This window comes from Mustela nigripes, chromosome 2 (genome assembly GCF_022355385.1).
Source record: "Mustela nigripes isolate SB6536 chromosome 2, MUSNIG.SB6536, whole genome shotgun sequence".
NCBI lineage: Eukaryota > Metazoa > Chordata > Mammalia > Carnivora > Mustelidae > Mustela > Mustela nigripes.
The window spans coordinates 202190431-202262519 of record NC_081558.1 but is presented as its reverse complement, the minus strand read 5'-3'; the positions used below and the strand labels follow the sequence as shown (position 1 = coordinate 202262519).

The following is a 72089-nucleotide window of genomic DNA, read 5'->3' as shown; positions in this document are numbered from 1 at the left end:
TAAAGATGATTGAAAAAACGAAGATGAAATTTCTCTTTCAAAGACTTTGCCTTCTACTCGATCTTTTTCCTCAATTGTTATAAGATACTCGTTAAATGTATAGCTAACCACATGGGTTGTAAATGAAATGATTCCGGTTCCCTTTTGTTTTCCCATGGATGCCATGTTGTAAGAGGATATTTTCTAATCAATATCCTGATGCTCATTTTTTTTCATAAAATGATCAGTTTCTCTATTAAAACTGTTTCTCATTAAATCATAAATTTCTATACTGCACAGTATAGAAGTTGAGCAATATAGAGACGTTAATATACTTGAGTAATGCACTAACCAGACACACAAAAATACTTAGTTTACTGAAGGTATAATTCATAGAAATACTTTGTAGATAAAAGTAAGCAACCAAGGACCTCTGAGGGAATAACAGTATTGTCTCTTAAGGATCAAGATCTGGAGTCAGGAAACTTGGATTAGTCTCCCCTCTGCCACATACCACTCTTTGTTTTTGCCCAAGTCACACATCATTTTCAAGTTTTAACATACCTGTAAGCAAAATAGAATTTATAATGTCCCTTATTTAAAAGATTAAATACATTTATAATGTCCCGTATTTAAAAGATTAAATACATTCATCTAAATAAAATGACGCTATCGCGACTGTCACATGGAAAGTGCACAGTAAATATTTGGCTGTTGGTACCACTTGGTTAAAAAATGAAAGAATATGTTCACAAAGGTAAGTAGTAAAGCTTTTCATCATGTATCCTTCATGATTTTCATTAATTGTTGGTAAGGAAGACTTAAGGCCAGAAGTCAAAAAGAACCTGGGCAGAGGGAACTGTATAGGCGTGAGGAGGCCATCTGAAGTCTTAAGTGTTGGTTTGCGTCTGAAAACAGACATTCTCAATTACATAACCATGTGTGGCCTCCTGCCAGAGCTCTGAGTAGTTGGCGGAACACTGAGCACGGGACTTATCATCAGTCCAATCAATGTAAGTGAGGAACCACCTGTTGTTTAAAACAAGTGCCTCATTGAACTTGTTAGAGCATGGGAAAACTCAGGGGAAAAGTGAGATCTCTGAGGTAAAGGGCACAGTCCTCCCCTCTACTTTCTAAGAATCCCCTTTGCCACACCTGTATCTGGTCAAAGCATCTCTTCTAAGCTTCCTCTTTGGAGAGGACTGGGAAGTGGGGGCTAAGGCTTCCTATGGCAACCCTTTGCCTAGCCTCTGCCTTCTTGTGGATCACTCTACAAAATTAAACAGGAAGTGTTTCTCTTCAGTTTCATGTATAAACTATACTAGAAAGCCCTATCCTACATACTTAGCCTGAGTGCTGTCCCACATATAGACATTCAAACTTTAATTCAGTTTCCTAAACCAAACACCATCACCATCCAAAAACCTGTTTATTTTTCTCTTTCCCTTCAGCTTAGCTAAGGGAAATCTCTCTCTCCTTCTCTCTCTCCTCTGTCTCTCTCTCTCTCTCTCTCTCCCCCTCCGCCACTCCAGTTTTATTGAGAAATAACTGATGTACCTCACTCCTTAAGTTTAAGTTATGCAGCATGATGGTCTGATTTACAGATACTGTGAAATGATAACTATAACAGGTTTTGTTACCAGCCATCGTCTTGTATAGATGCAATAAAAAGAAAAAAAATTCTCCTTGTGACGAGAACTTTTAGGATTTAATCTCTTAACATCTTCCCATACATACAACAGTGTTAGCTAAGATCCTCATGCTGTACCTGACATCCCTAGTACTTAGTTATTTTATAAAGGAAAGTTTGTACCTGTTGCCCATTTTCCTTCAATTCCCCCCAATAGAAAATTTTTTGCTTGTTAACGTTAAAGCTAAATCCTGCTTTGATATTGCCACACATTAGCTGGTAATTTTCTCTTTCTTCTCTCCTCACTATTAAAGCTCACTAATTCTATCTCCATCTGAGCCTGAATTAGCCTTCCTTTTTTTTCTCTCTCTCGTTTATTTATACTTAATTTCTATTTCACTAAAAAGCCTTCTGCACTTCTTATAAACTCCCCTTCCTTTCAGTGACTGAATAGAGGACCCCTAGACCATATGGGCACCCTAATCTTGGACATCGTTTCCAGAACTGTGAGAAATAAGGATTTGTTGTTTACAAGATGCCCAGCCTGTGGTATTTTTTGTCATAGCAGCTGAAATGCACTAACACAGAGACATACTAGGTGGGTTAAATCTTCAATGCCTTCTTCCAAGTCACCATCTTCAGCTGCATGCAGAGTATATGGGTGTATTGTATATAGCTTTACTCTCTGTATATTGTTATGATCTGACATCCTAAAACAAACAAACAAACAAACCAAAAAAAAAAAAAAAAAAACCTTTCTGACTAGGGAGGCACTGGGCACTGTCCATCCCAGAGCTATACCTCCTTTATCTTGCTCATGTACTACAGAGAACAGTATTCCTCTGCCTTAATTATCCCATGGCCATGAATCAGGCCACCAGGGACCACACCTATGGCTCAAAGCCTGATGAAATGATCCTTGTTAGATAATCCTAAACTCTTTACCCTGCCTTGCCTTGCCTTGCCTTGCTGTGGAAACACCAGTAAAGGTCTCAGTGCTTGCCATCTCCTGCTTCTGGGTCCTGACCAGCACATGGTGTTCCCCCAGGCCACCCCTGGGAGGCAAGCTGTGCCTGTCATTCCAGGGGCAACTGGATTGCTAACCTTTTTCCAGTGGCATGGACCTCTCAGTATCCTCAGTCAGCTCCAGGCACAGAATATTAGTTTTATATTTTTAAAACGTATTTTTATTTCCCATATTTCTAATGTGTTCCTTTTTACACTCCCCTCTTGTTCTTTTTTATTATATCTTCATGCTGTTTTATAATATCCTATTCTTTCAAGTAAAAACTATTTATTCACAGACCTCCATGTATTATTGAGCACCATAGTTTTACCCTTAGTCCCTTATAGAAGTGGAGTCCTAGTGCCACTGCCCACCTGCCCCAGAGTCCAGAAAAACCTATGCCTTTATGACTCTGAATTTGTTTCTGGTCCAAAGAAACACCCTTTACAAAACACCTATTCCTATTTTTCTATTTTACCTCATCCATCTCTGTTACATTTTTGAGCAGAGGGATGCAAACATGTCTAAGTATAAACTTAGTATAAGTTTATGTACTCAACATGTAACTCACATAACTTTGTGAGTTTTTTATCATAAGTCTCAACACCTTGTTAAAAATTACACCCTCTAAGTCAATAAGAATACAGCATATTGTTGTCAAAAAAAAGCATAATTGAGCAAATATTAAGTTCTGGACTATCACTTCATCTCCAATAACAATAGCATAAATACTAGGCTCACATACTGGACTAAGCTTTGGACAGCAGACTCAACATCTGGTGGGTTTACAGACACGGGAGGGTAATAAAGACATAAGAGGGTAATAACTTATCACAAACATCCCCTTCTGAGCAAACTGAGAAATAAGCTATAGACCCTGGTAAGGATCAAAATATAACTGTCACATGGGACACCTGTGTTGGGCAGTCTGTAAAGTATCCGACTCTGGGTTCTAGCTCATTTCATGATCTTAGTGTCATGAGGTCAAGTCCCAGGTTGGGCTTTGCACTCAGTGCGAGGTCTCCTTGGGATTCTCTTTCCCTCTCCCTCTGCCCCTCCTGCTCACACACACACTCTCTCTTAAATAAATAAATCTTAAATATATATTAGATACATATTTACTTTGTGTATCTACACACACACACACACACACACACACACGATTCTCCTTCCTTTTGACTTCCTTGTTTAGTCTTTTGGACCTACTTTTAGGAAGAATTATAAACCAGGTATTTACCAACCTTGCTCCATACAACTTTGAGCACAGAGAACTCACCCCACCAAACAAACAAACAAACAAAATGGTTCATCTAAGCATACTGATATTTACCATATTAATTATTCCCAATGGGGAACTCTGACCAATCCAAATTGGTCAAGCAGTTTTCTTTTTCATTTACCTATTAGCTGATCCTCTCTTTTCATCTATGGAGACGTCAGTAAGAGATGCAAAGCAAGCAACAGTGTCCTTTGATTTGTATCCTAGAACAGCACATTTTCTCACTTTAATGAGTGTGTGACATATGTGGGGAGCTTCTGAAAATGTAGGTCCAGTGGATGTGGGGCAAGGCCTGAGATTCTGGATTTCTATAAGCTCCCAAGGGATGAAGACACTGCTTTCAAGTACCAGGTTCCTAGAGCAGTGTTTTTCAAACTCTTTCAGGAGATCCCTAAGATCAAACTATTTTTTTTTAAGATTTTATTTATTTATTTGACAGAGAGAGATCACAAGTAGGCAGAGAGGCAGACGGAGAGAGAGGAGGAAGCAGGCTCCCTGCTGAGCTAAGAGCCTGATGTAGGGCTTGATCCCAGGACTCTGGGATCACGACCTGATCCGAAGGCAGAGGCTTTAACCCACTGAGCCACCCAGGTGTCCTGATCAAGGTAATTTTTATAATAATATAAAGACATCACACTGGAAGGTATGTGACTTATGATGTCACAGTGATCAAATACAGAAGCAGGTATGAGAATCCAAATTAGAGAGATTTGCAAAAATATAAAACAATACCACTCACTTTACTAAATGTTTTTCATTTTGGAGAATTTGGTTGTTTTTCAAAAACAATATATTACCTAAATTAGCATTGAATAGGTTTATTGTTGTTACTAGCAAACAAATCAACAAATATTTATTTTTAAGTTCTCATTTCTATTATCATAACTATTAGTAGATATAACCACATATAGAGGACTGCTCATAAACCAAATTTTTAGAGGTTCTCAGTAACTTTTAAAGGGATAGAAGACTCCAAAATAGATGAGATTCCTGCTTTACAGAGGTTGGAAATTTATTTTCCCTGTTTCAGCAAAAAAATTAAGAAAGAGAAAGCATCCCACTCCGTCCTATGAAGAAAACATTAAGAACCCACACATTTTAAAATCCTACCTTAGCACAAAGTACTTGTGGACATTTTTGAAGGAAAAAATAAAAAAAAATTGGCCATGGCTTATACTCTTTTTAATGGAATGTCAATAAACATTCAAGGAGTTCTTATTCAAGTCCCTTAAGGTTGGGAAATGACAGAACAGGAAAACAAGTGAGTCTTAATCCCAAAATATGTTACATTGCCACAAAAGTAATGAGTCATTTTATCCTTGGCCTCTTTAAATTCCCATGTTTTCTTACCCATCTCATGGATGAGCATTTGGGAAGGTATTTTCCTTATTGGACATATTATTTCTTCTTACAAGCTTCTCTTCAAAACATCTGTGGGGCAATGAGTGAAATAATGCATTTGTTGACTTCACATGTGGCAAAAAATACAATGATTCTGGAAGTTTCCAACCAATATTTTACTCCAGGCATGCTTTATCCAGTTGCCTGTGTCTCGTCTTCGCCATCTTCAGCTTTGTAGAAAACTTTGTACTCTCTCACCTTTCAACCTGACTTTATTGGTGAGTCACTGTGGTGTACTTCCTGTGCATAACAATGCATTTTGCCACCTTGCAACTTTCTTCAAATGTTCATCTCCCTGGTGAGTAAACTGCATTGCACTAACCACCTCAAGGTTCCATCCTCCTTCTACCTCCTTTCCTTATCCTTCCAGAGGTGAAAACGTTCATGTGGTAAATCTAAGCCACCACTGGATTCTCCTTTCATCTGTTTCCGTCTTCTTTTCTATCTTAAAGCACAGGCTTATTTATGTTCTTGTCACTCCCACCACCACCAATAGCAGTTAACCTCCTTTGAACAAAAAGCTGTAGGTGTGTTTCGTTGGTTTTGACTTCAAGCAACAGAAATGTGTTCTCTCACCTTCTGGAAGCTAGAAGTCCAAGATCAAAGGGCCAGCCAGGCCACACTCTGGAGGCACTAGAGGAGAATCCCTCCTTGCTTTTTCTAGAAGGTTCCCAACAATCCTTGGCCTTCCTTGCCTTGAGCTGCTGTGTCTCTCCAGCCTCTATATCATCTCCACATGACCATCTTCCCTCTGCGTGTGTGTGTGTCAGTATCTGTGATTTTTTAGGATACCAGTTATTGGATTTAAAGGCTCACCTGATCCCAGTATGACCTCATCTTATTAATTATATCTGCAACAACCCAATTTCCGGATAAGGTCACATTGTGAGGCTTTAGGAGGTTTCTTTGGAAGAAACAAAGAGTTGTGGTTTTAGTTTTTGCTCAATCTCTTTACGTTATTTGCTTGTTACGTAATAATGAGTATTCAAAATGAAATAAACAAAACCCAGAACCAGGAATGCCAGACAGCTGCTAGGCTGACCACATTTCAAGTCATGAATCGTTGTGTACTATATACATAAGTTCTTCAAGGAACCACCCAGTGACTGGACATGTGAATACCATATCCGTTAATCCTAAGGGTCTGATATATTACATTGTGTGGTGGGGAAGACAAGGATCACTGAGTCTTTCCTTAAGTACCGACATCTGCCTGAATTCTCTTCTGGATGTAAGGGTCTAGAATCCAAAAGCATCTATTAAACTAAGTTAGAGTCATGGTTCTTTTCATGACCTGTAATTCTTTTTCTTTTCCTTCAATTCAGGCCAAGATGATAAAGAATAAGCAATAATAATAATTGTTATTGTTATTATTATTATTACTATTATTATTTTGCTTTGTCTCTCCTCACTTAAATCTTGTGGGATTTAACTGAAATCAGTTAAGCCCAGGTCTGTTTTGGTGGTGCCGGAGGTATGTGTAGGTGAGGGTAGCAGTCCTCACGCTCTGTGATGTCAGGAGGGACAAAAAGACAAGCCCATTAACAGCTTTCATACTGTCAGGAGTATAAACACAGGAGGACACGAATAAGAGATACTGTGGTTGTTTTCTGAAAGTTCTCTAGGGTTCATCTGTGAAATATAGGGGAGAGACTTTCTCTCTGCAATACATGACAGTTTCCCTCTGTGAATGCCTCCACCTTTAGTCTTAATCTACACTATTATCTGAAAGAAAGCCACTTTATCTGTTAAAGGACAAAATGAAATGATGCCAAATGAAATAATGACAATGCGATTAATGCTTTGGCAGAAATAAACGAAAATGTGAAATGCAGAAAACAATGCTAAAGTTTATATAATTACCTGTAAATATGGTGTTTAGTAATTCACATCTAACTACTGTAATCAATTCTAAAGTTATGCATCAAAAGAACCCTTGCAGGTACCATTCAACAGAGTCACCTAAAAGTTTTGGACTTAAACTGACATGGGCCATCAAAGACCTGATAACCTTTCTGGGTTGGTGAGTGATGTGGGAAACAGAGGCAAAAGAAAAATTAAATTTCCTTACCACTTATGGCTAGCCCATTGACAAGTCCCTGAAACAGGCAGAGTGATCTTCCTCTAGAAACTCAGTTGCCTTGATGTTAATACTTTGCTAAGGGCAAAAGGCAGTCCTTAGACCAACCCCCTGGACCCTGTAAATCTACTTTAACATATAAAAATTCCTTTGGAAACTTCCTTTTTCTCTACTCCCTATCCCCAAGATACGTGTTGGCAATCATCCTCCAAGCATGTGACTTACCAATATACATCAGATGTGTCTCAAGACTAAGGTCTTATTAGACAGTAATGAGTGACATTTTCCCAACAATAGCTAGACCAATCAAGGTCCTGGAAAATGGCTTCCAAAACTCCTTAGAGACTTAAGCTGTCTCTAACCCCCTCCCAATTTGGAAGTATATAAGGGTCACTCCTTGTGATCCCAGTACAGCTCTTTCTACCCATGTGTCCTGTCCCTTTTAATAAAATCACCTTTGTCCACCAAAGATGTCTCAAGAATTCTTTTTTGGCTGTTGGCTTCAAACCTTAACATCTTTCTTACATCAGTGAGGACTCCCTAAGGAGGATTCTGAACACAGATTTGAGTCTTATGAGTGACAAGTCTATCCTTTCTTACCCAGATCTGTTCTTGAAAAATTTGATGTCTTGCATGTGTGAGGGTCAAGAGGAATCTTGGTTTTATCATGTACCCGGACTGGAAAGGGTGTGGATAGATTGGAAGAAGATCCCAAAATGAGGAAAAGAGAGAAACAAAGCAAGAGTCTGGCTTTGGGGAAGAATGCAGGAAAATGCCATCAAAGATAAGTTCCCTGAACTAGAAATCAATCAAACTTTACTTCTCTGTCTCTTCCTGCTGCCTCAAGCTCATCTACTCCTAGTTTCAAAGATCAGAGACAGCAATCATGTTGGGACTCTGGAGTGTTCCAGCTACTGGGGAAAGGAAGTTTCCCACAGACTCAAGTCTGATTGGCCGGGAAGAGAAAAGGGAGAGAGTTGATGGTGATTGACATGGAAGAAGGGTCCTCCCTGAGACATAGAATCGCATCTTCGTTCAGGCAATAGTAATGGTGGCATTCTCCCTTGGCGTTTCCAAAATGATCCTGGGAACGAGAAGAGGGGTGTAGGAAGAAGGACACCTCCTGAGTAAAAGGAAGTAGGTAAAAACCTCAAAGCCTTTACCTGAACCGCTGTCTTCATGGAGAATCATCTGTTCTTCCATCTGTTAGTGCCTAACTGGGAAAGATGTGTGTTAGAGAGATACGCATTAATCCATGGACAGTCATGAAAAAATGATACCAGGTATCTTTCTTAAACCATCGAAGGGACTTGCAGTGACCCCAGCATTGTGGATGGGAGGTAGGCCAATTGACTACATGGTTCCTGTTTCTATTTCCTGCCTGCCCGGTGGGGAGGAAGGCAGTAACTGATTGGTGTTTATCAATTTTGTTTAGATTAACAGGTCAGCATCTTATTTCACTGACCAGAGTAAGACAAAAACATTTAACAGAGAGATTGAAGTGTGTCAACAAAGACTGTGATACTCAGGAGCTTGCGTAAGGTATTGTTTCCATGAAAGTTTAACTTTAAAAAAAAAAAAAAAATTAATTGTTGCTATGAAACAACTTCTACCTATTGCAATTACTACTCATTACAGAATTTGAAACCTTTGCTTAAATTTGCCATCATGAAGGAAAAAATAAAAACCTCAAGTGTTTCAAATTACTTTAGGCTGGAAATTCCTGATTTTCCATGTGTTTCCAGTAAGGTTTGATTTTGAGATGATTTCCGGAAAATAAAGGAGAAAAAAAAAAAAAAAAAGAAACTGGGTAACTCATAAAAGCAAGTAATATGCGCATAATTGTGTGAGAAAAGCTAAAACAACATTTCACAGCTGGTCAGCATAAAAACTGACTTGTCGGTTTTACTTTACAGATAGCACCTGTATGTCTTAAATAATACACACGTACATTATTCATTTGAAGAATTTTATACAGTATAAAATTTCTGTGTATAAAAGAAATAAAAATCTATCTTTTCAAAAATTTAGTTTCCATAATATTAAGTAAAATTAACTCTGAAGTATATGCTATCCATCACAACAGATAGAATGTTGTGTAATACATCTTAGGCAGATAGCAGAGGCAATAGTTTTATGTTTTATCAGGAATTCCAGTAAGTTTCGCTAAAAAAAAAAAGAAAAAATTTCTACTATGTCTGTCTCAAGAAAGTTTTCTTTGCAAAGGGTGAAGAGAAACTGGTGTGAAACCCTCTTATTATTGCAACTCTATTCTCAGGACTTTCTGTGCACAGGTCAGTGCAGCCTCGAGGGGAAACTGAGTTAGGGGTGACGGCGTGTGCGTGCATGCATATGCTGATGTGTGTTGTGTGTCCAATGTGTGCGAGATTGTGCATGCAGATTGGCGTGTCCAGATGCATGTAAGACCATTGTGGGATACAAGGGGATTTGGAGAAGGGGGAAAAGGATTGGGATTAGGATTCATATCGAAGCTAGCATAGTAAATACACTCCTTTCCATATTTCCAAAGTGTACTCTTCAGTTTTGTTTTGCTTTGTAGTAAGAACATTTAACACAAAACGTACCCTCAATACATTTTTAAGTATACGATACAGTATGGTGGTGGAGAGCAGGTCTCTGGAACTTATCCATGTGGCAGAACTGAAACTCTGTACCCTTTGAATAGTAACTCCCTGGGCCCTGGCAGCCACCCCTCCCCTCTCCACTTCTGTGAGTTTGACTATTTTATAAGCGATTAACATGGCTGAACGTGGAGAACATTCTGCTAAGAGAAATAAGCCCGTCACAAAAGGACCAGCCCTGCGTAACTGCACTGTACAAGGTGACTGAAATAACCTCTAGTTTTGAGGCAAGTCTGCTGAGAACTAGAACTGGCAAAGCAGAGTGGTGCCTGAGGAGTCTAGAAGGCATTCCGGAAGGGCCAGGGGGAGGTGCTCCCTGCACCCACCATCAGGCCGCCAAAAGAGAGGATACTAAGGAAGCTCAGAATTCAGCAAGGCCTGGGGTAGGGATCTTGAAGCAGGAAAGGAAATTTACTGCAAGGAACTGAGAGGCTGTGATTCTCCTCCATGGGAGGTGAGGAGCAGGTGCTTGGCTAGAGGGGACTATTTGATTGTCTTACTTCCTCACCCTTCCCAGTAAAATCATAGATGGGGAGGGGGAGGAAATGACACTTTAGCAAATGGAAATTTGAGAAAATACTGCTTAGGAGGAGACCCAAATCCTGTGGACTAAAGTTGTCCTGGAAATACATGGCTGGCAGCCCCAGGAGGAGGTCTTCTCTCCCTCTCTTCCCTCTCCATTTGCATTTTCCAGCTTTTACTCCCGAGTATCTTCTGGTATCTCTGAACTGTGATCTGCTCTCAATGTTAATCACAGCTTATTCATGTCTATGTGCCTCCAGAGACCCTGACACAGCAGTTGGCAGCCAGCCCTCAACAAATATTTGTTAGACTGGATAGATTTTAAGAGGTGTGGTAATATGAACACCAATGAAGGGAGTAAAGACTTTAGGATTCAGGGGAGCTGGCCACGAGTGGACTTTTTATCCACAGGCAGTCACTTTGGTCTCTATTCTCAGTTTCGCGTTGGTAGATGGAGGAAGTTGCCTTACATGATCTCCGAGATAACTTCCAATTGTAACCGTCTGGTGTAGAAAGTCTCACTTCCTTTTGGGAAATGTGAGATTATGTATCAGGTGTGATCACATATTCCATAAATGCAGGAGAAAGTTCTCAGGAAAAATGCTCAAATAAAACTGCTTTTTGGAATAATGAAAGACTGAAGTGGCAATCACCTAAACATGATTGCTAATGTATTTTAGCTTTCTACTGTAAAAAGAAAAAAAAAACTTGGACGACTCTCATCCAGTGCAAATTACTTCCTTGGACTGACAAGACATTCATTGTTCTGGAACATAGCACTTCATCCTAACCCACTAGGGTAATATTTGAAAAGTATTACCAAATGAACTTCCTAAAGTATCCAAGTTACTTTCACAGAAAAATAAAAATTATACCCAACTAGAAATTTTCTGGATGTGTAAGAATTTACTCATTATATTTATATGCTGTATGAGTGCCTTTCTTTGTGAGTATGTGATTCTAATACTTAGTACCTGATACTCAAGTTTGGAGCTTTATCTGCTTCTGCCTTGTTCTCCAACATATTTCTAAATATTCAAATAATCTGAGTACAAATGACATTATGTAATTAAATTTATAAGCATAAAATTCAGAGGCATGATTCACTGAGAAATAGAGTGTTTTTGAAAAAGGAGAAAAACTTTCACTTAGAAGAAAATTCACCTGGAATTCCCATAAGTGCTAAAGACACCTCCTATCTATGAATACAAATCATCATAATTAATAAGTTTAAACCACTGTCATCCAAAATGCTTACCCCTCCGAATGATCCTTTGAGATTAACAATAATGTCTTAACAATGTGGCTAAAATTATTAAATCACAGTTGCTTTAGAAAAGGTGTTTAGTGCCAAATATTGAACTACTTTTCAGTGAACTTGGTAGAACTAATAATGATGATGATGAAGTTTGCTCTCCATAGACACAAGGAACACAAGCCTTTAAGGTTACTGGAAGGACAGAGAAGACTACTGGAATCCAGGTTCTCTTTCTTTAAATCCTGATCCTGAACATCTCTGGTTCCTCACAACATTCAACTAGTAGAACTGGCTTTGGGCAATGGACCACTTGGAGACTGCGGAATGGTGGAATGAGAAGGGGATGATGGCCTTAAGCAACAGCAATTCCCTGCCAAGTCTGGAGGGAGTTCAGAATCTACTAGGGGTTGTTGGGTGGTCCCAGGTCTCAGCAATCATTTCATTTATTCAAGTGAACTAATTCTCAGGATATGCTTTTCTCTGCCTCCGGGGTGACTGACTCCAGAGCGTTCTCTAGGCACTGGCCAAAGGACTTGATTGCTGGGCAATTCTGAGATTCCCACCTGGAGCTGGCTGCTACTCTTAGAACCTCAAATCACCCCAGGATCCTCTGCTGCGCTCCCTGAAAAAAGTGACCAGGTGTCTCAGCAAGGATCTGGGGAGACCACCTGCAGCTTGGGGTCCACAGAAGCATCCTTGCTCTCCTCCGCTTCTCTGTAAATTAAAGGTAGGAAACAACTGCGCTAATCCTTACAGATTCAATTTTACTGCTGTATTCAGTAATGAGCCCCGAAGAATGAAGGGGGGTGGGCGGGGCTCCTGTCCTTTCAGTAGATCTTCTAACCACTACCAGATAAGGGGCTAGAAATTCCTGGTTAGAGTTAATAATTAGAGGGAAGGAAGGGGAAACCTAGTTCCTGTGAAAATGCCACTCACCTACCTGCAATCCCTTGTGCCCCACTTCCCCGCCCCCCATCCCAACAGGAATTTCTGAGAATGACAGTAAGTCAAGCCCTGGAGTGATGAGTGCTTGTTTTCGGGCAGATAAATACAAATCAGGGTATCTAATTTTTATTTAAGCAGGAGAAAGAAGAGGAAATGTGGACACAATTTTTTTTTTTTTTTTTAAATCTTAGGAAGAAAAGAAAAAAAAAAAGCCCAATTTTATGCCACGGTTAACACTTTCTCGCCTTGCCTTCTTAAAGCAAAGCGGAGGAAGTTCCAATCACCCGGAATTAAGGAATCCGATTGCGGGCTTCGATGAAAGGCGCGCGGAGCCAGGGAGAGCCCTGGGCTCGCACACAAAGGAGCCAGCGTTCCCCGGCGGCGGGCGGCCCTGCCCGGGGCACAGCCGCACTCAGGGCGCAGCGACGCGCCAGGAACCGCCGGAGGCTCCCCGGCTGCCCGGCCCCTCTGCTGGTGGCTGGGAGAAGTTAGTCACCCGGAGCCCGAACCCGACCAGCGTCCCAGCGCGGAGAGGCCGGGGAATGAGGAGGGAGGAAACCCAGTACCCGGGGCGGCTGGGAGGAGGCGAGAAGAGCGCGGGGCGAGGGGCGCCCGGGAAGACCAAAGCCCTAGGCGGCTGGACCGACTTGCAAGGTCTTCGAAACCGGAGCGCACGGGCGTGCGAAAAGGAAAAACTTGCGGCAGGAACTTCCTACCGAGGGGGGTGGGGTGGGGGGAAGAATAAAAAAGAAGCAGGAGAGAGGGAGGCAGGGAGAGACTTGAAAGGTCTCAGTAACTTTAAAAACACAGCAAAACACCCCTTTCAGGAGATGAGGTAAGCCGGGGTTAGCCAACCCCGATTGGTTGTGAAATATCAGACAAACCCGGAGCCAGTGTGGCTTTAAATGAGGCCAAGGAAATCTGTTTTTCTTACCCCAATACTTTTCCCCCTCGCCCTTGCTCCCTCCATCGTCGTCTCCTTCCACCTCGCTGGGTCCTCCGCGGTCTCCCTTTCCTCGATCACCCCCCCCCCCCCCGCTCCCGCCCTCCCCCATCTGATTAGGCGCGGACCGGGAAGGGTGGGAGGGGTGGGGGAAGCTCTCCCTTTAAGAGGCAGCTTGCAGTGACGAATTGTTGAAATTGCCATTGCAGGATGGCATGCCGCTATAAATTCATTGTTCCACCTCCTCGCATCTTCACAGCGCTCGCGCTGCTCTCCGCGCTCGCAGCGGCCGACTGGGGATGACGGCCGGCGGGAAGACACTGCATCCGAAGGGACACGGACGCGCCGCTTCACGGGCTCCCCGCAGGCCGCCCCTTGCATTTTTGGTTTTAATTTTTATGGCTTTTTCTCTCTCTTTTTTTCCTTTCCTCCTGGTTCTAGTAGAGTCAAGGAAACCCACAAAATAAAGGAAGTGGGCTCCGGAGCTTGGAACCCCCGCCGCCGGCGGGGACCGAGCAGCAAGGGGGCGGGAGGCAGCGCGCACCAGTTGCCCGCCTGCTGCGCGGCACCATCCTTACTTTTCTTCGTGCGGCGATAGTGGCTGCACTTGGGGGTTGAATTTGGGTTAGTTTGGGGGGTTTTTTGTTTGTTGTTTTCCCCCCTCTCCTCGTATTTGCGGAACCTCCACAATCCGGCTTTTCTTAATTTTTTCCCCTTTTTTTCCGGAGCGCGAATCCAAACATTTTCCAAACCAACAAAGAAAAGTTCGCACGCTGGCACTGAAGCCGGGACAGGCTGGCGCTGACGCCGGTCCCCCTCCTTCCGACACTTGACTCAACCTTGCAAGCAAGTGTGTGTGTGCCCCCATCTCCCGCCCCGGTAACTTCCATAGCGAATAACAAATACCCATAAAGTGCCCGTGGCGCAGCCCCTCCCTGCGGGCAGCGCACTATGCTGCTCGGGTGGGCGTCCCTGCTGCTGTGCGCGCTCCGCCTGCCCCTGGTCGCGGTCGGCCCCGCCGCGGCACCTGCCCAGGATAAAGCCGGGCAGCCTTGGGCTGCTGCAGAGGCCGCCCAGCCCCGCCGGCGGCAGGGGGAGGAGGCGCAGGAGCGGGCCGAGCCTCCGGGCCACCCGCACCCCCTGGCGCCGCCGCAGCGCAGGAGCAGCGGGCTGGTGCAGAACATCGACCAGATCTACTCCGGCGGCGGCAAGGTGGGCTACCTCGTCTACGCGGGCGGCCGGAGGTTCCTCCTGGACCTGGAGCGGGATGGTTCCGTGGGCGCCGCTGGCTTTGTGCCTGCAGGAAGCGGGCTGAGTGCGACCCGGCACCACCGGGACCACTGCTTCTACCGCGGTACGGTGGACGGCAGCCCCCGCTCCCTGGCTGTCTTTGACCTCTGTGGCGGTCTCGACGGCTTCTTCGCAGTTAAGCACGCGCGCTACACCCTGAAGCCGCTGTTGCGCGGGCCCTGGGCCGAGGCCGAGGCCGGGCGAGTGTACGGGGTTGGGTCCTCGCGGATCCTGCACGTCTATACCCGCGAGGGCTTCAGCTTTGAGGCCTTGCCGCCGCGCACCAGCTGCGAGACTCCCGGGTCCCCGCCAGGGCCTCGCGAGCGCCCCCCGGCGCACAGCAGCCCAGACCGACGCTGGGCGCTGGCCCCGCAGTTCCTGGACCAGTCGGCTCCCTCTTCCGATGGGGCCCAGGAACCCCAAACGTGGTGGCGGCGGCGGCGCCGCTCCATCTCCCGGGCGCGCCAGGTGGAGCTTCTCCTGGTGGCTGACGCGTCCATGGCGCGCATGTATGGCCGGGGCCTGCAGCATTACCTGCTGACCCTGGCCTCCATCGCCAACAGGCTGTACAGCCATGCCAGCATCGAGAACCACATCCGCCTGGCCGTGGTGAAGGTGGTAGTGCTGGGTGACAAGGACAAGAGCCTGGAGGTGAGCAAGAACGCGGCCACCACGCTCAAGAACTTTTGCAAGTGGCAGCACCAGCACAACCAGCTGGGGGATGACCATGAGGAGCACTACGACGCGGCCATCCTATTTACGCGAGAGGTAAGTTCACCCTGTGCGGGTGGTCCAAGCGCTGGTGGAAAGAGGTAGGTGGAGGTTCAGCCTTGCCAAGGGCCTCGTTTCTCCCACAAACCTCCTGCCACTGCCGATGTGCTTAACCGCTCCTCGCAGGAAACCCAGTCAGCCTTCAGCTTTGCTCCTGCAGTCAGGGGCTCCCCAGCAGCAGTCGCTGCCTTAAATGAGTAAACGTGCATCCACCATCCATCAGTCAGGCAGAATGTGTCTAGTCGGAGACATGGTGTCCTAGATGCGTAAGTAGGATAAGAAGGGACTGGAATGCATGGGGAAATGTGCATAGCTAAATGGAAAGAGGCGGAAAGAAAGTTTGTCTTTGGAATGCAAGATATTTCTCTCTCTCTCTCTCTCTCTCTCTCTCTCTCCACCTTCCCTTCTTTCTTGTTTTGGTGGGAGAGAGCCTCTCCTTCCCAGTGAACCTCAGTATAAACTTTGTCCAACCTAATGGGAAGGGTTTTATTGGTTCATCCATTGTAGTCACTTTTATCCACACCCTTTCTTTGTAAAGGTCCATACCTTCTTCAGTGAACCACTTCTGTGACATAAGTTGAGGAAAGACTCTCCAGAGGAAAGACTCTTCCCTCCCTCCTAATCTGGTTGTTTAATGGAGTTCTTACATGTCCACCTGGTGGAATTTCAGTTTCTGGAAAGGAAGGAATTCAGGAGGGCAGGGAGGCAGGGAAAATACAGGAACCTAATGCTGTCAGGTTCCTCAGCAACTCCTCTCCCGAGTCCTCCAATGCCCCACAAGCACCGCCTGTCCCTCCGGAGCTTCCAGGGAAGGGTCACATCCAACTTGCATGTTTGGGATTTGGATGAATATGTTTCTGAAGCCCCAGTGTGGAAAGATCTGGGCAAAGAGTCAAGACATGAGGAAGGAATGTTTGCCCAGGATTTCCCTCTTTTAAGGAAGATGGTTACAGAAAGGGAAAGAAAGTGATCTTTATAGGTCCAAAAGTTCTGGGGCGCACACAGTATCTATTTGCTCAATCATTCCATCACCATGTGAAGTGTGACTTTCAGACACAGAGTCTGGGCTCTTTTGGAGCCTGGCTTGCCCAGAGCTCTGAGTCTACTTCATGACTCTCCTCTGATTGGCAGCTTTAAGTCATGCCTCTCAGATGCCTGATAGAAACTGCCTTTTAAAGCTCATTCTTTAAGTGTTTGGGATCCATCCAGGGTAGCTGAAGGATTCGAAACTTTGAAATATCATGCAAAAGCTTGGTATGAAATGGGGCATCCTAGCTAGGATAGGAAATGCACTGATGATGGCTTGCAGGAAGTTTTGGAATCACACAGCTCCACTACCTAATTCTCTGTTTTTGCTGAGGCACCGCTGGTATGAAGGAAAAGTGTTGATAAATTTGGAATGGAGAAACACTTGTGGTCCATGGGGTGGACACAAATGTAAACCACATGTAAACAAGGGTGCCAGAGGGCAACAGCTTAGGAAGAACCTGGCAGCCACAATGCTATGCACCACGGAAAATCTGCCTTCTCATTAAGTGATGTAAAACCATCCTTTAATTTCTCAGCGCTACATAAATCTTTGACACGGAAGAACATTTGTTTTGTAGCCTTCCATATGAAGTGGAGTTCTCCTGTAAAAACTAGCCCTTTCTTATTTGGTTTCTAAGCCTTTTTTTTTTTTTTTTTTTTTTTTTTGCAAGCAATTTTCCACGTCTGGATTTCTTGCTTTGCTGCATCACAAGAAGCTGCCAAGAAGAAGGCTTCAGAGAGTTTGTGGAAGGAAGTTCTCTAAAGACAGGAAAAAAATACTTTTGTAGGCACACTACTCCAAAGACTAGGTCATTTTAATAGTTCAGTTTCATTTTTTAATACAAATGCACATTCCACAACTTTTAAGACAAATAAAAATTAATAGAAAACCCTATTCCTCCCTACCTCCTGCCCCATCATTTTCCTAACTGCTTCCCAGAAAGAAAGAAAGAAAGAAAGAAAGAAAGAAAGAAAGAAAGAAACAAAACTAGTCCATGGTTCTGAATGATCTGTCTGTTGCTTTTTCTGGATTTGTGTTTTATTTGGGAAGTTAGCAATTCCTATGTTCCAAGCTCTGGAACGTATCAGAAACATTTTAAGTAGATAGAAACAAGGGAGAGAGAAATTAGCGGTCTATCTTAATGTTAATAAGTATTATAATAACATACATTTTCTAAACTAGTCTGCACATGGAAAATATTATACATGGGCCCTCCCTGGCCTCCCTGCCAAGCAGAAGCATACTTTTGGTGAAGCAAATCTCATTTAGCTTGCGGTTGGCCCTCTGGTATATACATCTAACTTGAGGGGAACCAAATATTTGAAAAAGCATGTGTATAGTGAATATACATACTTCAATTCGAAAGAATGCTGTTAATTCGGGGACAGAGAAAAATATTACAAGACCCTTTTGTGGTGTTCATTAAGAGTACTTCAAAATGTAAAATTAAGCTCCATCTAATACTTCAGAATATGGAAAATGAGAGAACTAGAGCCGAAATAATCTGAGCTCTTCTACCATAGAAATCAGATATCTTACGACCTAAAAAAAAAAATGTCCGTGACTATTTTTTTTTTCAATGAGAAATGCCCACAGTTGGCACCAGGATCCAACTTTTACAACTCTGTTTTGAATGTAAGAAGTGCGTTGCTTAGCAGCCAGACGCCAAGCCATCAAATCCATGTTTTGATGGGCTCTGAGCACTGTTCAAATTTTGTGTCCAGATGTCTTCTCTTAAATTGCTTGTGTTTCGGGCTTGAAGCAAATGTGTGAGGATATGTTTTCCACTCCTGTTTACTAGCCTAGGCCACCTTGAACGTTGTGTCCAGGAGTCAGCAGAATAGTGCTGGTAATTCTTTTATCAAACTAGCACACTTCACTGAACCCCGGCACTGTAATTAGAGAAACTTTGCACCAGGCAATTCTCTGGCATAGGAGCCGTTTTCATTCTGGAATAGCATTCATGCTGGAATTCACACCACTTCTGCCATCAAACAGTAGAAATCTGATCGCCCCAGGATTTAATTTTGCTTTCCAGAATCCTTTCCTTGTCCCTGGCTTCCTCTTTTATATTTAAATAGGTTCTTTAAAACCCACTTGGGATTTCACGCATTCTTCTCTAGAAACAAAAACCCTACCTGGTGAATGACAAAATCAGAGATTGTTTAAGGTCCCCCCATCCCATACCTCACATGGATCAAAAGCATTGGACTGAAAATGAACCAGCTACAGACTTTGCAATATACAAGGTCCATTTACTTTCGTTAACTATGACTGTGCCGATTAATAGGCAGTTGTCTCTCAGCTACACCTCTCTTTATGTTGTTCTGCCCTGCAGTGCTCTCCTCTACCAGCCCGCCCCTTGTTAGGTTGTGACAATAGGGAGCCCTGAAGGGGGAGGCCAGAAGCTAGGAAGAAGAAGATGGATGTACCTTTTCTTATTTCCTTGCTGATGGGATTGACTAATTCAGTTGCATATATGAGTTCAAATCCCATTTGAAGTCTGCAGTGAACTCCAGTCCAGGGTTCCCAGCCTATAGATCAATTCCAATCAACAAAAATCTAAATAACTCAGAAATGGGAAGAATGGGAGCAGATTAAACAGCTCCAGCTGACATTTTAAAAACACATGTGAATTGCAAGTTCCTAAGAGAATAGATCTTAAAGGCTGTCATCATGAGAAAAATACAAAATGTAATTATGCATAGCGATGGATTTTAAATAGACCTATTGTGGCATTCGTTTCACAACATAGACATGTATCAAATCATCATGTTGTACCTAAAACTAATATAAGAAGTCAATTATATCTCAATGGATAAAGAAAGAAAAAAAGAAAGAAGAAAGAAAGAAAGAAAGAAAGAAAGAAAGAAAGAAAGAAAGAAAGAAAGGAAGGAAGGAAAATATGCTAAGGAATCTAATGTCCATTACAGACAATATACCACAACACACAGGACGTATGTCATCTTTGTCTTTCTCTCTCACTTTTGGTGCATATCTAGAAGTGCCTTCCATGTGTGAGGCATGCATTTATGCAGCTGAAGGCAGCAAGATGGGATATACCTGCTCCCTACCCACCTGGGCTTATCACCAGGGGAATCGAAGCGGGTGCATACATGAATCTCCCTAGTGTTGGGAACTAACTTGGGTAAATGTGACCCGAGTTATAACAAAGGCTGTGAAAAGAGAGGGGAGAAGTGATCAATTCTGCCTGTGGATCTTTATATAGACTTTGATACAGATGTATGATTGAGTTAAAACTCAAAGGATGGATACATTTTATTTGGATTCAGCCAGATTTATTGAGAATTTCTTAGGTACTATCCATCATCATAAGCCATTTTACAATTAATTCTTTCTATAATCTGCACCCATACTATCATCGTAATTGGACAGCTAGGGTCATTCATGAAAATTGATAGTCTTCTAAGACTAATAACTGCCAAACGGCAGGTAGAGAAGCTAGCCTTGTCTAGTGCTCTCTAAACAAGATATTGTAACTAATTTATTCAGTCGGTGTGTTCCTAATAAGCAGAGAGGGATTCAGAAAATTTGAATGTGACCCCTTTCCTAAGAGTCTATTCCAGGAAACAGACAGAGAAATGGAAAATTGTTATATAGCATGATGATTTTTATGGTACATGTGGTCATTAGATATCTTGGAAATACATTAGAAGGTTTCCTAACCCATCTGAGTTCAATTTGGAAGAAGGCCTAGGAGTTAGCTATAAGGAGGAGATAAGCGTTGCAGACGTGCCCAGGATCTTGTGCAATGGCCCAGGGGCAACATATGAAATGTAGGGGGTTAGAAGGGATATGATAGACAATATAAGAACAGAAGGGTGACAGGGTGTAGAGAAGATGGTAACAACTAGATTAGAAAAGAAATTATGTGTCCAGAGAGAGAGACAGAGAGAGAGAGATCTCAAGTTCTCTTCATTTAAGGACATTAACTAATTCTATTGGATTGGGACCCCACCCTTATGATCTCATTTAACCTTAATTAGCTTCTTAAGGGCTCTGTCTCCAAATACAGTCACACTGGGGATTAAGATTTTAATATATGAATTTGGGTTTTGGGGAGGGAGATGCAAGTTAGTCCAGAGCGCCACATTTAAGAGTTTAAATTGTAAATTAAATCCAGTGGGAATCTATGGAAAGGAAACAGCAGTGACCAGAAGTATGTTCCGGTATGAGCCGTCCAACATGAGTAGTTGAACTCAGCCCAGGGGGAGCCTTTTGCAGGCGATTTCAGTAACCTGCAGGAGGAGCCTTGAGATAACCAAAATTAAAGCATTAGCCTTAGAAATTAAGAAGCAGGGGCCAAATCAAGAAATTTTAAAATGAGGTGAATGCAAGTTCATTAAGCCTTTCTAGCAAAAGGAATGTTTGGGTTAAGGTTTGGCACCGAAGAGTTGATAAGATATGTAGGAAACTGTGGACAAGAGGGGTTATAACAGTGCAGTGGAGGCTGGTAGGAAGCCTGGGTTGCGTTGTGGAAGGTGGACTGCATGGTGCAGCCTAATCAGATCTGGGCTCTAGAAGGTAACTGACTGCAGCATACAGGCAGGGATGTTACAGGAGACAAAGGGACCACTTAGAAGCCCCAGATGGCAGTGCAGGCAGGAAGGAAGAACGGAAGGAAATGAGAAGGAGTAGGCAGTTACCTGAAACATTTGGTAGATGGAATCAGGACTTACACATCAGATGTGGCAGGAGAGAGAGAGAAGTGCAAAGAAAAGATGTCCAGGTTTCGTACCCAACACTCCATCTTCTTCTTCTTTGGAATATCTTTCTCAGCACATTTTGTAAATTCAGTAGGCTTCTAAATTGAGTCTTAAGGAATATACCATAGATAGAAAGACCATGCCGTGGTATTTGTCACAGGAAAAGAATTTACTTACCAGGCACAGATTATAAATGTAAAAGATAACAGTAATGTCCAGAAAAACATGCGTGATGATTTACCAGTAACCTAGTGAAGGTGGTTCAGGAATTGGGATGTTAAGCTATAGGTTTGAATTTTGACTTCAGCAGTCTCAAGTTTGCAACTTTGGAGCTTTGCAAGCCCTGAGCTTTTATTTCTCCACCTGTAAATTGGAGTGTTTTTATTTAATACCAACACAGGGAGAACTAGAAAGATGTAGAGAACACCTGGTCCAAATTCCTTATGTTAATGATGAAGGGACTTTGTCTCAAAGCATATAAACATCTTAGGTAATGAGTCTTACTAATAGCATTAGAATTGAAAAGTGATCTACTTTAAAAACAAAACAAAACAAAACAAAACAAAACAAAAGTGATCTACTTTGTATTCACTGTGTTTAATCAGCTTCCATTCCCATTCTCCAAAATGACTCTTCCAAGCATCTCCGCCCCGCAGTCCAAAACTTGCTGCCTCCCTCTTCTTTTCATCTTCCTTCACATTTATAGACAAAATGTCCCATGTTGGATCTCTGGGCCCAGACTGTCTCTCCAGCTTCCCCTGATTGGCTTCCACCCAATTCTCCAGTCATGACAAACGTCCTGTCATTTCGCCAAATAGAGCCTGCCTTTTACCATCCCCTGATGTATTGACCAGTCTTTCCTACCTAGGATACCCTTTAAGACTGTCAGACTTCTGTTCCTCCCTCAATATCTAGTTACTCTTGTGAGACACTTTTATTGATTCACTCCAGGAGAGCATGTCAGTTCCCTTCTGCATCCCCTCAAAAATCTGTTCATCATCGCATGCCATAATCTGCTTTCCTCTTGGCATATCTGTTCTGCTCACTAGACCATGGTATGTCTTAAGGTCAAGATCAGATGATATTTATTTATCACAGTGTCAGCAGATTGTGAGCACATGGTAATTGTGTTAGGGATAAGTGAATCTGGACCCCTTGGTCCCTAATCCAGTTGGGCTCTGTATGTTTGATATTACCTAGTTGTACCCATAAGCGATAGAGATTGTGTAACATGGGTCCTTATAATAGTCAGACTAACTACCAGGCCCAATTAATGTAGTTTCTCTTGAGATCTAAATCAAAACCTCTACTATTGGGGGTTGCTGTATAGGTAGCCCAAAAGACAGATGTCACCTCAAGAATTGGATGCACAGTATAAATGTAAATTATGGTATGTAAATGTATGTATTTTTTGTTTGTCTTTAATATTTTTATGCAATCCCAATTTTTTAAAAAGATTTTATTTACTTATTTGAGACAGAGAGAGAGAGAGAGAGAGAGCATGAGAGAGAGAGAGAGCAGGAGCTGAGTGAGGGGCGGGGGAAGAAGTAGACTGCCAGCTGAGCAGGGAGCCCTGTCCGTGGCTCAGTCCCGGGACTCCAGGATCATGACCTGAGCAGAAGGCAGATGCTTAACCAACTGAGCCACTCGATGTTTGTATAATTCATGTAACTTAAATATGTACCACACCAGATTAACTCTATTACTAATCCCTCTTCATAGGAATTGAGACGAGAGACAGACATCTAAGGCTAGTTAAACCCTCTCTGTGTCCTTCTCTTGAGCTCCATGCTTTACCATGCTTACAAGATCATAATATCTATAGAAAAAGAAGTTGCTATTATTTAACTCCAGATTTCATTGTATAAGTATTCTTGGTTAATTTGGGCTTCCATTGCTGCAATTAAGATGACATCTGCTTTTCTCCCCTTGTGTTTCTTTTGGCTCTTTCCCTCAGCATGTTTATGCTGCTTGAAAGACCAGCCTCCCAGTCAAGGCTAGAAATCCTGTAGCTTCTCTTACTCATTCCACTTTGTGCATTCTCATGTCTGTTTGGTCCATTTTCCCAACCTAGTACCAACCATTGGGATTTGTTAAATTGTACTATCTTCTGGACATCTGCTTCTCAAGGTAGCATACTTCACTGGATCCCTGCCCCTGCCCCCTTCTCCATCCAAAGGATGCTACGAGGCCTTCTAAATTCCAGAATGAATCAAAGATATTGACATATTCTTGGTCCTCTAAATGGCCACACCTGGTGAAAGGCCACCATGTCAGAGATGTTCTTGTCAAGTCTTCATTGGTCTTGCTGACCACCTCTGCTGTATTTTTGAGTTACAAACAATGTTCCAGTCTTATTTCCTGGCCAACATCACAAGCCCACCTAGTGAGCTTCTGCATACTTTAGCAACCCTTTCATTTCACTAAATCTTTCTTTGCATTGCTATCTACACCATAGTGTTAAGAAATAGCTCTTGTATGAAAAGAACCACCTTTAGCATAAAAAAGATGTAGCTTACCTTCAGATCTAAACTGACCAAGCAGAAAAACTCTGGTCAGCACTTGTAATTTAATTACCTTTTAGGGGGACAGTGTATGTGATTCACATTTTTCCAGTATTCCCTGCCTCCATATCCATAAGATGGATGGATGGATGGTAGATGGATAGATAGATAGAGAGATGCTATTGCCCCTTTAGTATCCTTACTCCTGTTCTGAATAATAAAAAAAAAAAAATCCTACAAACTTCAAATAAGGTTTGCAACTGTAAATGTTGTTATAAATCTCCACCAGTAAATAGACATCAGTGTGATGTGCTGTATTCTTAATAAATTTGATGCACAAGCTGAGGTTTAATACATTGGAATGAACATTGGATAGCACAAAAACACAGGCATTCATTGCCAGTCTTGGAAATGAAACCGTAACGGGGTATCAAGGTTTGAAATTGTGTGAATGAGATTGAGAGGTTACTAGTTTACATAATTATAGTTACAAAAATATATAGAGTATGGCCGTGTCATCAAGAGGTTTAATCAGTGTGGTTTAAAAAAAAAAAAAAATTGTTTCTGTTGATAATTTTGTCACAGGCACCCATTGCTATGGCAAAGGGCCAAATGCACTTAATGCAATTCAAGGATAACAAGGAGCGTTGATAGCTTCTAACGAGCAATTGCTACAGCAAAGAGAGATATGAAGAATCCAGTTTAAACTCTATTGACGAGGGCCGTTTCCATTCGCTGTGGCTCTTCATCTGAGCTTGTTCTTGACATGTGGAATAAGAAGGGAAAACAATTCTTGCATTTTATTATCTAGATATAATGAACTTCAATTTGTGAAAATAAACATAAATCTTATTTTTTTTTAAATGTGTGCAGAAATAACCCATGGTGTCTAGCAATGACAACTAAGTCTGTCGTCTTAACGTTACTGAAATGATTGGAGAAAAACAGGATTAAAAATGTATTTTACTATATTATTATCTCAAAGACTGATTATTATGCAAAAGTGTATTCCAATTTCAATTTTAAAAACTACTAATTTGTTCTCAACAGCTGTAATTTGAGATCCCACGGGATGACATATGAGGATACACAGGAAAGTTGGGGAGGCTATCGCTGGTTTGGGGACTTGATTCACCAACCCTACTTGGCCTAAATTTCCACTGTCTGAAGCTATAATAATATGGTGACAGCAATGTAATTCATCACAGCTGGGATCTCATAATATATGGAACACAATAAGGACCTGAAAATGTACTAGAAAGAAGATAATAGGGTATATCTTTTAGATATTCTTTACCTTGGCTGGATTTGTGTGCAGGAACATAGGGAAGATTTAGAAGAGTATATTGACATTGAGTAGGTGATTTTGGTTATGTAGTAATAGTATCTTACACTGACTTCCAGGAATCTGTTGAGATCTTGCTAGCGTGTTGCATATCAAAGTGTGTGAGCTCTGCATTGCATCTGACTGTATGTCACAATTCACCTCAATTAAGCAAATGTTGGTTGAGTTTGTAGCATAAGCCAGACGTGGTGATAGTTGGGGATGCAAACATGGTAGCTGTAATAGAAACAATACTTATTATTGCAATTGGTAAATAGTCATCTTTCATAATAGTTGATTTAAAAAAAAATCCTTTCCTTCTATGATTATTCACTCATGGCTTACTAGGATATTGTCTTGCTCTTGTGGATGTCAATGTACATGATGTTAATTAATTTTCATTGAAAACAGTAGTCAAGTACTAGAAGTTCTAATGTCTTTTAAAGCTCAAATAGCATTTAAATGAAAGATTATTACAGATCTATCATGTCAACAATTTTGGTTTATATTTTCTCTTAAAGTTGTCTTCTGATGTCTCTTTCAATCAAATTGATAATTTTTAATGATCATTTTAAGGGGGTATGATCATGTTTTCCTTTGAGAATCTCTTAAGAGCTATACAGCTTCTCACTAGGAAAAAAATGCACACACTCACTTGTATAAAAACAATATATTACATATATTTTCTGAAGATTAATAAGATTGAGAAATCTACATGAAATCTACATCTTCAATCTACATGAAATGCTATGAGTACGACTGTATACATTTTTGGAGACACAACCCACCTCCATTTGGAAATCAGGAGATGCTCTTCCGAGGAATTATGCTCTTGGATTACAATTTAGTTTCCCATTTGAATTACGGACACACTGACGTTTTGTCACAAATAGGTGGTTGCAGTTTGCCCCAGTGATAGAAGATAAATTATTAGGCCAGTCTTCTGATAAATTTAGCATGAATTTAAGCCTGAAGAGTAGGGCTTTAGTAAGCCTGACTCTATGTGAAAGTGATCCCAGACAAATGTGCCTGAATATATGCTCCAGAGCTTTGGGAAAGCTACCGCGGCTGTTGTAAGGGACAAACCACAATCTTAGGACATCTTTTTAAATGTAATTGAGTCCCATCATCCTTCTGTGCCTCTGGGGCCCAGAGTAGCTGGGAAGAACTAATGCCGTTCGTTTGTCATTGGAACATTTCCAGAGCTGAACAGGTGATACCATAAACATATCCACTCTTGCTGTCTGGAGTGAGCAAGAGGCTCTACAAGGTGGCTCCTTCTGGATGGCAATTGATTTTAATGATTTCTTTCTTTCTCCGGGGCAGGATTTATGTGGGCATCATTCATGTGACACCCTGGGAATGGCAGACGTCGGGACCATATGTTCTCCGGAGCGCAGCTGTGCTGTGATTGAAGATGATGGCCTCCATGCGGCATTCACCGTGGCTCACGAAATTGGTATGCAGCGCCTTTTCCCTTCCCTCGCCAAATCAAACACGCATAACAGCTGCAACAGGAACCCAAATACTTGGCAATTAATCCCAGATTTCTCCAGGTTCAGACGCTCTGTTGGGGATTGCATTTGTTTATATTTGCACTCTCAGGGTTAACTAGTTAACGAGGAGGATGGCAAATCAGGCACCCAGGAGACATTTCCTTTTTGACAGTGTCATTGAAGAGTTTAAGAGAAATTTGCTACTGCTCCTGTCTTCTTAAGCTTCTGGCAATGACTCTTAGATGGAATTTGTCACAGTTGATTATGGTATGCAGGAATGCCCCCTCTTAAAAGCTACTGAGGCTCTACCGACTCATCCAGGGCTAATCAGTTTGCACAGAAATTTGTCATGTTTATTTCATTGTGAGTGATCAGAGCTCCTGTCAAAGGGGAACAATAGCTCACGATAAACAGTCCTATCTCCTTTTTAATAGCAAAGACAGAGAAACCAAGACCGGCAATCAACAGGGCTTGTCTTCATATGTCACCCGATTTGTGTGTCATAAGAAACACACCTAAATCTTAAAATTAGAATTTTTGGACCAGGCTCATTGTTGAAAACTATCCTGCCAGTTAGGATATGTGTTTTCCAGGTGATGACCCGGGTTCCTAGGTATATGAGTAGTTCAGTACTTTAGAATTAGATGTTGGAATCAGACACATCTGGGCTCAATTCTTGCTAGAGTACTTTCTACCAGTCTTATTATTGGTCTTATTATTTAAACTCTTGAAACTTGTTTTTATATCTGAAATACAGGAACAAGGGTGACGATTTCATGGGATTATTTCAGGGACCAGATTGGGTAGGTTACAGATACCAGCTGTTATTTACACCCACGTACACTTCTGTTTTTGCTTTTTAGTTAACTAGTTCGTTTCGCTTTAAAAGTGTGTATCACCTTTAGCATCATCCTTTTGGGAGGAAAGTATGGTTTGATACTTTTTTTTGCTGTATTTTTATTAAACGGATTTAGCTTTTAACCTAAAACCATAATTTTTAAAGAGAAACTAAAGCTTCTTTTTCACATTCCTAGTAGTAGGCAGAGAACATTTCACAAGGGGTAGATTTCTAGCTGCTATGTTTTCTTTGGAAAGTTAAAGTAACTTCAAAGCAAAGATGTCATTGTATAAGTCAATATATTACAGCAGTGAAAATAGAAATCAGTAGTTAAATTTCAATTCCTAAGTATTAATTGTGACCTTAATTTTCTTAACTGACACTCTTCTTACCCTCTAAGGAGAAAAAAAAAGACACAAAAACATAAACCTTTAACATGAATAACCATCCAACGGCATCACTGATAATAATTTACACGTTATTAATTAGACTTCTTTAGCTTCAAGATGGAGTCCCTTCTCTGCCTCAGGGGTCTCTGTTTTGTCTCATGCAAGATATTCACATCCTCAGTCTCCATCTCTTGTATGTAAGGCAGGCGAACAATAAGGTGTGACTCTGGTGTGCTTCTCTAGAAGACCCGGTATATCCGAAAAACTTTTAAAAACACGTACGCCAACTGAGCTTCTGGCCCCTGGGAGTATGTTTTCACCTATCTCTCATTCATACCTATTAAACTGATAATAACCAGCCGAATATAGATCTTTAATCAGTATTTCTTACCTATCTCTATCAGTGTGCGGGAGGGGCGGGGGGGGGGGTGGTATGTCAATGGGAGAAACACAAGAGCTGCCCAAAGCAACATTCAGAATGTACGGTGGAAGCTAAGAAGAACTGGACCAAATCCTTAAGAGGATTTGGGCAGGGATGATTTCAAAAGCAGTAATCAGTCACCATTATTCAGAGTGATGGAACTTCCAAAAGAAACGTTCTCAATCCCTTGGTAGGCAAAGGCTGGTTCATTTTGGACTGGGGAAGCAACACCCTGATCATCATCTGTCCATAACGAGCCCTAAATCCTGATCTTCTCAGGAAGGGATTACGGAGTTCTTGAGGGAAGGGCTGTTTCTTCCTTCAGTCCTGCAGTGAACCACTCTCACAGGTTGATAGCATTGGGGAGGTTTCTCTGTAAGGGTATCACCGTGGCAGTAAATGCAACTTCTTTGGGGCTGCACTGACTCTCAAGGCAACTGGGCTGGAATGTAGAACCTTCCAGCATTACCTTTCCTGGCCCTCCTAAATTCCTAAACCAAGGGTGGACACTGGCCGACCTGAAATTGTGAGAGGTAGGAAGACAGGAGCTTATGAGAACAAATGTTTTATTAAAACTGTACATGTACGGTAAGAACTTTTCTTAACAGTGCAAGATTGGATACAGTTTTACATGGGAATGGTGAAGGAGAAATGTAGGCTTCTTTTTTTTTTTTTTTTAAGATTTATTTATTTATTTATTTGACAGACCGAGATTATAAGTAGGCAGAGAGGCAGACAGGGAGAGAGAGAGGAGGAACCAGGCTCCCTACTGAGCAGAGAGCCCGATGTGGGGCTTGATCCCAGGATCCTGGGATCATGACCTGAGCCGAAGGCAGAGGCTTAACCCACTGAGCCACCCAGGTGCCCTGAAATGTAGGCTTCTATGTGAAAAATCAAACTTGAATCTTTGCTCCATGACTATGCCCTGGCTTCCCTTTAATGTCTTGGTTGAACCAGCTCTATTTCCTTCTTTAGAATTCTCTATGATCCATCCTTCCGTCAAACATTGCCTATTTAATTTGTCTTTCTGCATTACATATAGCCAAATCGGAGAAATTTAAGATCTGGGGAGGGAGGATATGGACTTAATTTCCCTTTCATAAGGGGATCTGGCTTTCATGTGCTCTATTTTCTAATTGCTTTATTATTCTTTAATTTCACTTTTTGCCTAAATATTGTGAGCATGTGTTACAAAGTACAAGCCTTAAAGAAATTAGAGATGATAACCTCACAAAATATTTCCTAATCATCTGTCTGTAATTACAGTCTTGCCTCCGCAGCCAGTGTGATCTTTGGTAACGCTGCTGGCAGATCTGTTCCCAGTGCTTTATTTTTAGATCGTTGCGTGAAAATATGGGTCTGAGCTAACCATGCTCACGTGTTCCCCCCTTGCCCTTCCACTCCATTCTTATGTCATTTCCTCCCTCCCCTTTTATTAGACACTTATGTATATGTAAACACTTTCCAGATTGGGAGGTTAAATGTACAGATCATGGATGGTGACAAAGTGACCTCCGTTTTGCCCAAGTGCCTTGAATCTTCTTGAGCCCATTCCCAAATGCGCAATCCGCATCGTGTACCCAGTGGAAATACATGACTGCGCTCAAAGCATAAGCAATGGAGAAAGTTTCCAGACTGTTCCCGTAATTTTTCTACTTTATTTCTCCTATACGGAGCAAGAGGATATATTTGGTTAAGATTAAGGCTTTAATGAGGTGTCTCGGTGGCTCAGTCGTTGAGTATCTGCCTTCAGCTCAGGTCATGGTCTTGGAGTCCTGGGATCAAGCCCTACATCGGGCTCATGATCAGCAGGAAGCCTTTTTCTCCTTCACCCACTCTCCCTGCTTGTGTTCCCTCTCTTACTGTGTCTCTCTCTGGCAAATAAACAAATAAAATAAAAAGCTTAAAAAAAAAAAAAAAAGAATAAGGCTTTCATCAATCGACTTACAGTTTCTCATGCAATGCTCTACCGCTGCTTCCTCGAGCAGATAGTGGTTGAAAATACAAAGTCGTTCTATCTGAATCAAAATTTTCCTTTGGCCTTTTATGCCCTCTACCTGAAAAATGTCCTAACTTGGAAATGAACATGTAAGATAAATAGCGGCAAGTCTGAAATACCTATCTTAAACCTTTTCTACCCATCATGTAAAAGTCAGGATGGTTTCAATGAACAATTCTGAAAAGTGACTCTTCCTGGATCACATGTTAATGTGGATACATCTCTTTTCCTGCTAATTGTTTCTTAAAAAAGATGAGGTGCCTCGGTGGCTCAGTCGGTTAAGCATCTGCTTTCGGCTCAGGTCATCCAGGGTCCCAGGATTGAGACCCATATTGTCTCCCTTCTCAACAGGGAGTCTGCTTCTCCCCCTGTCGCTCCCCCTGCTTATGCTGGCTCTCTTTCTCTGTCAAATAAATAAATAAAATCTTAAAAAAATTAAAAATTAATAAAAAGCTGGACTCTGGAGTTATATCATCAAATGATGCCAGCACAAGCTTCTGGAAAACAGATTTTGATATGGATAGACTCTACAGAGGCAGTAATAATTTGTCTTCCCCATGGCTCTTATGTATATGTAAACATTAACTTAAATCATCAGGACAATTTAAAAAGTTGCTTTAAAGCATCAAGAACACGGTCCCCACCCCTGTGCCTTGACTGGAGGCAAGAATGTGGTAATGGCCATTTTACAACCCAAGTGTGAACTGTAGAAAGTTTTCAAATGAATGTAAGTTTACATTTTGAGTTTATATTTTTAACTTGTCAAACTTTTATTATTGGCTTGTAAGACTAAAGATTTCACCTGCTACCCACATGGTTCTTCAGAATAATAATTTCATTGATGTTGTGCCAGCTTCTAATATGCTAGGGGGAACAATCTGATTTTATTTAGGCTAATGAAATCCATAATTTGTGAACTTGCTGAAGCTTGGCTTTATAGTAGTTCGTTATAAAATGTGCTAAGTGAATCTCTCCACCATGAAAGACGCCAAATGTTTCCTAAGCCAAAGTCAGTCAACTTAGAAAATCAAAGCCAAGGGCGCCTGGGTGGCTCAGTCAGTTAAGTGACTTTGGCTCAAGGTCATGATCTCAGGGTCCGGAGATTGAGACCTATATTGCACTCCCCGCTCAGTGGGAAGTCTGCTTCTCTCTCGCCTTCTGCTCCTTCCCCCCTTAAGCCACCACCCCCGCTACTTGCTCTCTCACTTGCGTTTTCTCTCTCTCTAAAATAAATACATAAAATCTTTTTTAAAAAAAAGTCAGAGCCAAACATTCAGCTGGAGGCTGAGGAAGTGGCTGAGGCAACAGCATGGCTGCCCATGTTTTGCTGTGGTTAGACGGAGTTCTCTGGTTGTGCTGATCTGCGTGTGACTGAGCTCCCATGGATGATTAGATTAAACAAGGCTGGGTTTTGAAAAGCTGCAGAGGCCCTAGAAATACCGTAGATGGAAGCCAATTCCCAGAATCAGATGTCAAGACTGACTGTGAGATGTGAAGTGAAAGAAAACTGGATTAAACTTGGTATTTACCCCCCCCAAACCTATAGCTTTAATCAACATGAACTGAGCCTTTTTTTTTTTTTTTTTTTTTTTTCTGTCCAGCCTGGAGCAAGGCCACACTGTGTCTTTCTCAGCCCCCAGATGAAAGGTGGGAATGGGTCTATACTAATATGTCCAGCAGCACTGAGAGATTGTTTAGTGTCAGTTCTGTATTTTTAAAATCCTATCCCAATTTCCCTTCCTCTTGGGTAGGCCTAGAGATTGTCCGTCACACGCGTGGAAATCCAAGTTGAAGGTCGCATAAAAAGTAAATACATCACAAACGTAATGCGTGATTTTTTTTCCTCTAATGAGTAGTCAATTTCCCCCTTCTCTCCTAAATCAGAAGTGTCTAGTAATATCAAAATTTATCAAGTAAGTAAAAACTGACACACAGAGATACAAGTGTTTTTAAGAAGTTTCCAGACCTGTCTGAGGCCAACAACTAGTATACAACAAGGGTCAGATCTGAACCCAATTCACCTGGCTCTAAAGCCCAGGGTTTTTCTGCTTTCCTATAATGGTCTGTTAGTGTTCATTTTTCAGGAGGTAAACCTGAATTTGATTCAAAAGGAGATGGACACAGCTTGCTATAAGGTGAAAAAATTGAGTTTTCTTCCTTCCAAATTAAATAATTGATACAACATGTACTTACCATGTATGTTTAATGTTTTGAAACGGGACTTTGGGAATTTTATCACTTCTATATAAAGATTTGCATCTGAATAGACGTGTATAATCCAATTATTAGAGCTCCCGAATCTCTTCTTCAAGGATTCTGGATTCTGATCCCATGTGAGTTGTTGGCTCACTCTTCAACCCCTGGCAAGATCTTCTTACACCTCAATAATCCCAGCTGGAAAATTAGGTAAAATAAAAACATGACCTCATTAAGAAACAGATGCTTCATCTGAGCAGTGCTTTCTTAAGTAAACACATTACAGAGCTTGTGACTTTTTTTTTTTTAGGATGTGGTTCTGTGTCCCCTTGTTCATTGGTCAGTTGGGGTCAAGAGACAAGAGTTTGAAATTCTGTTTAATTTTCAGACCAAAGTTTAGAAAAACAAACAGATTTCCTTCCTGAGGTTAATGTGATAAGTCAGCCCTTGTGGTACAGTAACACCTGAGCTGAATAAAAAGCTGGACCAATATTTTCCTTTCTCATTACGTGTCTTCACCCAGTGTACATGATCTCAGATTTTCTAACATCAGATTCATTTGTGAATTTAAGGAGGCAAAATACTTTTTAAGTCTATATTGTGAATATCAGTGATGAAATGTATTTAATGAAATGTTGCCTTTAGTTTAATTTAATGTTGCCATTTGCCTTTAAGAAGATAATTATTATACTAGAGAAATTATCATTGACTAATTATTGGCTAATCCTGAGATAACAATATAATTCAGACTCTTATCCTAGAGACCTTGCTTTGACATAATTTACTGTGAAATTCCTTTCCTTAATGTCATCCAAATAAACTCTTTCCTGATGTCACTTTGTGTGATGGACATTCGTTAGCAAGATTGTTGTATTTGCGATTTGATTTAATATCTATTAAGAATAGATCAGTATTCTCTCCAAAAGCATTTTCAACTTACATCTTGATTTTTACAAATGATTTCAAAAAGCAAGATAGAGTTCTGAGGTCTGCATCACGTGGGAAAATATTGGATTACACGGTTGCATTATTCTCTGAGTTTCCCTCTGACTCCTGTAATACCTTTTATTTCCTTCTTTTGTATATAAATACAAATGCTATTAACTAGTGCATCCACTACTCAAGTGTGTTTGTTCCTTCATCTCCTCAGGATTTGAGATGAGAGGTTACCAATTACACCAATCAAGAACTAATGATTGACTAAGAAAGACAGCATCATGAGCGAGATTACTTTAAGCCAACAAACTGGTCTTCAATCTTTTGCATGTCTACTAATCACAAAATAATAATACCTCCAAATAAAAATATGAATAAAAATACAAATACTAATTCGTCCTTAGAGCAAGACCTTGGGGCCTCTACTTGAAACCCTGACAGGGAACTGCCTTCTTAAATTTAGTACCTGCATTGTTGCTTCTCAGGACGGTTCTACTGCCTGAGCTTGGTTAAGCTTCTTCAAAACTCTTACCTTCAAAATTGCTCTGACTTCTCTTCACTCCTCTTTTCTACATGGACTCAAGAAAGAAATATCTATATTGCCTTTCTTTGTGGGTTTCATGGCCCTGTCACCCTGCCTCCTCCAAGGACCTCACGTCTCAACTAACTCTGCTCTGTGTTGTTCCAAAAACTCATCATGAGATACAGCTCGATAAAACAACCAGTTAATTTAGGGCTTGTAAACATTCTCTCCAACAATTCTTTATATTCTTCCCATGCTGTCTTATTCTCTGGGACATATTTTGTAAATCCCAGCTGTGCTAATCCTGCTAGAGGCTGCTTAGTGGAAAAATGCTTAGTCTCCAACCCACACCTGTGATTTTAAACATCTCTGTGGGTGATTGATGAACAAGCTCTCACTGCAAAAGGCAGATGTCCTAGGAGATCGGTGACATCATGATGCATTCTGATTAAGCCTTTCACAACACCGGCTTGAACTGTATTATTGTCAGCTACAACATTATAGTTTAAATTTCTTGGATTTCTGGATTTTCTGTTCATAATCTTTTAGCACCATGGTGTGTTTTCTCTAATGTGAATGTCCTTTTAAAACAGCTTGTGCCTTTGTATATATCTTGCCATTTCTTGCTCAAAAGATATGAGCAAATTTCAGACCAACATTAGATGTCTTAGCATCTTGATTGGGGGATCCCATTTGAAAATAACCACCTCTTTTGCTGTTCCCGGTCCTTAGTATGGCTGTCACGTTCCTCCTGAAGAGCATCCAAACGTCCCTCCCATTGATCTTCCATTTTAATTCCTGTCCAGCTCCTGAAGGGAAGTCACATGGGTCTCTCTCACTGTGTCCTGGTTGCAGTTACTGGAACTAGCTGCCTGTTTCCATGGGTGCTTAAATGTTCTTCGCGTTGACCATGACTCCTGGTGTCCTTGAGAGAGCATGCCTCTCCCAGCAAGCTGACAGACTTTCTTCATGGAAGACAAAACATTCCTCCAAAGAGTCTGTCTCTCAGTTGACCTTCAAGCAGCCCGTTCCTGACTCACTTTGCAGAACTGACAAAATTCACATCTTCTTTTAGTTCTTGTTGAAGTGGAACTAAGGTTTGTTCATGCTCAGAATGGCAATCTTTTTGGTTGTCCATATAAAAATACCTTATATGTATCTTTGGCAGCAATTAAGTTACATTGATAAATTAGCAAATTTAGAGAGCATAAAATTCACAATATTATGCCAAGTCACATGCCAAAAGATTCATAAAACTGTACCAAAATATTTTTAAATAAATGGCTTTCCTTATATAATTGAAATCTTTATAAAATTAGATGCCTCCTCTTTCTGTATGAAAGAAAAATTTGAGGTACTCTGCCAGATTTCTCAAAGAGAATTTGGTGTTTGCGACATGGCCTGTATTTTATTTATTTATTTATTTATTTATTTTTAAAAAGTTTATTTATTTATTTGACAGAGAGAGAGATCACAAGTAGGTGGAGAGGGAGGCAGAGAGAGAGGGAAGAAGCAGGCTCCCTGCCAAGCAGAGAGCCCGATGCAGGACTCGATTTTAGGACCCTGAGATCATGACCTGAGCTGAAGGCAGAGGCTTAACCCACTGAGCCATCCAGGTGCCCATACATGGCTTGTATTTTAAACCAGAAATCTGAAACTTATCCTCCAAAGGAAGTGAAAATCACTTGGATGCTATAATAAAAATTTATCTAGGGGCACTTGATGGTTCAGTTGGTTAAGCATCTGCCTTCAGCTCAGGTCATAATCCCAGCCCCATGTCAGGCTTCCTGCTCTGAGGGAAGTCTGCTTCTCCCTCTGTTTCTGTACCTCCTCCTGCTCATATTTTCTCTCTCTCTCTCTCAAATAAATAAAATCCTAAAAATATTCATCTAGAAAGTGCTAATTATTTACATATATATGGAGGAAAAGACTATTGCTTTGTTAAGTAAATATGGCGATCTTATGAACTAGAATTAGAAGTCACATACTTTTCTAAAATACAAAACCTGGATTCAAATAAATGTTATGTGGCAGAGGTCACCTTAGGCCACTTTCCCTCTTTCTTTTCTATGCCAGGGGAAAAAAACCCAGGTGTGAAATTTCCACACAAATCCCACAATGTTAGCTGATAAAGATTCTACGGTCGAAAAGTTCAAGGAGCACAGGGTGCCTTCTCAGAGTGCCTCTTCTAAGTATTAGACGTACCAAGTAACTTCAAGTCATTTTGAGCCGGGCATGATGAAATGTTCGGGTTTTTTCTGACCTGTGGGTTGCAGGAAAAAGAAATCAACACACCACCCAAAACTTGGACGAAGCCCTGCCAGTCTGTTGCATATGACTTGGGCCATACTTCACAGACTCTGATGCGCATTCGTGCTACTGGGCAAATAAAACGTGAGAGCAGGACGGTTTCCCACCGAAAACTTGCTAGGTTGGCAAATGCTATTGAAGTAAATAACTGCATAAATACCATAAAAATGTGGAGCTTTGGAAGGTCACCGAGCCCTAGCTACTTAACTTCAGCCATAGCAGCAAGCAGCTGCTTCAGTGGACAATTTTGTTACGAGGTGTTGGTGATTTAACAAGTTGGCCAAAAGTACTTGGAATGTGGCATGAAAGATTTCATCTCTGTTTTACTGTTGCATGCTGGACCTTTTTTTTTTTTTTTTTTTTTTTTTTTTTTGGCAGCATGGCCAAAAGTCCCTGCCTTTGGCATACAGGAGCCCAAAAAGAATGCATTAATCACTTTTCTGTAGTATTTTATACACCCTTTTTAATGCTATGTGTACGATTCTATAAAGCTTTACTAAAAAAGAAAAGCAACTGAGATCTACTTGTCTGCTTTTTTAGAGTCTATACAAACCACTGCCTTGGAATTTTTTTTAAAACAGTATTTTAGATTTACTGGTGAGTGTCATTTTATCCTTAGATGATGTGAAAATTAATCTTATATAATAAGAAAACAATTTTGATGATAAGAATGTGGTTAGGATACCTAGCTTGATAGACTGGAAATGCAGTGTGGGATTACAGAGACCATGTGTGGTGGACCGAGGCAGAATGATAAACTGATAAATTTGGACAATGACTTATCTTTCTAGTATTTGTTTTCTCTTTAAGCTTTAACACTCCATGATGGGCATCTTGGTATTTTAGACATTTCTACAATGTAAATGGGTGTGTTTTCAAAATATATCATTCCTTTGTGGGATTAGTAAACATGCAGAACTTTGCAAATGAAAGAACTGAAAGAATTGGAAGGGTGAAAGCAAGCTTATCTTTGCCTGGAATCGGCAAATTCATAATTTCTCTTTCTTTTCCCCCCAGATGACTGGGGCTCAGTCATCTGGGGGGAATCATCTCTCAGATTGTTAGCTACCTATTAACTTGGCCAAGAAAATAGAAGTTACTGATATTCAAAAACCATCTATTAAGTGCTTGCAACTTGCAGAACATTGAGTTAAATACAGAGATTTCAACAGTAGATGGAGGAGATGCTCTCTGATCTCATGGGGCTCGTAATTGATCGGAGAAGGCAGAAAATTAGACAAGTAATCAGAATAATATGTAGTGAGGGCTATGACATAATCCCACAGTTGCCAATTCTGGATTCTAAATAAGGCCCGTTTCTACATGTCATTGAGCATGTGTGATCCAGATGGATTATGGGAGCATCCACTCCTTAATGTAATTTTTCAGTTTTCCCCTAAATGTTCACCCAAAGTGACTGCTCTGACTACACACAGCTTTAATTTCCCTGGGGGTCCAGCCTGTGCATGAGAAGGCAGTTAAAATGAACTCATGCACATTTGGAGGGGGTGGTGCTGGGAGATGGGAAACCAAGTGCTCGTATAATTGTCATAGAAAAGTGGAAATGCAAAATCACCCATTATTGCATTCCTTCTCTTCTCTGCTTTAGGACATCTCCTTGGCCTCTCCCATGATGATTCCAAGTTCTGTGAAGAAAACTTTGGTTCCACAGAAGATAAGCGCTTAATGTCTTCTATCCTAACGAGCATTGATGCATCCAAACCCTGGTCCAAGTGCACCTCAGCCACCATCACAGAATTCCTGGATGATGGCCACGGTATGTATCATTTAAGACAACACGGGCTCAATAACAACACTTAGGGGAGATTATTACCAGTGTTACTTTATGACATCCTCATGAAGCCCACCATGCCTCCTGAGACAGTGGTTGTTTAGATAGGGTCAGGAGAGGAGCAGAGGGATGGTCTGTTGGTGTATAATGCCAACGTCCTTGGTGGCATTGTAGCTATGGTATTTTTGCTTTGGAATTGAGAAGTTCAAAAGAGAAGCAGTGTGGGAGACCACACAGAATGCCTCGCCAGTGCCCTGAAAGCCTGGCTTTTATTCCCTCTTTCACCACTAGCTTCCTGTGAGAATGTTGGCAGACATCTTGTTTCCCTGCTATTAATATGACTCTCAGAATTATTTGTTACATGCCTATTATAGGGGTGTGGTTAAGACGTAGGTGACAATTCTGTCGGATCCTCTTTATGGCAACAGAAAACCAAAAAGGAAGCTCTTTAGATTTGCATTCACTGGAAGAATCTGGCTTCATCCTGACAGCAGATTCTCCGGGAAGTAGAGTGAAAACTGCAGAACAGAAAGAGAAGAATCAATTTGAATGGCGGGAAAACACTTTAAGAACTTCAAAAGAAAATCTTTGACTGTTACCCGCTAGATACAGTTCAAGAGCATAATCTATTTTATTAAATTCTGCAAATCGGGGATTGGTCCTGTAAATTACATAAAAATACCAAAGAAGTAGAGGTTTTTAGAAATAATAAATTCTGACCCTTAAGTAGTCTTCAAAACAAGCTGTTGCTAATTTCCTAACATCCCTTGGACTTGAAACTACTAGAGGCACAGGAGGATAGATGCGTTCAAGTCAAGTGATTCAACTACAGACGCCAAGGTAGTTCAAGTTTCTCATGTTATAAAAATGGACTTATTCTCATTCCTTCTTTTTTTCTCTTAAAATTTGTCTCTTTCCAAAAGACTGAGTATGGACTGAATATGACAGAAATTTTTTGATCATAATAACTGTCCATAAAATTATCTCATGATGTGTGGTTCAGAATTAGCTAAGGAGAGTCTCAGAGAGTTGTTTTTCCTAGTTCCACAAAGTTTATGGCCTATTTCATAATACTAAGATATTATAGCACGCTGACCACTTTGAACTTTGGCTGTGTAATGTCAAAACAATTGATGAATTCAACTCTTTTAGACAAAAAGGAATTCTGCCACACAGTTCTTCAGTCTCTCGGAGGAAAAATCTGTTCATTAACTCAGTTTTGCTGCAATAGTGGTGAACCAGTAATGTTTTAGTTACTTTAAACTTTTTAAAATATCCTATTCCTAAAAACAATTCACATGCCTAGCCTGGTTTAAAATTTCCCACAATACAGTCTGTTCTCTGCTCATTAAAAGGACATCCCAATAATGCAAAGATTTAGGAAAAAAAATACTAGGAATCAATGTATTAGGCTTTTCCTTTAGACTAATACTAAGTGATAATTTTCTGTGTAGCTCAATTTACAATGCTGATTTAATGCTGATAAAGTTCTGCAGTGAATGTTTACATAATTATCTCCCTGTCCACACTGACCAAGTCAGGATCTAATAAAGTCCCTCTTGGGTGGAACCCTAGTCTCCACTTTTAATATTGCTTTTGCTGCCTTTTATTTCAGGTTTTCTGAAAATGAAATAACATTAATATTTTATTTCAGAATCACACATTACACATTCCAAAAGTTTGAGCTAAAGTTTGAATCCCTAAATGAACGGATTTAGTTGCTAAGGCAGCAAATAGTTATGGCTAAAATGGAACCAATTCTTTTTTTCCTGTGCAAGTATTAGGTCAGCTAATTACAATGCTGTGCAGAATTTTGTTCCTTCTTGCCATAATTTTGGAATGATTCGTTTATTTCATGTTTGTGGAATTCATGATCTTACGTTCTGTGCAGTAAATATGCTTTCAGTATTGTCTTCATTTCTTAACATTACTTCTGTATTTAAAAGTCTCCACACTCAGCTTTTTAAAAGTTTTCCAACAAATGACATATTTTATACAGCTCACTGTGTCCATTCCAGAGATCCTCATGGTAGATAACAACCAAGGAGCATACGTCTAGTAGAGGTGGATTTTGTTTACTGGCACTGATATAATCTTTTCTGAATTTCCCATGGATATGTTGAATAAACTGATTAAATTAGCAAAACTCTTGGAACAATAAATACCTGATAAGCCTACTTATTAACTCATTTCATCAAGCTTAGACCCTCATTTTTTAATATATTGTTTAGGCAGTCCTGTGTTACAACCAAAACACGCACACACACACGCGCACACGCGCACACACACTAATTTTATCAGTAGCCTGTAATGAATGAAGTCATTTCAGAATATGGAAAGCCAAAGAAGGCAATGGTACCATGGTTAGGGTTAGCCAAGCTCAACTATGCTCATTTGAAAACAGTTCTCACAGATATTGAAACAGTGGTATGCTCTAAGCACTGTCATTTAAACATGAATTCAAATAATCTAGTAACTTTTACCCCGTCACCAGAAAACTGACTTAAGTTAAAGTGAAAGTGTGATGATAGAAACTAATAAGCACAATTTTGAGATGTTTGAGGCTCTGACATTTCAACTTCAGAGCTTACGAGAGAACCAGGGAGAGCATCAAAGTCCTAGAGGAAAGGAAAAGAAGCACATCTTTCTTAGAAGACTCCACTGATACCAAAAAACCATGTAGTAAAATTGTTTTACGTTGCTCCTAGGAAATGACTCAGACTTCCATCCCAAGCCATTCATTGAGTTAATAGAAATAGTTCTACTCTTTTTCTGCACTAATTTTATAGGCCATAACGATTTAAGCAATGAAATAGTTATGGTAGGGGGTCCGGGGGTGCACTTCAGACAGATAGACTGAGAGTGAAAAGGAATATCATTTGATGATAAGGGAGAAACCAGAAAAGCTGTAAAGTATAGCCCTGAATCATTGACAGTTCAGAGATCTGGCTCCTTTTCCCAAAGGGTCAAAAACAGTATCACACCACCATGATCCCCGAAGGTATCTCCATATTTCACATGATACCATTATTGATACTCAGAAAAAAAGTGATTTGCAATTCCTGAGGAAAACTGAATTGTGACACTAATATAAAGGCTGCAAAACCATTGCTATGTTGAAGGAGATATTCTCCCAAGAATTACAGAATTTTTCAATGGGACCTAAAGAGTTCTTTTTCTGGAAAACCCATTTATAGATAACAACCCATCTCTCCCTCTCACCTCCAGTGGCTCTAGAGAAATGAGGTCTTAAAGCACAACTAAGTTCAAATCATTTGATTTGTTTTTAAAATTATTAGCCATAAGTAGCTGGACATTTGTAGCACTCTCCCACTGCCAAATTTAAATTCATTAATCCTGAGTGTTTCCTGATTTAGTTCCAAGAACTATGTAGCAATTTGGTTATGGTTGAAAAATCTACATGCACACGCTAAAATAACTGTGCCTACAGATTTGTGATTCAGAAAAGGAGAAGCCATGTCTCAGGGGAACCCCCCTCCCCAACCACCTTTGCCAAGATCCTTATAGACATTCTGCAGTGTTTATACAAGTTAGCTCTAGGCAAGCTGGCAAGGCCTCAGAAATAAAGGTAAGCACTGGCAAGGAAATTGTGCAGTGAAAGCAGGTTATTGAATTTCCTTTCTCAAATCCTATAACCTTGAAACCAAGAAAGATAGCTGCCTCTGCTCCCTCCCTAAGTCCACGGTGCCAGGTGATGAAAAAGGCCACCTCCCAAACAGGCACAGCTCAGGAACCCTCTTGACAACAGACTGCAAAGGAAAATCTAGAGAGAACTGTGAAATAGTAACATGCAGCATGTTTGAAGAGCTAAGTTCACTGCATCCACTAAACACAGAACTTTGGAGATAAAAGGCTATTAGAAACCTGGCTCTCCCAGTTCTGTGAATTCTTTGTCTGTGGAGACTATAGTCTAGTATTAAATAAGATCTTAATGTTCAGTTTTTAAGGTAGTACTCATACATTTTAAGGTCCGTCATGATAGGATCTCAATTTTCACAATAAATATGTTCTTTGAAAGAGTCTGCACGTAAGACATATATTGTAAGGACACGGTGACCTGTGTTAAACAACAACAACAACAACAACAACACAGCTATGCTTCATTCTTTAACAAGGACACTTTTCCATCTAATTTCCTTGGCATCACCTTTGCTAAACAGAGCCCTTAAAGCTTGTGACAGTTTCACAAACAGACCCCCAGGATCACTTTTGATCAGCAACCATGGTCTGTACATTTCAGCGCCTTTAAGTGTTCTCTTCCACCTTTCATCTGCCACTGATGCCCATAATACACCAGTTTCTCTTTCATGTTAGCCATTCAAATAAAGACCTAAAAGAACTTTGAGTTGCCAGGCCAGGGAGTTGTGCTTGGAAGTAAAAGGGGACAATCTGCAATGGATGAGTTTCATTAGGAATGTTGATTTCTGATATGCCGTGGATATCTGGGCTGATGCCTAATTTCATGCCTGTGTATTAGAAAGGAAGAGAGGACAGAAATAACCATAGCGTTAGAAACAGAGAAGAAAATATGAAAAGACTAGAGAAGAGCTAACTTTGAGCTGATAATTTTCATTAATCATTAAAATGAAGGACAAACAGTGCTGGCTGTCAGGTACAAAAAAGCCACGATTTTTCTGCTGTTTCCCAGCGGTCTGGCACACCTTCCATCACCCGTAGTATACTCTGTGGCCACGGAGAGACTTCCACTTTCTTTCCTTTGTTTATCCATCACAAATCACTGCCTTTTACTTTTTAACTTTTATACCTTTAAGCATTTAACTGAACACGGATGGCAAAAAAAAAAAAAAAAAAAAAAAGGCAATATGGACACATTTGTATTGTCTTTCTTTTGGAAGCTATCCATTTTTACACATAGGAAACCTTAAAACAAAAGAAAAGAAGGATGCAGAGAGGAAAAGAAAAAAAAAAGTTGGCAATGTGTGGAAAAGAACAAACAGGCAAAATGTTGGCAACAAAGCCCAGATAGGATTTTAAACGGGGATAAAGTGAAATATTTGTGAACTAGGTAGGAAGGAGTGGTTGAGAATAAAAGTCAAGCAGATTCAGAAAAGTCAGCAGTAGATTGGCTACTTTTAGAGCTCAAGGCAAATGATACTGGAAGATTGACAGATTATCTCTTTCATTCTTCCCCCAAACTGTAGCATTTTTTTTTTAATGGACAATAATCCAGCATTAGATTTTAAATATTTCATACCATGAGATTCAGAATCAGGCTCTAGATTATTTTTTGTTGTTGTTCCATAGTACAACAATGAAAGCATTCCATTTGCAAAAGAGGTCTATACCTATTTTATTGCAAATGGTCAAAATTCAATGTATAGGGTAAACAGAAACTAAGGCAGCAACACATCCTGATGAGAACATTGGAATAATAAATTAATGGCAATTCTGAAATAAATCATTTGATTATAAGCAGGAACTCCACCCCAGTTCCCTTTCTCTAAGGGAAAACCATAGAGCTGAGATACAGTATCTTTCGTAGCAAAGCAAAAGTGTGATTCATTTTTTAAAACTTATACTTTGGACCTGAAACTAATGTACCATTATCTGTCAGCTATACTCAAATCAACAAAAACAGAACAAAACTTCTACTGTGGCATTAAGCTTTTTAAAGAGATGGCCACATCTTGAAGTCTACTTGTTATAAGTTGATTTCAAATTGAATTCTACATTTCTTTCTGCTCATATCATGTCCTCTGGAGGTAGAAAGAGGTCAGTGACTACAGGTCCACAAAGAGGTGGTGAGTTATGTTGGCTTGAGACGTACAAGGTGGATCCATGCCACGTGTACCCACACATGTTGAAGACTTCCCAGCTAATCCTTAGTGGTGCAGTCTTAACGGTTCTGTGCTTTTTAGTAAAATAAGAGTTTCTTAAAACAGCACTTTTGAAGAATTGGAGAGCATTCTCGCTGTCTCAGAAATTTGTTGACAGTCTTGTAACATCAGCAATCTGTGGAGCATTCCCTGGTTTACACAATCTTCTTCCTTTCTTTCTTTTTTCTTTTTTTTTTTTTTAAGATTTTATTTATTTATTTGTCAGAGAGAGAGAGAGAGAAAGAGAGAGAGAGAGAGCACACAGGCAGGCAGAGTGGCAGCAGAGGCAGAGGGAAAAGCAGGCTCCCTGCTGGGCAAGGAGCCCGATGCGGGACTTGATCCCAGGATATTGAGATCATGACCTGAGCCGAAGGCAGCTGCTTAACCAACTGAGTCACTCAGGCGTCCCTTTTTTTTTTTTCTTTTTAATGTAACAATGAAGATAACGCTTCTCTTGGAGTTGTCGATGCCTAATCTTACTAAACAAGGTTTAGTGAGGGTTTACTATCATTCTTTCCTATTGACTCGGTGTTGATGTTTTTCTTTTAACTGGATGTTTTTCTCCCAAAGTTCTCTTTGGCGGGTTACTGATTTTTAATGCTTTTTCTGGCTTGCCTTCAGAAGCTTTACCTCTTCAAACGTTCTGGCTTGGAAATTAAATAGGAACTCTGCTCCGTATTCATTTTCATATAATGCTTCCATCACAGATTGGCAAATTCTAAGGTATTCCCTTTGAAGAAACTTGAACGAAAATATTTGCAGTATACTTAAAACATGCTGACTCTTCCATGTCTCAGTGGAAAGTAGGATTGAAATGAGATTTTCTTTTGTTAAGTAAAAAGAATGACTCAAATATATCTAAAATTGTTAAATACGTTGAGCATAGTATCAACTGTCATTGCTTTGTATTTTTCTGGTCACCCTTTCTATCTGTTAGTCACAGTGAGAAGAGAGACATTTCCCAGAACTTGAAAATCCGTTAAGGAGATATTAATTAGCTTGGTCAAGAACACTCAGCCACTTGGTGTTTGGCCAGAATTAGACTTTAGACTGGGTGTTTCCACCATTAGACACAGTATCTGTTATTTGAAGGATTCCTCCACATACCTGCCAGGTCCACAGTAAAACAGGAAATCTATCCACATGCAGAGGCAAGATGCTACGCGATGAAGCATAAACCCCTAATAGCTATGTGACCTTGGCTCAGTGACCAATTTTTCCATTTCTCAATTTCCTTATCTGTAAGAAAAGGAAAATACTAGAATCTGCTTTGTGGAGTTCTTGTGAGGATTAAACAAGTGAATACATATTTTTTAAAGATTTTACTTACTTATTTGACAGACAGAGACCACACATAGACAGAGAGGCAGGCAGAGAGAGAGAGAGAGGAGGAAACAGGCTCCCCGCTGAGCAGAGAGCCCAATGCAGGGCTTGATTCCAGGACCCTGAGATCATGATCTGAGCTGAAGGCAGAGGCTTAACCCACTGCGCCACCCAGTTGCCCCAACAAGTGAATATATTTTAAAAAGGGAGAATGGTGGGGTGCCTGGGTGGCTCAGTGGGTTAAGCCTCTGCCTTCGGCACAGGTCACGATCTCGGGGTCCCTGGAATCAGGCCCCCGCATCAGGTTCTCTGCTTGGTGGGGAGCTGCTTCCCTCTCTCTCTCTCTGCCAACCTGTGATCTCTGTCTGTCAAATAATTAAATAAAATCTTAAAAAAAAAAAAAGAAAAGAAAAGAAAGGGAGAATGGTGTAAATGTGTAACAAATATTTTTTTTTATTTTTAGTACTATGAATAGTTGATGAGAAAATCCCAAAATCCTAAGTAGACAAAAGTGGGCAGAAACTGAAGGGCGATGTGCATGATCCCGTAGGCCCAGAGACAATTCATGGTGTTAACCACAGGTCACGGAGTCTTAGGGAAGCTTCTGAGGGGAGAGGAAGAAGGTATCAGCTTCTGAATTTGTTTTGCCCGAGTATGTGGCCACTTCTATTGATTCCCCCAAACTTACTCCCTTATATCCCCCATATTATGTAAGGAGAGCACCAACTTTGTGCAACATACTTCGAGTACCCAACAACTACTAGTTGTGTTAAAGAATAGACCCAAACGGTGACAAAGAAGAAGAATTAAAAGATGGGTTTCATTCCAAATTATCAAAGATAATGTCTTGTCTTTGCCCACTGCTCCTTTATTCTGTGACTCTTGAATTCTTTATTAAAATTCACATACGTCCAGAAGAAATACTTGATTTTTTCTGTTTTCTCCACCTTAGTGGGAGACCGCAGGGGTGGAGGGGTGGATCTGGATTTTTTTGTGTGTTTTCCCAATATCTAGTATGTATTTCCCAATATCTAGTATTTCCCAATATCTAGTATCCCAATATCATACTATGTCTAGTATGCCAGAACATTGTAGGTGCTGACCAAATGCTTGTTGAGGGCAAGAATGAATCAGGTCTCACTTTTTTTTATTGTTTATGCAATTAATGGGGAGGAGACTTGGGTGGGCACATGAGGAAGAGAAAATCTAAAAGTAGACAAAAGTATAGACAACATGGATAAACTCTTTCTCAGAGTTGTAAATGCTTATTTACTATGACTATTGTCGTTGCTGTTATATCCATTATATTATTTCCTATAGGTCTGTGACAATTTCTCCTACTCCCTCAGCACAATGGCTATTTTCACAACTAATTATTACAAAATAATTTTATTTGATCATCCCACTGCCATTATTAGAGATGTCCCAGAGCACATAGCTAGCCCACGGAAAATCCTGGACGGGGTTCGGGAATGCAAAGAGGTGCGCTCTACCGGCCCCGAAGGAGGCCCTCCTCCAGGGCTTCAGCCTGTAGATCTGTGAGCACTGAATTTTCAGATGCAGGATTTTAGTAGCTTCAAACCCAAACACAGAGCAGTGGTCAATCTTGGTTATTCTTTTAGGTAACTGTTTGCTAGATCTACCCCGCAAGCAGATCCTGGGCCCGGAAGAACTCCCCGGACAGACGTACGATGCCACGCAGCAGTGCAACCTGACTTTTGGGCCCGAGTACTCCGTGTGCCCCGGCATGGACGTCTGCGCCCGCCTCTGGTGCGCCGTGGTGCGCCAAGGCCAGATGGTGTGTCTCACCAAGAAGCTGCCGGCCGTGGAGGGAACACCATGTGGGAAAGGGAGGATCTGCCTGCAGGGCAAGTGTGTGGACAAAACCAAGAAAAAATATTATTCAGTAAGTGATTTGCTTGTCACGCAATGCCTGGGGACACAGGATCTGAAGTCCATTCCTGTGACATGTGTGGGCACTGTCACAAGAAGGCTTTCTTCCCCAGTTAAAATATTTTTCCTTGAGATGCCCAAGCAGAGCATTTGCGGGCTCATCTCTGAGTTTCGAAGTCCCGAGGAGAGCACTAACAGAAGGCACAGTGCTTCTGTCTTCTAAGACTGTCCTACAACTGTGCATTCTTAGATACTCTGACAGCAGCCAGAAGAAATTCATCACCCAGTCCTAAGCGGAGGGGTTTATAATAGTCTTCCCTCTAGAAGTGTCTCTGCTTCCTGCTACAGAATGATAGACCCTGCAGAATGATAGACCCGGAGTCTACAACTCCCCTGTGGTGTGGGCGCAGGTGGTGTGTGCATGGGGCGTGGGTGCATTTCAATATCTGTCACAGTCCCTCTCTACAGAGAAGGACTCTAGTCTAATGAGACTGAAGCCGAACTCAGGTCAAATGCATTATGCGTGTGACAGAGGGTCTGTCTCTGATGGGATGTGTGGTATCAACAAGGGAATGCAGAATATCAATGCTAAACAGGGAGAAAAAATGTAAATGCAACCAACCATTCCAGGCATCATGCACAATCTTTAGCATCATATATTTTGTCCAAGATGCAGGATCAGAGTTGACAGAAAGTTAGCTATGGTTCAAGTGGTTATTAACAGCAATGCACCATATCAGAAGGCACAGAGAAACCCAGGACTCCTTCTTATAGCGTGCTCTGTTCTGCCAGGGAAACATCCAGATCCTAGTGCCAGGGGGCGGCAGGGAGCAGAAGCAATGACTTGCTTAGAATTGGATTTGCACTATAATTCCAGAATGTCCAATATCTGTGGCCATGTTCAAGTCCATGAAAATTTATACCTGTGACGGGATTTCCACTATGTCATCGGATGCAAGTGATTTCTAAATATATGTTTTGAATGTTTTTTTTTTTCCTCCTTTCTGCATTAAAATGTCTTCTATTTTCTATTTTAGACATCAAGCCATGGCAACTGGGGGTCCTGGGGGCCTTGGGGCCAGTGTTCTCGCTCATGTGGGGGAGGAGTACAGTTTGCCTACCGGCACTGCAATAATCCCGCACCCAGAAACAGCGGCCGCTACTGCACGGGGAAGAGGGCCATCTACCGCTCCTGCAATGTCATGCCCTGCCCACCTAACGGTACGCTGCTCCCAAGTGTCGGCAACCACCATGTGCCACGTGTAATTTGTATTCTAGCAGTAGCAGATAGAGAAGGCTGGAGAAATCACCTGGAGAACTCCACAGTTCCACCAGTGTGAGAATCAATAACAAATACATGAGCGATGTTTTAAACTACTAATAAAAAAATCAGATATTTAGAGGGTAGGAAGAAAATAATTGTTGCTTTCAACTCCCATGTACAGATAAAACCCAGCACTGGTGTGTAAAGAAGCTCTGAAAAAAAAGTTCTCATCTTCATGTTAAAATTACTCAAATGCACATGACTATGCCTGAGTTTCAGAAGAAACAAAGTAATAACATGACTTGTTTGTTTTGTAGGTAAATCTTTTCGTCACGAGCAGTGTGAGGCCAAAAATGGGTATCAGTCTGACGCAAAAGGAGTCAAAACGTTTGTGGAGTGGGTCCCCAAATATGCAGGCGTCCTGCTGGGAGACGTGTGCAAACTGACCTGCAGAGCCAAGGGCACTGGTTACTACGTGGTGTTTTCTCCAAAGGTAACCGCACACCGACTGTCCAGAAACAGCAAGCGTCCTCGCCAGAAATTATTTGGTAGAATAAAGCCTAGAGATACTAAATATCAACTGTCATTATTTATTGGATGACTAAGTTTTGGAGGGTTTTATTTTCATCTCTGTAGTGTCTTTGTTTGCAAAACTTATATGAAAAACAAAAAATATCCTGTAAACAAAACGAGTTAATGTTTTAAAAGCTATTTTGGAAAAGTTGTAACTGTCAGGGAAGGTAAGGTGTGACCTTCACTTCAAAACTGCCATGAAAACAACCTGAATTTCCTCAGTACGTTGGTATAGGAAACTGAAAGCAAGAAAGCTCTCTACTTTTCTATCATTTAATTAAGAATTTCTTTGGTGACTTATGAAAATAGGTTTCAAGATCATCATCTCTGACCCAGACCTTTAAATGTCTTGCACCCTTAATATGAACCAATGTCCTTATAGGTATTGACATTGTAATATATGCATGTGAAATTATCCCTTATTTTTCACAGGACAGCATTTTCTAAGTTACTAAGTTTTATTCCTCACAATTGGTGTTACGAAGCAACATAAAATAATGTTTTTTCTAATTTATAAACAGGTGCTACATTTAAAATCTGAATCTGGCCTCCAGATATGTGTGAAATATGACTGAAAAATAAGTTAACATCCAACAAGTAATTTTAAAATACTTTGTCTTTTTATTGCAAGATAATATATTTTCACTTAAAAGATAGGACAAAGAATAAGAGCAAAAATATCAGCTGGCATTGCCACCACCCGGAGAGCTGTGAGCCTGTTGACGTGTGTCCTGCTTCGGTTCACACACATACACACACGCACATACACGCACATGAAAAGAGTTGTATATACACAAGTACAAAGCACATCTGTTTATTTACATACAAGACTGTACATATTTCTTATATATACTCACATGTACAAACCAGGGAGTCCATATATCGACTATTTTACAACTAGCTTTTTTTTTTTTTTAAGATTTTATTTATTTAATTGACAGAGAGAGAGACTGAGAGCACCAGTAGGAGGAGCAACAGGGAGAAGCAGGTTCCTTGCTGAGCAGAGAGCCCGACGCGGGGTCCATCCCAGGACTCTGGGATGATGACTTGAGCCCAAGGCAGCTGCTTCACCGTCTGAGCCACCCAGGCGCCCCCATAACTGCTTTTTAAGAACATACTGATTCCTTTACTCAACATGCAGTCAGAGTCTCCCAGCAAGTACTTTCCTCTGACTTCCCCAGACTCTTTCTACGCTAATTCGTTGGTTTCGATTTCAGCATCTGACAGTTCAGCGCACGATAGGGAATGCTTTCCAGCCATTAACAAGGTTTTGAATGTCAATTTCAGATTTTCAAATCTATTTCTATAGTAACAATCACGCCACAAAGAAGGATCTCCACAATCTGGAGCATGTTCATTTTCTGCTCTCCACACAAGTGACAAGTCCCCCAGGCTAAGGGAAATCGTCCTGGGGACTGTGCTTCACACAGCAGCAAGGGAAATGGGTACCTTAGGTCTCCTGGCATATTTGGAATTAAGCTCAAGAGAAAAAGGGCATAACCCAGATTTATCCCAGATCTGCTTTCTGGCAAGACATCAGGATTTTTCAGGCCACTAGGGTTTGGGGTTGGTTGGTTATTTTTCGATGCACTATCCTTGTCAAACACAAAACTCCACAAATTGGAACTTGCTGTTTTACCATGAAAACCAAGTACCTGTGCACAGGTACCTTCCCATTGCTAACAGGGTCCTTGTTATTCAGGTGACAGATGGGACCGAATGCAGGCCGTATAGTAACTCCGTCTGTGTCCGGGGCAAGTGTGTACGCACCGGCTGTGATGGCATCATCGGCTCAAAGCTGCAGTATGACAAGTGTGCCGTGTGTGGGGGAGACAACTCCAGCTGCACAAAGGTGATTGGAACTTTCAATAAAAAAAGGTAAGGTGAGAGAATCATTGCCCTGACAGGCATCAAGCGAGGCTTTAGACTTGCACCACTGAGAAAAGGGGACTTGTGTTACATCGTAAGGTGTCTCTGGGAGGAGGTCCAGCATGGCCCTAGTAATATATCCTACGTATGACAACCAAAGAGGGCGTGAGAAAGCTCTGGTTGCAGAGTGCAAACTCCCACGGCTTCTGGAAGCAGAGAAACTGCGTGGCTCTGAGGTCAAGATCTTACAGCATGCGAGCACCGAAAACAAAAAAGCTGTGAAATCCCCACTAGCGATTTCTGGCAGATCTGTTATTCCTGAAACCGCATTTAGGGGAGGACGGCTGGTTTCCATCATAATTATTTCATTTTACAGACACATTTTCACTAAGCTGTATTTTTCTTGAGAAGACATGTCCCATTGCAAACGTCAGTTAACTGCAGGGCTGGAGGCAGCAGTGTCATTTATAGTGAGCGCTCCTGGTTTATATCGACTCTATAAAGAACGTACAATAATGTCTGCTTCCTCTTACGGTCTTTGATTATGCTTTCATTTTAAATATGCAAGTTTATAAAGTACCAATTTCTGGAATTAAATATTTTTTAAGGTTTATTGACTTATTTTAGAAAGAGTGGGAACATGCACACACACACGTGGGGAGAGGGGCAAAGGGAGAGAATGTTCGAGCAGACTCCCCACTGACCTGATCCAGCGCTCTACGAGGGGCTCAACCCTGTGACCCATGAGATCATGCCCTGAGCCGAAACCAACCGAGCCACCCAGGCATCCCTCTGTTAAATATTATGTTATCTGTGAGGATCAGGGAACGGCTAAAGGGTCTGCTGGAATGCAGGATTGTCTTTCTTCTTCACCAAACCACTCTTAGGCTGAGTGGTATTGGTCCAGTGCACCTGTATTTTTCTTGATGGGTGTGCTGTGTTCTTTTTAGCTGGAGGGTAATATGTAAACCTAGTAGCCATAAGGATTTATTAAATTATCTTTCATACAATAAAAAAAATAGCATGGCTAAAGAATTTATTCTGTCTTTAAATATGCATTACTAATCCTATTTACTAGTGAGTTAGTAATTATTCATCCAATTCTATTGAATTCTATTTATAAAATATCCCACATGTCTACCGTGTACTGCAGTTTTATATATTGCAAAGGTGCAAGACACTTTAGAAATGATGAAGTCTAGGAAACTGGGACTCTGAAAGTTTAGGGCTCATCTCATTTTGCATGGCCGATGAATGTCAAAGCAAAGTCTATATCTTAGGGCAGAAAAAAAAGAAAGAAGGAAGGAAGAAGAAGAAATTCAGGAATCAAGTAGGAAATAAAATACCTTATGTAGGGGCACCTGGGTGGTTCAGTGGGTTAAGCCTCTGCCTTCAGCTCAGGTCATGATCTCAGGGTCCTGGGATCGAGCCCCACATTGGGCTCTCTGGTCAGTGGGAAGTCTGCTTCACCATCTCTCTCTGCCTGCCTCTCTGCCTACTTGTGATCTTTGTCTGTCAAATAAATAAATAAAATCTTAAAAAAAAATACCTTATATACTAGGTACTATGTAGTGTTCCTACATAAACTTAGAAGCCACTTTTTCTAAATAGTAAATTTGGCATTTTGTTTTTTGTGTTGGCAACCAGTGTCTGCACATTTGTTGTCCCATGAAAAGATGAAGAAATTCATGAGAGCAATAAGTGGTGGGCAACCTGACAGCTTGCAAATTGATTTGACCAAGATTATATTATGTGGTACAAATGGTCTGTTTAACGTTTCCAGATAAATTACCTTGGCCTAGTGTAGTGTATAAAGAAGGACATTGATCTTGGAGCTGAAATCTTTGTAATCAAGCTCTGGTTCGGTGATTTACAAAGACTGTGTGATCTCTCGAGAGTCACTTCATTTTTATTTTTTATTTTGTTTTTTTGTTTTTTTTTACTATCAGAATTCTTGAGAGTCAAATGGAATTAATAGTAATGTTCTTGCAAGTTCATATTGCTGTGAGGATCCAATGAGATCATGCATATTAAAATATTTCATCAAGCTAAAGCCACTTCACAAATAGGACCATAACCTCAATTCACCCCTCTCTCAATGTTCTTCATCTCAGTAAATGGCAACTCAGTCCTTCTGTTGCTCAGTACCAGGAGAATAAGAGAATCATATTTTACTAAGGTGCTAAGAGATCAAGGCACCAGTCCTCCCACTGGCCGTGGCCTTGGGAAGCTCCGTCTGAAGACCCCGGAAGTGCTGCCAGTCCCAACTGTTTCTCATGAATCTGAGACAGGCTCTCAGGAATAAGCATTAAAAAAATGCTCTCCTACCAGTTTCCCTTACCCTGCATTCTTTATTTTCTTTACACTCTGATATGTATCATTTAAACTCTGAATACAACCAGAACATATTTTCACATGACTGTTAGAAAGTATGATTGGCAGAGGGGGGGTGGGGAAGATTTCAGGAAAGGAGTAAACTATGAGTAAAGGGTCATGGCTTTAGAGCCTAACACTGCAATTGGTTTTAGAGTGCACTTGTTCAAACACTTTATATGTTTAATATATATACCTACACTTTGTATGTTTTCTATGTAAGATGATATATTCTCTCCAACATCCCTCCTGGTTTTGTTCGAAGCCACTGTAGGTTTGCATATGATCTCTTGCTGTTAGATATTTCAAATAAATAAGTCCTGTAACAAATCTAAACTGTATTACAAAACTAAAAATAATGAGTCACGCTGAATGGATAAGCAACATCAGTACTGTATTTTCTCTCTTCCCAGCAGTAGGAAACTCTGACCCCTGTGTAGCCATCAGTCCCTGTCCATCAGATGCCCAGTAGACAGCAGGCTTCCCTCTGGAGGAGCCTCCCCTCTAATTCAGAGGGAATGCCTGAGCAGGGGAAATACACTTGGATTTTCAGGGTATGAATCAGTTGCCCTATCACCTCCAAACCTGAATAAGAATTTAGTGGTAGTTAATTAAATTTCACACACATCAAACTTCACAGACAATTTATTTCTTTATATTCAAATAACTAAGAAAGCAAAACATGGGGTGACCTTATTATAAAATTACTTATAGAGGCAAAGGGTTTCACAAATGACTCCTTACTGGTATAGTCCCTTGGCACTTAATTGGCATTTCTGTCCTAAGCTACGGATACTAGAGATATTGATGCCTTTGTCCATTTTCCTGAACAGATGATAGCTCATTAGAGACCTACTTTATTTGTCACCCATCATAAAACCTCACTCAATCTATCATAGTGTTCATGGACACAAAAGTATCAGAGGAAATTTGCTATGGCATTAAAGGTTATTTTTTTCTTTTGATGATATTGGTAAGTTATGGTTACGCACTTAGAGAATTTTATATTTCATTTGTTTTCTACTCAAGAAATCCGCTATTCTAGTTGAAATAGAAGCAGAGCTTCTACTCTGTCTCTAGTTCAACAGTGAAACCTGTGGTTCCCCAACTGCTCTGCTCATTTGGAAGGACTCCCAAAGTCCTGCTGCCTATGCCCATCCTGACAGATGGGGTTTAATTGGCCTGGGGTCTGGGGCTTAAAATGTTTAAAAGCTCTCCACATGATTTTAATATGCAAATGAGTTTGAGACACATTAATTTAAAGCTTTCTGTGAGAGTGAGGGCAGATGTATAATGTTTTTGTAAATCTTTAAATGAAGTCGGTATACATTTAAAAAAAAGGTTGCTAACATCATCCTAATTTTGAACATCATAATAAAAATGTATACAATATCATAGTCTAATTTTAATTTTATTTTGTTATAAGAAAGCTAATCTTTGAAGCCAATTTTAAATGAATCTCTTAACTACATTAAAACTTTGTGTTACGGTAAGATTTTTAGAGAACTTTGATTTGTCGATTTATTAAGTGTTTACTTACGTTTTTCCTTTTCTTCCTCTCCCTCTTTCCTCTCTCTTTCTCTCCCCCTCTCTCCTCTGGGAACATTTTGCTTCCAGTAAGGGTTACACTGACGTGGTGAGGATCCCAGAAGGGGCAACCCACATAAAAGTCCGACAGTTCAAAGCCAAAGACCAGACTCGATTCACTGCCTACTTAGCCCTGAAGAAGAAAAACGGTGAGTACCTTATCAATGGGAAGTACATGATCTCCACCTCAGAAACGATCATTGACATCAATGGAACCGTCATGAACTACAGCGGTTGGAGCCACAGGGATGACTTTTTGCACGGGATGGGCTACTCAGCTACGAAGGAAATTCTCATAGTGCAGATTCTTGCAACGGATCCAACTAAAGCATTAGATGTCCGTTACAGTTTTTTTGTTCCCAAGAAGTCCACCCAAAAAGTCAACTCTGTCACCAGCCACGGGAGCAATAAAGTGGGCTCGCCCACTCCACAACTGCAGTGGGTGACGGGCCCGTGGCTCGCCTGTTCTAGAACCTGTGACACGGGCTGGCACACCAGAACGGTGCAGTGCCAGGATGCAAACCGCAAGTTAGCGAAGGGATGTCTTCTCTCTCAGAGGCCTTCCGCATTTAAGCAATGTTTGCTCAAGAAATGTTAGCCTGTGGTGATGATCTTCCGCAAAGATAACTGGATGTTTCATCACGGATCAGTCCTGGCCAATGGTGGTGATCAGTCGTGGTGAAAAGAGGTCTACCTAACGCACAGAAAGTCACCTTCGATGGCATTGTCAACAGGAGTCTAATTATGGGCAGAATCTGCTCTTGGTGACCAAAGGAAGATGTGCACTGTTTCGTGTGAACAGTGGTGACCTTGGAAACTAGAAACACTTGGGAGTTATCGAACGTCCCCTGGGCTACAAGAATGAGAAAAACACTGATGAATGTAGAGTCAGGGGACATATGAAGATGGTGGAACAACAGTCTCCCCCTTGTCACCTACCTCTTCTAGAATGTCTTCAAAGGCATCATAATCATTATCATCCACAATACACCATAGCTAAATTTTACTGTTTGTAAATACATTCTCCCTTGGTATGTCACTTTATATCACTTGGTTCTATAAAAAAAAAATGTGTGTGTGTGTGTGTGTGTGTGTGTGTACCCCCCCACACACATACATATATATATTTCTATAAAAAATGTTTGACCAAAGTAGGTCTGCAGCTATTTCAACTCCTAGTTTCCAGAAAGAGCTGTGGATGTTTTACTGGAAATTAAGAACTTGCTGCTGTTTTTAATAAGATTTCACATACTTTCAGACTACAGGAGATCAAATTTTAGTCAAAAACCCATTTTGACAGCAAGCATCTTCTGAAAAATTCTAAACAGAAAAAGGATCTCAGTGTATCTAGTCATTTAAATACACACACGGGTCCATTTCCTTAAACTTTCGACTGCCTGCATTTTTCCAGGCAGCAGCCAAACTGATGCATAACTAGGAGGTAGTAATAGTGTTTTTGTGTGTGTGTGTGTTACGAAGAGTCTGAAAACTAGTTTCTCACTCTAAAAACTAGTTTTCTTGTGTTAGAATTTAAAAGGAAAAAAAAGCATATTTCACCATAGTCATTTGTATTTTCACACCACTTTCCCCATTCAGAAGCTTTCATCTGATACCTTATATTGTGTAATATTCATGCAAAACATACTGCAGAATTTTCTGTTCACATCCAACACCTTCAACACTGGTATACCTCTTACCAGCAAGCCTTTAAAATGCGTAATTGTTTTCGCTTGTCTGTTTGTTCAAGGGTTCTGTAAGACCTTCAGTGTTTTGTACTTCTTGCTGACTTAGTTTGAGAGGAGTATTAAAAATCACTTTGTAGTTAGCCACATCTAGAAGTGGTGATCATTAATGTGGCTCTTGCTTAAAAAAAAAAAAAAAAAAGTGGTTAATATTAATAAGACTGTTTCCACACCATACAGGCAATAATTCCTTGCATTTTCTTTTTAAATCTGAGTATAGCAATACCATACTTAAGATTTTTCCCAATTGGAAAGCATTTGGTTGTACCCATAAGTGTTTGAGTGATGAAATGTGACGATTTTTGAGAAGTTTGTTGCTTCTATTTCCATAGTCTGTCTAGGTAGGTTGTTAAGTTTGGATGTTAGATATGGAAAAGTTTTACAATCATATGCATAAAAATATTTTTTTTAAACAGTAAACTGCACCCCTGCACCTCATAATTCAGAAAATCCAAAGTGTTCAATTTCATTGGGATTTCTTTTTCTTTATGAAATATTACAAAGCCAATTGTTTGTTATAAAATTTTATAATAATCATACCAAATGTGCCTACTATTAAAGGTTTGCATATAAAGGTGTTAAGGGACCATTGTTTGAGTTCCCTTAAGCTCACAAGAGTTTATTTTTATTAGAAGATATTTTTAATATAAAAGAATTATGTAATTGATCTAGCTATATCACATTCATTTCAGTGGGTGTGAAGAATGGATGTCTCACTGTTTTAAATATTTTCTTAGGAAATTATTTGGTAAAACAAATAATTGTTTTACAAAACTGATAATCATCCTTTGGCTTTTCATAGACTCTCTTTGCTTTAGACTTGGTCATTTATTCTTAATAAATTATTAATTAGAAAAGTGAGGCCCGTATAGAACTTTTGGCCTCCAAACATTTGATGGAGTTCGGCAGATATCAGGGAGAGGTAACAATGCTATCCAAATCAGTCAGAAAAAAAATGTTTATATCACACCATTTGACTATTGCGAGAGAATTAGTAAAAGGCCAACATTACTTTTTCCCAATTACAAAATAATTTTAATCAATTAACTCAATCCTGACAAAGTTTATTTTTATCTTTTGTGGTTATGTTCATGGCAACATTAAGAAGTAATAGAAGGGCAAACATGCTTGTCTCCTACTCTGCTTCTCTATACTGTATTCACATTTATTTTTCCCCGATCTAATGAAGTTTTATACTTCTCAATGAAATGATCCAAGAGAGCTTAAAAGGAATAAACCACTATTCTGTGCTTTTAAGGAGTTTCCTTTAGATTGACTGAGGAATGTATGTCTATCTAAACTCCTGAGAAAAACAATACAGACTGGAGACTGAAATTCAGAAAAATGAAGTGTTCAGTAGATATAAGGAATGGTAAGGGAAAATCCTCCGTCATGAAATCTAGTTCAGACCAGTTGGATGCTGGACTATGCATTTCACCTTTCCAAACTTGCATCGTGAAAAAGGTGTCTGCCATTTGTGAGGCTGAGGCTCCTTCCTTGGCGGGGAAGAAAAAGTTTGTCTGAAAATGCTCAGGTTAGTAAGAATCTAATCCCACAAAACTAAACACTTCAGATTAAGTTTCACTGAATAAAGGGAGCACAGAAGAAAACCACATTTCTTTCTTCCAGAACAGAAAAGGCCAAATTAAGCCCTGCCTTGTTAAAAGTTTAAGGCGTTATTTTAATTGAGTCACTCAATTCAACTTCCTTTGCCTTCCTGTGGAAACAGTTTTATCCCACTAAACTAAGAATTAAGGGATTTATCACAAACAAAAATAAAGTTGCAGCACTGAAAAAAAAAGTAATTTATTGTTTTTGCGACTGGTATGTGAATTTGTGTGACAAAAGTATTTATTCTTATTTAACAAAAATATGTGCAAATTCTATATTTAAAATGTTTTGCTGTTGTCCTACTTTTAATTTATGCTTCATGTTTGTGTATAAAGTACACTTTGTGAGTTTACATAATATACAGCACTGGTTGCTTTTGTATTTTTTTACAGAAGGCTTTCTGCGTGAAACAGGCATATATGTATATATTCCCCACGTATCCTTATTCTAATATTCTAGTTTTCCTAAGGAAGTTTTAAATTTAATCTTTCTTGACTAGTAATGTTCATTACTTGTAGTGACATTAATAGCTCTTTTGGGTTTCGTTAATACTAATTTTTTTTCAAGTCACAGATAAGAAAAATCTTATTCAACCAACGAAGGTCTCAGTTCTAAACTTGAGGTATAGATATCCTGGAAGCTTCCACAGAAGCCAAGACACAAATGAGAACCAGGTCCATTCATTTCCTACTGATAAACTTGGACAAGGAGCTGTTGAGTTATTCCATAAAATTTGTGTACACACAACCTCTGAGAGACATGGGTGATAATTAAACCAAATTTTATCCTTTGCTGCTTCCAAAACACTCCTTAAAAGTGAAAATCATTTGGTCTCTAGTATTGGTAAGATTTGATAGTAAGAGTAAACAAATTGAATTTAAGTTTTTCAAATATTAGTAGTCATGGCTATTTCTACAAATATGGGGTCTCCACTGATAGAGTGTGACTTTGTACTACTACTAATAAATCTCATGGAGTGCAAATAGGACTTGGGCAAGGAAGGTCACCTTTGATCACATCAGCTTGCCTCTGACTAGGATTTCAGTCTGGTCACAGCAATAAAGCAAAACACCCTTGGAGATACAGCTGACTAGCTCAATCTCTGGTTCCAATGTTTTCCCCCTTGACTCCTTCCTTAGTAACAAGGTCATCGTAATAGTTTAGGTGAGCATGGCAACCAGATCCAGTGAAGTCCAGAACTTGTGTATGACTTAGAGTTCACTTCCTTTGTGAAATAAAATTGAATTGAATAATGGCCAAATTTTATTAATAGTTTATGGCTGAGGATTGGTGAATAGTACTAATCTATTTATAATTAAACTTGAGGCAATAAAAATCCGTGATATTTTTTAACATTTCGAAGTTAAGAATAACCAAGAGTACAGAAGTTATCATAGAACCAAGGTCAGGGTCCAGGTGATCTATCACTTAGACACATAAACAAGGAACTGGTATATTTTCTCTATCATTTTTCTTATTTGCCAACAACCTGTAGTTTTAGACTGTCAAACAGGTAGATCAAGTTAGCTAATTAGTGCACTGAAAAACCAATCTTCCTAATAGTCTTTCTGCCAGCACTAACTAAAGAAATAACTTCTGAAGTTATATGATCACGAAACATATCAGTCTATAATGTATAATCATCTAGTCCTTTAACATAGGGGAACATATTGAAATAAGAATTTATTGCATTAGTGAGACAAAAATGGAAATATACGTGATGTTCAGATCACAAAAGTATCCGATCTGCCAAATGTCTTTCTGGAACAATGATACCATAATTCTCAATGCAGATTTTGTGGGAAAAAATAAAAGCATATGTTGTTAGAAGCTGTTGATTTTAAAAGAGATTAAGACTGAAATGTACATATTAGTTAACCCAGTTAGTTGCACCTTCCTAATCTAGTAGCACTTTAGCAATAAGTTGGCTACCTGTGGTTCTGATCCTGGAGCTCCACCAACTGGTCCATGTGGACTGCCAGAGGTCAAATGAAAAACCAAATGGCCCATCGTCTAAGACTTGGCCACATCAGAGTGATCCAAAGTCTAACACTGTGAGGAGAACTGTGATTTGTAAATAAAGAAGCATTCTTTTTATTTTTTTTTTCATTTTCTTTTAGCACATCCAACGAACGATTGTAATTTTTATCAAGGTGCTAATATCTTCAGCGATCAACTGTCAGGTGTGGTATATCTGAGTTACTATTTTATTCTACATGATTTTTCAATTTGCAAAAGAGAACTCTAAGTTTTGGGTCAAGGCAAAGCACAACTCGATACTCAGTGTTTGGGAAATTGCATCTGAGGGTCAGTCTGATCAGCAGGGTTCAGTGACATAAACTACAGGTACAGCAAGGATGTTTAAGATGACGTCAAAACTTGAAGAGTGTCAGGCTAGAGGAACAGACCTTCAGAAGAGTCATGTTAACATCACTTACTAAGCCATTGGTGTTCCTGTCAAACCTGCCTTTCAAACAAACAACTTTGCTTCCTATACACAAACTTGTGTTTTAGCCTGAATTTTTTAGCTTTGTGATATTTTATGTCCATGGTAAACACTTGGCTACAACTTCTGAGTCTTTCATTCAGCAATGCACAGCATATTAGAAGCCCTTCAACCCAGACTGAGTATAGGAGAATAGAATAGGAGATCATGTTGGGTGTGACTTTGTAAGACTAGATTTTTGATTAAGAAAACTACATTGTGTCTGGATGGTGTTATTGAATTACACGCTCAGGCATGACTTACATGTAAGGAGTTGACAAATACTGATTACATTTTAGTATGATATATGAGCAGAAATCATATACATGCTTTTTAAATAGACCACAGGTAATTAACAGATTGCAGAAATGTATTTAATTTGATGTAACCAGTGGCACAAATATTTGATTTCTGTATTAGAGTCTGGGAGTAAAGACAGGTGATCTACCTAAGTGGGTACAACTGACATTTTTTAAATCATGAAGCATGATTTCAAGGTAGAGTAAGATATTAAAGATTGACATGTTGATGTATACAAATGGTAAAATGTCAGCTGCTTACTATCTTCAATTTTTTCAGAAGTGATGGTGTTTTTCCATAAATGTAATGTAGTTGAAAAACCAAAAATCTTGGAAAACTAAGACGGGTCTTGTTTAAAATGTCTCTTCAGCTTTGGCAAATTTTGAACCTGAATCATCTATTGAAAGCATTACTGTGTCTTGTAGCCTGCATTCCACAACAGCTCTGTTATTCAGGTAAACCACTTGAACTGAGTCATTTGGGACCTATACTGTAATATTTTTCATTGAGGAACAATATCCTATTTTGTAAAGCATTTCCCTATGTGTGACTTTAAACTGTAAAATTAAACATTGGCTTTGTGGTTTCAGTGGGCATAATAAATGTTAATTGTAAACTAGGTTAAAGTATGTACTGCATATAATATGTTTTAGAATTGGAAACTATTGTCCATTTATTTTTAATTTTCTCGTAACAACAGTAGGTCTTAAGCCAGGTCTTAAGGAAGCCCTAGGCTCTCTGTAATTTCTACCATTCTTCTCCCATTTGGCATAGACAATTCATACTTCTACATTGGTTATAGGACTTTGGACTTAATTGTTTTAAGTTCTTCTTACCAGACTGTCACCCCCTAAAGTATTTCTAGTGTTGAAATTCTGGTGTTATGTTAGGAACAGCAAGCACCCTAATCTACCTGTTTTGTTTTTACTTTTTTAAAGATAAACTTATGCCACAAAGAAAACAAAAGAGTCAGTACTAATGCATGCATGGAAATTCAAAGCGAACTGGCATTCATTCACTAGGGAAATCCTGGTTTGCTAACAAGTTTATGGCATTAAGGTTCCTAAGGACATTGATTCCTTCTAAACCTGAAATCATTACTATTAGTGTATGCTGCAAACACTGAATTTCTCCCTTATATCAAATAATATTTCAGAATTCTGGTACCTTCAATTACCTTCTTAGTAGGATCTATAGACTTTTAAAAAGTAGTTCTAAACACCTAAACGTTTAAAAGATGGTGCAGAAACTCAATCAGCATCATAATATGCTAAGATCAGTTGGCCATATCTTTGGGTCACACCCTGTGCTAAACATCTCACAAACTTTCCCCCATGTGTTTCTCCCCATGACTGGTATGAGGTTGGTCTGAAGATCGTGGTATTGCTGATGACGATCACGTTGTAGTAACTGTAAATGGTGATCCAGCGATTACCAAGTGCCAGGTACTGGGATAAGCATGATCGATATTTCTTAGCAATTTCTAGCTTCTTGAGGCACTGAGAGTCTTCAATCTGCATGGATTGTGAGTCTGAGGGAGCGACTCTGGTGAATGGAAGACTATGAGAGATGGGAGAAATTCGGGGAGTGTTTCCATGGCCCAATATGCAGTGGGCCCCTTGAGTAAATGCAAGAGAAGTCCTGAAATTCCAGTAAAAACAGCAAGGAAACTATGGAGAGTCAGAAAAGCAGCAAGAACAGAGGCAAGTGCTCAGAGTGTACAAAGGACTGTTGTTTAAGGAGAGAGAAGAGGGAATTTGATTTTGAAAACTAGCAAATTGCTGGGAAGAATTTTTTTTTTTTTTTTAAATTGGTATTTAACCTTGCAAACTCCTTCACAGCTCATAATGAGCTGGTTCAGACAAGGTCAAAGACATAAAAAATGGTCCTGAGGGGAGCTTTGAGATTTGGAGTAGAGTCAGCAAAATGGTTAGAAATGGCACTCCGGACACTGGAAAGGTCCAAATCATCCATGATTCCTAGATTTCGTGGGAATCTTTCTTGATGTCTTATTGTTTCAGCTGTTCAACTAAACTCATGTTTTCCCACAGAATGAATGATCACCTGTGTCTAAATGCAGACACAAGCAAAGGGTGTAACTTCTCTTTCTCTGTTCCCCCACCATGCCCATGTCACGGGTGAAAAGAATAAAATCTCAGGACGATCAGCTACCTGGGCTATTCCTGGAAATGGAGAAAGCTATGAAGCAGTCCCAGGACCTCATTTGACATGAATTCATAGACTTTGCTGTAATATTTAATTCTTTTTTCACTTCTAGCTGCCCACAGTACCTTGTCTCCCTATTTTAAGTCTTCTCAGGGTTTGCCTTGAATTGGAGTTAAAGACATTTTGTTGTTGTTATTCATTACTGAAAGCATCTCAATCCTGGAGGGCAGGAAAGTGCATGCCTTAATCACTTGGAAGTAGACTCATTCCAAAAACAGGGGCTGAACTAGTTTTAGGTTAAATGAATTCTTCATCTACAAAAGTGTTGGGGGCTGTTAACCCACTCGTCTTTTAGATAAGTCTGGTACCTACCAGGCATTGTAGGAATGTACCTACATTGTTTCTTTTCTCTTGAGCCTCTTTACTATCTCTTTGCTTCTTCAAAGGTGTTTGCTTTCTTTCCCTCCTTGAATCTTCATTGTACTGTTTTAGTCAGTTTCAAGATGAAAGCTCAGACTTTAGAGCTGGGTAAGACTGGGCAGAAGACAAGACACAAGGATCTACACAAGTGGAACCCGCAGGCGGTGTCTGGAGTTGTGACTGCGATTGGCGTGCCAGATGAGATATTAGTGCCCAGGAACAATCAAGAAAGGTCCCTTTCCTCCAGGTTTTACTAAGAACAGCTCCTTGATAGTTTGCTCTGCTGCTATTGTCTTTGTCCAAGCCACCACCTTTTCTACCCTGAGCAACAGCAAATGCCTCCTGTTTCCTATGTCGCAGCCAGACTGATCACAGAAAGCCATGAGTCAGATCAGTTAGCTCCTTTGCTAAAAATTCTCCAACACCTTCCTATCTTAACCAAAGTAGGAAACAATCATATTTTCATGGCCTTCAAAGTCTGCAGGGATGCGGTTCCTGCCTTCTACCTGACTTTCTCTCTTAGTTCCCTCACCCTGGCACTCCCCTCCAAGCATGAACCCTGTCCAGAGCCTTTTGCCTAGAACATTCTGCCCCAGAGAGACCCTTGTTTCTTCCCTCCCTTCAGGTCTCTGCTTTAATATTACCTCTCAGGCCATTCCTAACCACCCTAAATCAAATAGAACCATTTTTCCTTCATTTTTCCTCATGACCTTTATCAGTGCTTGAAATCACATTACATAATCATTGCATATACATGTCTGGTATCATGATACATACATTTATATGTGTACATAATGTACGCATTCGAGGACTCTTTTTGTTCTTTTCACTGCCATATCACCAGCTTCTAGGAAGATGCCTGGCATTCAATAAGTGCTCCATTAGTCCTTGCTGAATGGATGAAAAAGAACGGATGAATGAAGAGATGGCAATCCAGGCAAATACTCATCATCGGGGGGTGTGGGAAACCGTCAGTGGAGATGAAGGAAGTGGGCACCATATGGTAAAGGGAATATTTTAAACAGGTCATGCTGACATTGTGGACAAAAGGCAGGCCAGTTTGGGCCGGGGGAGCAGAGAAGCCAAGGTAGTAGGGTGGTAGCAAGAACTCAGTTCCTTGATTACAAGACCGATCTTTATTCAATTCCTGAGATGATAGGTTGTAGAGGGAAGAATACTAAAGCTATCCCTCTATAACTCCCATCGCTCATTTATTCAATCAAACACTAATGCAGAGACTGATGTGAAGTATTTTGCAGACAAAATTAATGTTACCAATTCACAAACCTTCAAATCGGGTGATTATTCTGGGTTCACGGGGAAACTGCTGTAATCACATGAATTACGCGCAGAAGAGAACGGCCCAAGGGGAAGTCAGAGAAATTCCAAGGATGTGAAAGATTCCCTGTGCCATTGCTGGCTTTGAAGATGGAGAAAGGTATCAACCAGTCAAGGAAATGCAGAATCTAGAAGCTGAGAATGCCCCCAGCTGACAGCCAGGGAGGACACAGGGACCTCAGTCCTACGATGGCGGGACATGAGATTCGAGCAACAACATGAAGAAACTTGCAATCGCCTTTGTCCCCAGAGCCCCTGGAAAGGGATATACTGCTGTGATACTGTAATTCCAACCTGGTAATACCCAGAGCAGAGACTCACCAAAGCCATGCTGAGCCTCCACATCTATAAAACTGGGAGATGATAAATTGGTGTTGTTTTAAGCTGCTGAATATGCGGCGATTCTTATGGTGCCTACAGAAAATGAAAATGCAAGTGAAAATGAGGAGGGATCCCAATCTAGAACGGAGCATCAGAAAGATGAGCTGATTAGACCCTTAAGCAGAATGACAGGGGTAAGGCCCAGTTATTAGGGCTACAATACAAAGGAGAAACACAAGACACAAACACAGTCTCTGAGTTAGTAGAAATAGCATGAAGGCATGAGATGAGACCCCCATTTAAGCTAACTTTGATATGGAGTCACAGGGGCTGCTGGATGAGAGATCCATATGTACTTGGGGACCCGGTTAGTGAGAAGCTGGCTGTGGAGTGAGAATCACAGTGATGAGAACAAGCAAAAACAGGATGAGAAGAGACAGCTGATGGATGGGAAAATCTGTCACCTGCAACAATGTTTTCCAAAATGCAGATAACAAATCATTTGTTGCAGTATATACTGAAGAGAGGTTTTTGTCAAATAAGTTAAAGATTTAACAGGGATGTTTTGATTCTATATTGCTATTAACAAGTCATCCCAAAACTTAGTGGCTTAAAACAATGGTTTATTGAACCTCGTGATTCTGTGAGTCAGGGCTCCATTGAACAACATGTCTGCTCCTACAGGTCACCCGGGGTCATTTGGTGAGAAGCATCTGGTGGCTGCCTGGAGTGGAGGGGCCAAGATTGGTTCACTCACATGCCTAGTGTCTTGGCAGGGACAGTCAGAGGGTCAGGGTCAGCCCCTCCTTTCCCTTTTTATGTAATCTCGGGCCTTTCTCCAGTGCTATCTTCACCAAGTTATAGTCAGTTGTCTTACAAGGTGGTCCTGGGTTCCAAGAGCAGGTGTTTCTAGACAACCAGTGGAATCTACAGGGTTCCTCATGGCTGAGATCTGGAAGTCTCAGAACATTCTGTTTTGACACAATGAATTAAAAATTCCATCATGTGTGAACTGGCCACACTCAAAGGTCTTTTCTTGATTCTTCCAAAAGTTGATATCATACAATATGCCACTTTTTCTGGTTTGGTTAATCAACCTTTTAAAGTTAATTTTTCTCACTAACGTATCTTTTCTACACACATAAAAATGGAGGCTTTCATTTCAGAAATGACACTGTTTAGAATTGCAAAGGCATAATAGTTAACAATTAAATGGAAATCATTACTCTTTATATTTATTTTTGTATAAAACAAGCAAGCTACAGATAATAAGTCACACAGTCTTGTAATCAAATTGTTGTACTGGCCCTGACTCTGGGGAATCTCCCTGGTTGGGTGGGGAAGATGAATTGATTTTTATTGTTTTTTGTTTTGATTTTGTTTTCACAATCCACATGCCTTTCCCTAAAATAATATTTCAACATGTCTAAAAATTGTTGCCATTCTGTGGACCACAAGTGCCTCACTTAAGAAGGCACCAAATTTAATGTTGTAAAGAAAGACTTTGATATCAATTGTCGATGTGGAGTTGAACACATAATAAATCTTCATTTTCCAGAATATATTAAGCCAGATGTATACAATAACACAATAAACTGTTCAATCACCTACAAGTCATTTCACGAACAAGTAAAAACCCTCTACCTTAAAAGGATGAGGACTCAGTAGATGTGTCGTTTAAGTGATACAAACAGCACCTAATACAGCTCTATTTAATGTAATGGTCAGGTTCCAAATCCTTTAAAGTGATGGACCTCGCTTCTAATCCCACCAATTCTTCCACCATTGGTCCTATAGAGGGCCAGTCAGATATATAAACCCATGAGCACAAATTTTAAAAGGTGTGCACTGTTGAGCTTTTAGAAAGGACTCTCATGTATCACATCTTTTTCTTAGCGAAAGAACAAAACCATTTCAATATTGGAGTAAAGTGTTTCTGGAGCCCATTATTTTGGGTCTATAATCCAATAAAGATAGATTCCTAAAACTCTTGTTTGTTGTTGTTGCTGCTGCTGTTGTTTTAATTCCACCACTGACTAGTGTCCAGTGTGTGAGCTCATGACAGAATTTGACATGAAACCCAGGCCTGTCCCTGAAGGTGTTTTTCTTTGTTTGTTTGTAACTTTAGGATCAGAGGAAGAAACGGAAATCTCCAACAAAGATTCCTTTCTGGTTGTCCTATTTTCCTGAAAATAATCTTCTCAAAGTACATTTCCTTTGATCTTCCATTCATCCTTTTTTCTGGACAAATCTATATTGTATGAGAAACTCAAATTTCTTGAACTAAATAACACTTTAATAAGCTGATTAAATCTGAGGTTCGCTTAATAAATGCAATGCACACAAAATATTATATATCATATCTAGAGAATCCATGGACTTTCAAAAGCTAAACAAGTAATTCCAATGTAACAAAAGGAAAAATAAACATGTTCTAAATGACAATTTTCTAAGAAACAGCTTGCAAATGAAAATTTCACTTATGTGTAGAGCATATTTAGTACACACTGGCAATTTTTAAAAACTAATGTACTGATCATTTGTGTAATGTGGCCTGTAATAATTTTGGAGTATGATAACAAACAACACAGAGTTCCAGGATTCAAAGATGTAAAGCCGGGAAGAAAGCATACATAGGTGACAAAGAAATTATATTGTAGTAGAATCGTTTCTATACTACACTTAAAAACAATGTCATTTGGGACTCCTGAGTGGCTTAGGAGCTAAGCAGCTGCCTTCAGCTCAGGTCATGATCCCAGCGTCCTGGGATGGAACCCTGCATCAGGCTCCTTGCTCAGCAGGGAGCCTGCTTCTCCCTCTGCCTGCTGCTCTACCTGCTTGTGTTCTTTCTCTGCTCTGTCAAATAAATAAATAAAATCTGAAAAAGGAAGTGTCATCAAGAAAGGATCTAGACTCTTGAAGTGCATTGATAGAACTCAACACAGTGATCTTCTTCCTCTTCTGCATGTTACAAACACTGCTAATGCTAACATACATTCCCACCTCCTTCCTATGTCCATATGAACCATGGTGGGGCAGATGGTCAGGGAGATACTGGGTCCTTGAGCAGTTTAACCAATGCCAACAGTCAACAGTCTATGAAATTCTTGTTCAGTGGGAACTTTTTAAAGGTTTTAAGTCCTTACTAGATTTTCTTTTTCTTGCAGACAAAAGCATTTTTACTTGATTTGAGTTTTCATTCTAATCCTGGAAACCTTAATTTAGGAATTATATCAGCAGACTGAAACTCCATTATAGAAAAGAAGTGAGAAAGATGTAGGAACTTAAAACTAAGTTCTATTTTGTATGATGAAAAAAGTTGGAAAGGAACTTCAGAACAGCATAGCATATGTTTTCAAATAGTTTACAGGCTAATCATGAGGAGGAAAAATTATGATTATTTTATATAACCAGGAGGGTAGATTTTAAACCAGTGAGTTGGTCGAAATAAGGGCCAGTGTAGAAAAACATCTCTATTATTCTTACACCCTAATTTTTCTTGCAAACACAGTTGAGTCAAAATTATCATAACTGTGAAGGCTCACTTTTACCCCTCCTATCCCCCATAATAGTTTTCCAAAAGTGTCAATGGATGCTGTGTGGGTGTATTATTTTTAAGTATATTTAATAAATATTTGTCTTAATCTCTTTCATCTTATAGATTGCTGTATACTTCTTGCATTCATTCATTAGGCAGTGCTGCCCATTGTGAAAGCTTAGTTTTACTTTTTCCCAAGCACAGTGGTTCTCATTCAGGGGACATTTGACCCACCCCACCAAATATTGAACTCCCCCAACATTTGAAAATGTTTAGAGATATTTTTGATTGTTACAATAGAGGGAGGGGAGATGTTATTGGCTTCTAATGAATAAAATCAAGGGATGTTGCAATGCACAGGATAGCTCCTCCCATGACAAAAAATTACCCCATCCAAATGTCAGTAGTATTGAGGTTGAAAAACACTACTTTAGGGGCAACTGGGTGGCTCAGTTGGTTAAGTGACTGCCTCCAGCTCAGGGAACTCCAGGTTCGAGTCCTGCATCAGTCTCTCTGCTCAGAGGAAAGTGTGCTTCTCCCACTGACCCTCCCCCCATCATGCTCTCACTCAAATAAATAAAATATGTAAAACAAACAAAAAACCACACTGCTTTAAAGGACCCCCCCCGTCTTACTCTGCCTGTGTGATCCACACTCTCGGGGGACTACTTCTTACCTTCTAACAAGATGTGTGAGTCAACATGTCTGTGACTGTTTTCTCCTCCCTGTTAGGAAGTTGGAGCAGCAGGGGCTGGGGGCCCGTGCTTCATTCTTGGAACATTGGCACTGGGTGTGTATTTTGTCGAATTAAGAACCAAATAATCTCAGGTAGGTTAGGAGCCTGGGCATCGCCAAGACAATCATTGGATTATGCAGGTGAACATGGCATAGACTGATGACAGGCAATTGGTATAAATCACTGTTTGTCTTACTTCTAGCCACAGGCAACTGATTGTAAGAAATGTATAGAAACCAGCCCTGGCCTGTCCATTTTAGAAAATTAGTCTTGTGCCCAAAGCCAGGTTTGCACATTTTTCTGAATGAGCTAAGCGGAATATTTTCCATATAGCCAAGTGAAAAGAATTGAGAATAAAGAAAGTTTTGTTCCTTCAGGGGCACTTTAACACACTATTTTATTTTAGGTGCAAATAGTATTTATTTTTGAATAGTATGGGCTATAAATGAACATTTTTAGTTTTTAGGGAGTGTTTGAAACATGAAAACTTTAGAAAATACAAAAATACAGTACTACAACAGACAATCCCAAGTCAGTTTTCAATGTAAACCACTAATTATAAATATTGGGGTTTTTTGTTTGTTTGTTTGCTTGCCTGTTTGTTTTCAAGATTTTATTTATTTGTTTGACAGAGAGAGAGAGCACACACCAAACAAGCAGAGAGAGCGGCAGGCAGAGGAAGAGGGAGAAGCAGGCTTCCCACTGAGCAGGGAGCCCAACTTGGGGCTCCATCCCAGCACCCTGGGATCATGACCTAAGCTGAAGGCAGGTGCTTCACAGACTGAGCCACCAAGGAGCCCCTAGATATTAGGTTTTTGTTTTTTCTTTAAGAATCTTTTTTAAGAATGACAGTTGTATAAAGACTTGCATAGGAAGATTTATGCCAAAATATATATTCTCAAACTTGACTGTTTAGAATAGCCCTAATGCTATTATAATTGACTAAAGAGGGGAGAAAGTGGGGTTTTGTTTTCTTTCTCTCTCTCTTTTTTTTTTTTTTAAACCACAATTTTGAAAGGAAATCACCAGCAGTACAAAAGCTGGAAATTTGGTCAAAACCAAAAAGAAGCCACAAACACAGTCTCTTGAAGACGAAGAAAAACATGAGACAGAGTGGGGTGGGGCAGAGACTGTCACAGGCATTGTGGTTAAAGAGCAGGTAAGATCAGGGGATCAGGGGCGGACACACTATGAAATTCTGCTTACATTTTCATGAGGCTATTATTCATTTCCAGATGTATACAGTGTACTTGCCACTGGATTCCATCAGCCAAACCAGAAGGATTCCTGAGGTTCTCGTTTATTTCTGCTGTCTAAAACCATTACCTTCCACCTCCTAAAAGACTCAACACCACAGCTTTCAAGTCAAGGCCAAGGACGCTACATCTCTAGAAGCGAGTGTACCACTTGAAAAATGATTGCACTTTGATGTGCTTTCTCTCTCACAGAAATGACTTTCAGTCATAAAGGCCCATCTTGGCTCAATTCGAAACCTGACACACAGCAACTGGTATGCTCACACAAGTCATCAAAACTGAGAACCCTCTCTGAAAACATATTACCTTGCTTCTGAGTCACTGTGCATGTGATATACAGGGGGTGACTAATTCCCTTTGTCAGTTCAAAGCCAAATACTGAAAGCAGCATGTTTTCCTGGATATTTAACTAAATCTTTTTGGCTACATTTACCAGGATAGAGCTACAAACTTCCATAGTGCTGTTGCATTCAGAAACACAGTGGGTTCTCATCCGTGGGAATTCCACACTTTGAAGAGTATTTACAGGTCCATTCTTCACCCTAGAGGGTCTGGCTCTGGAATCTAGTAAATGATGGATGGTGGGTACTCAGAGCATTTAAATCCCAACCAACTTTTCCAGCCACACATCTGACTCTCATATCTGATCATGCTACTCTGTATATCATTATGTATATTTGAATGGGAAGTTGGAAAGAGCTATATTATTAAGCATGCCTAGTGTGCTAATCCAGAAATCTTAAAAACTTTAAAAATCAGAAAAAAAAAAAATCTAGAATTCCGGTGTTTGGTCTACATTGTGTAATGTTACATACCAATTTAGGAACTCTCTGTCGATTTCTAGGACCTCTAACCCTGGTGTCTTTGCCTTATGCCCAGATCTCTGCTCCTGAAGCATTCTTCCGCCTTGTCCCTGTGGAAGCTTAGGCTTTGTTCATTCAACAAGCCTGGTTCTGAATATTAAATCTACAGTGCTAGGCAAGTTTTCAACCTCTCAGCCCTACTTGCCCAATCTGTCTAATGGAGTATTTAGCATACTTATGTAATGCATAACACAGAGGAATAACTCCATAAACATTGGTCGTTCTTCATTTCTCCTTCCTAGCATACGCACTTTAACTTCATGGGGCTCCTCTTAAAATCGTCAGTGTCTTCCAAATATCAATTATTCAGACAGAACTCCTAGTGCTGGCAGAGTCTACGGC

General features: G+C 40.3%; 1 protein-coding gene across 3 annotated transcripts; it reads left to right on the top strand.

Annotated features, from left to right (window-relative positions):
* Positions 1–14546: 14546 nt before the first annotated feature.
* ADAMTS5 (ADAM metallopeptidase with thrombospondin type 1 motif 5) lies at positions 14547–61728 on the top strand. 3 transcript variants are annotated; one of them, XM_059392204.1, is made up of 9 exons: positions 14547–15743; positions 26658–26790; positions 38049–38216; positions 47035–47318; positions 48343–48526; positions 48887–49062; positions 50845–51020; positions 55002–55120; positions 60445–61728. In XM_059392204.1, exons 1-9 carry the CDS (start codon positions 14637–14639, stop codon positions 60570–60572), a joined length of 2475 nt encoding a protein of 824 aa, XP_059248187.1. In that variant the 5' UTR covers positions 14547–14636; the 3' UTR covers positions 60573–61728. The 3 variants fall into 3 exon arrangements, with proteins under 3 accessions (XP_059248187.1, XP_059248186.1, XP_059248188.1); XM_059392203.1 differs by lacking the exon at positions 60445–61728 and having other exon boundaries at positions 55002–58718; XM_059392205.1 differs by lacking the exon at positions 60445–61728 and having other exon boundaries at positions 50845–51025; positions 55006–55087.
* Positions 61729–72089: the final 10361 nt, after the last annotated feature.

What these genes read in the sequence shown, in the direction of transcription:
- ADAMTS5 (XM_059392203.1), top strand. Translation starts at nt 14,637, where the DNA reads ATGCTGCTCGGGTGGGCGTCCCTGCTGCTGTGCGCGCTCCGCCTGCCC. An exon ending in ATTCCTGGATGATGGCCACG is followed by an intron (nt 38,217 to 47,034) that starts GTATGTATCATT and finishes TTATTCTTTTAG; the next exon opens with GTAACTGTTTGCTAGATCTA. An exon ending in CATGCCCTGCCCACCTAACG is followed by an intron (nt 48,527 to 48,886) that starts GTACGCTGCTCC and finishes TTTGTTTTGTAG; the next exon opens with GTAAATCTTTTCGTCACGAG.